At 36.2% G+C, this 72089-nt stretch overlaps 3 protein-coding genes across 5 annotated transcripts in view; 1 reads left to right on the forward strand and 2 right to left on the reverse strand.

Annotated features, from left to right (window-relative positions):
- Positions 1-7134, forward strand: part of LOC149836681 (large ribosomal subunit protein uL1c-like) — a 14114-nt gene extending 6980 nt beyond the window's left edge. The window contains exons 4-7 of the mRNA XM_090005523.1: positions 3801-3928; positions 4589-4672; positions 6465-6590; positions 6676-7134. Coding sequence (XP_089861649.1) covers positions 3801-3928; positions 4589-4672; positions 6465-6590; positions 6676-6810 — 473 coding nt within the window. The 3' untranslated portion in view covers positions 6811-7134. The remainder of the gene's footprint in view (positions 1-3800; positions 3929-4588; positions 4673-6464; positions 6591-6675) is intronic.
- A 1899-nt stretch (positions 7135-9033) lies between these two features.
- Positions 9034-40794, reverse strand: LOC149836682 (structural maintenance of chromosomes protein 5-like). 3 transcript variants are annotated; one of them, XR_016431829.1, is made up of 7 exons: positions 40660-40794; positions 11060-11183; positions 9851-9895; positions 9685-9772; positions 9531-9609; positions 9358-9432; positions 9034-9280 (listed from the first exon to the last, which is right to left on the reverse strand). XR_016431829.1 is itself a non-coding variant. In XM_090005524.1 (7 exons), exons 2-7 carry the CDS (start codon positions 11147-11149, stop codon positions 9228-9230), a joined length of 414 nt encoding a protein of 137 aa, XP_089861650.1. In that variant the 5' UTR covers positions 11150-11183; positions 40660-40794; the 3' UTR covers positions 9034-9227. The 3 variants fall into 3 exon arrangements, 2 of the variants coding, with proteins under 2 accessions (XP_089861650.1, XP_089861651.1); XM_090005524.1 differs by having other exon boundaries at positions 9358-9416; XM_090005525.1 differs by having other exon boundaries at positions 9276-9432.
- Positions 40795-44372: 3578 nt separating this feature from the next.
- On the reverse strand, positions 44373-45746 carry LOC149836683 (xylan glycosyltransferase MUCI21-like). The gene is made up of 2 exons (XM_090007893.1): positions 45737-45746; positions 44373-45583 (listed from the first exon to the last, which is right to left on the reverse strand). The coding sequence occupies exon 2, from the start codon at positions 45534-45536 to the stop codon at positions 44373-44375; it is 1164 nt and encodes a 387-aa protein (XP_089864019.1). The 5' UTR covers positions 45537-45583; positions 45737-45746.
- Between the last annotated feature and the right edge of the window lie 26343 nt (positions 45747-72089).

Genomic DNA, 72089 nt, shown 5'->3' on the forward strand with positions numbered 1-72089 from the left:
TGTCTTTGTCTCAACTCATAAAAGTTCTACAACCGCTCCTCAAAGGCTTATCTTCCTTAACTGGTGTCGCGGTCTCCTCTTCCTCACCTCTCGGTAAGATCTCTTGACTCCTAGATTCTGGTGCTTCATTTCATATATCCCCTAATGAAACTATATTCTCCAACTATAGTATTAATTCAAGTAGATCTAATGTTTTTATTGTGGATGGATCCTCTCTTGAAATTAAAAGAATTGAAAGTTTTTGTAAATTCGTCAAAATTTCCTATTCCAAAAGTCAGAATTGTGCCAAAACTTAATTTAAATCTTATTTCGGTTTCTCAAATTATTGGTCATCGTTGTAGTATCTCCTTCACTTTTGACTGATGTTTTATACAGGATCTCCAGTTCGGCAAGTAGATTGGGGAAGGTTATAGAGAAGAAGCCCTCTACTACATGGACCAGTTGATTATTCCCAAAGATAATTTTTGTTTAGATATACAAAAATTGGATATGTTTTTGTAGCATCACAGACTAGGTCATCTTAGCATCTTTAAATTATCCAATATATCTCATTTGAGAAAATTTTGTAATGAAAAAATCCAATGTACGAATTGTATTATTGGGAAAATGAAAGCAATTTCTTATCAAGAGAGAACTTTTTTTGCTTCCAAACCGCTTGAATTAATACATTTGGATGTTTGAGGTCATGCTCCTATTGCCTCTAAAGGAGGATTTTTCTTGTTGTGTAATTTTTGTAGATGATTATTTTTTATTCACGTGGGTTTATTTTTTTAGGCACAAATATGAAGTTTTTGAAACTTTCAAAACTTTTCATAACCTTGTTAGCAATTTGCTTAAAACCAATATTTCTATATTTGGTTCTGATTGAAGAGGAGAATACATGTCAAATGACTTTAAAGATTATTTGAAAATTTGTGGCATTTTTCATTAACGATCTTGTGTAAACACGCTCCAACAAAATGGTTTGGTAGAAAGGAAGCGCATGCATATAATAGAAACCACTAGAACATTGCTTATTTTAAAAAATATTCCAAAACAATTTTGGGCTGAAGTTGCACTTACTTCGGTATACCTTATAAATAGATTTTCTTCATTCAAACTTCAAAATATTTCTCCTTATGAGTAACTTTATAAAACTACCTCCGACTATTTCAAACTAAGAAGTTTTGGATGTAAATGTTTTATTCTTATCAATAAAAATGATAAACTTTCTCCAAAAGCCATTCCTTGTGTCTTTCTTGGTTATGGGGAGAGTAAAAAAGATTTAGATGTTATGATTTTAAGCATGATAAACTTTCAAGGAATGTTACCTTTATAAAAAAAAAGTTTCTTTGATTTAAATATGCCTATTAAAGAAAAAAATGATTACTCTTTTTTGGAATTATCTCATAAATGTAATTATTAAGTGTTACGCAACAATGATGTTGTTAATGATGAACCTTAATACCACATTCAGGGTGGTGAGTCTTAATGATGGACCTTTATTTATCCAATACAGAAGAATAACTAATGATAGACATCCCACTACCTTAGAACAATATTCTAGCATAGAAAATCCTAAACAAAACACTTTTAGGAAATGAGAAAGAATACATAGGCCTCCAGATAGGTTTGTATCCTACGAAAACTTTACTCCTCAATATAGAGTTTGTCTGGCCAAATTTTTCTTACTTTCAACCCTCCTCGTACAAATAGGCCAAGAATTATCCTGAATGGATGAATGCTATGAATAATGAAATACTAGCCTTAGAGTAGTCCAAAACTTGGGATATAAAAGATCTTCATGGAAAGAAGACGATAGGCTTAGATGGGTGTTCAAAATTAAAACCAAAAGTGATGGAACTTTAGAGAGGCATAAGGCTAGATTAGTAGCCAAGGGTTACTCTCAGGAGTATGACATAGATTATGATGTAACCTTTGCTCTAGTAGATAGAATGACTTCTATTAGAACCCTTATAATTGTAGTTGCTATTAGATGTTAGCTTATTTATCAAATGGATGTCAAGAATGCCTTCCTCAACGATGAATTGAAGGAAAAATAAGTTTATATGTTCCCACCATGTGGATATGAAGTTCCTGTTGGAAATGTGCTTTATTTAAGAAAAGCCCTGTATGATTTTAAATAGGCACCTAAAGCCATATATGATCATTTTAATTTTGTTATGGTTAAATTTGGTTTTATTTTCTGTTATACTGACACTGGTATGTTTATTAAGAGATCTGATGCTGGTATTGTTATCCCCTTCCTCTATGTTGACGACATGATCATCATTGGTGGAGACAAACAGGGAGTTAATTTTATTAAAAATATTTTGAAATAAAGCTTTGAAATGTCTGATTTAGGTTTTCTTAGATATTTTTTAGGGATTGAGGTTGCATATTCCGCTCGTGGCTATTTTCTAACTCAATCCAAATTTGCTTTTGATATCATAAACATGTCTGGCATTACACATGAGAAAATGATGAACACTCCTAAGGTAATAAATGCAAAATTGAAGATAGATGATGGCAAACCGCTGGATGATCTTATTCCTTACCGCCAAATGATTGTGGCCCTCACATACTTGACCATTACCAGACCTGATATCTCACATGCAGTTCATGCTGCCAGTCAATTCCAACATTTCTCTACAATTGTGCACATGAGTGTCATTATGTGTATCATTAAATATTTATAAAATTTCATTTTTAAGGAAATTGTTTTGTCTTCCTCCTCCCTACTCAAATTAATTGCTTATACTAACTTTGATTGGAGAGGAGATCATAATGAGAGACACTCAACTATAGGTTTCTATGTGTTTGTAGGTGACTCATTGGTTTCTTGAAAATGCAAGAAGCAACAGAAAGTGTTGTTGTCGTCCACTGAAGCTGAGTATCGTGCTATGACCACCACAACATCTGAAATCGTGTGGTTGAGAATATTATTGGAAGACATAAGGGTGCATATGCTCTCACCCTCAAGGTTATGCTATGACAATAAAAGCATCATCTATATAGCCAACAATCACATGTTTTATCAACGTACCAAACATATTGAAATGGACTGTCACTATGTTCGTGAAGAGTATATGAAGAAGACCATCATCATGCCTTATGTAGCATCGAAATTTCAGTTGACTGACTTCTTTACCAAAGCTCTTCCTTCTTTCCAATTTTATTTTTTACTTGACAAACTTTCGGTGATTACACCGTAAGTTTGAAGGGGAGTGTTAAAATATATATATATATATATATATATATATATATATATATATATATATATATATATATATATATATATAAAATAAGTGAAACCCATTAGGGTTATTTTGGTCATTACGTATTATGTAATTAGTAGTGTTCTTAGAGGACACTTCAGGGGGTTTTCTTTTTAATGTATTTTAGTCTTTTCCTCAAGGGCATACCCTTGGAATAGAGGGTCACTTCCCAATGGCTATTCTTTGCTTCCTTTTGTGTATAAAAATAAGGGCTGTAACTCCTCTTGTATGTTAAGCTTGTTCACAAACATTCTCTTAATAATATTCTTATAATTTTTACTTGTGTTTGAGCCCCTAAGTGGCTTGTGTGGTTGTGTTCTTGTATTGACCCATAAGTAGTCTTGATTGTGTATGTTTTTGTGTTCTTGTATGCCCATAAGAGGCACCCACTTGTACTCTTTTTGTATTTTCATTACATAATGATCCAACTATAACCGTTCTTTTGTTTAGCTTTTTAAAAGTCATTACTTGGCAGCACCAGGAAATTATTAGTTGAATGCTTTCAGTTTCAAAGTAGTCCATGAATAACCTGCGATTCTGCAGGTAATCGAGTAGATGAAGCAAAGAATGCAGGAGCTGACTTGGTAGGTGGAGAAGACTTGATAGAACAAATTAAAGGGGGTTTTATGGAATTTGACAAACTGATTGCATCTCCAGACATGATGCCCAAGGTGTGGTTCTCTTTCTCATTTTAATAACAGTTTGCTCTTCTACAATTTTGAGTCTTTTGGACTAAAAATCATCTGCCTCCCTTCTACTATGTCCTGTTCATCTTTCAACCATTTTATGCTTCTTGACAACATAATTCTGATGGACATGTCTAATAAACATTGTAAGAAATCAAGAGTTTTCTTGTTGATTTTCACTTTTTAGTGTATTTTTTATCAAATATTTTTTATTAAAGAAACATTAAAAATTCCAAAGAAGCAAGAAATTGGAATCGGTTATCTATTGTTTTCTAATATACACAAAATTCTTACCAAATAGTTTTTGTCAAACAATTTACTTTAGTTTTCAATTCATCAGCATGTTTTCTCTTGATAGAAATAACATAAATATTGGACTTAGATTGTATGACAGATTTCATGTGTTAAAATGTAGCAACAAGGATGTGCCCTCATTCATGTTACCCATCTTGAGTTTTACAGCCTTGTTTATGTCATTTAGGAAGTTTTTTATTTCAATGTGCAATATCGGATGATTTTACAGCCAGCTGGTCTGTTAGATTGATAAATTTTGAAATGGTTGTTGGTTACCAAAGAAAGTTAGCTTAAATATGTTACCTTTTTTTTAAGTTGATTTTTTTCTTCCACATCCTGAACTAATTTCAGGTTGCAAGTCTCGGAAAAATTCTTGGACCAAGGGGACTCATGCCAAATCCAAAAGCTGGTACAGTTACAACTGATATAACACAGGTATGTCAAAACAGGTCTTTGTCTATTTTACTTTCGCATTATTGTGTTTGTGTTTTATATAGGGGTGGCAATTTCTGACCCGACCCGCCAACCCGACCCGCCAACCCGCCTCTTAGGCGGGTTCGGGTTGGGCTTAAGCCAACCCGTTTAATAAACGGGTCGACCCGTGTAACCCATTTATTAAACAGGTCGGGTTCGGGTTGGGTGTATGCCAACCCGCCAACCCGGCTGACCCGTTTAATAAACGGGTTAGGCGGGTGGGTCAACCCGCCAACCCGTCTGCCTGACCCGTCAACCCGCCAACCCGACCCGCCAACCTGCCTACCTGCCAACCCGATCCGTCAACCCGCCAACCTGAAAACCCGTTTACCTGACCCAACCCATTTATTAAATGGGTTGGCGGGTCGTGTCGGGTTACCCGTTTATTAAACGGGTCTGGTTCGTGTTTGCCACAGCCGACCCGTTTAATAAACGGGCCGGGTTCGGGTTGAGGTATGCTGACACGCCAACCCGCCAACCCGACCCGATTGCCACCCCTAGTTTTATATTACAAGTGTGCCCGCTAGTTCAGCATGTGTATAACTTGAAACCTACTGATAGCACTTAGGTGGACAATTTTCATGTTTTTACTGTGAAATTCTTATTCTTGGAATTAAATTCTCTCTCTCTCTCTCTCTCTATATATATATATATATAGTAGGAATAGGCTTTTGGATTGCCAGAATCTGATGCGTACAGGTTTTCCCAGCAATGCAAAAATTGACAGCTGTAAATGCACCAAATTTTCCCAATTTAGAAAAACATGTTTTTTCATCCAAAATACATGATCCAAAGGTCGATTGCCAATTAATCAACCATGCTAAACACAGCTAAGAGGTTAGGTTGATTCAAAACGACTTGCATCATGAGATCTCAACTAAATTGTAGGCACAATTGATTGTAGCATATATATAAGGAAGGGATACCGTCCAACCAAAGGAAGGTCCAAAATCTACTACCAATGATGATAGACTTCGTCTTTTCTCTAGTTTTTCATCGGTCAGACTTTACATATTGGATTTTTATCATTTAATTAGTAAGCGACATGTTTTAGATTATGAATTTTCGATATTTAGATGCATTTTTGAAAGCACTAAAAATCAACGGCCTACAATGCTTTTGTATTGTAAAGTTTTTAATGCATTGTGTGCCGTCGATTTTTCATGTTTCCCAAAATGTCTAGATGTCTTAAAGTCTTCGTGTAAGCATATTTCTTACTAAATAAATTATAAAGAACAATCATATAAGGTCTGATTGATGAAACACTCGAACATTGGAGAAGGGGAGCTGTCGGATCATCATTGGTTGTAGATTTTAGACCTTCCTTTGGTTGGACAGTCCCCCTTCCCTGTATATATATATATATATATATATATAAAATGATGAAATGTTAAACTGCTCTTCCAATGGATTCTCAGTGCTGCTAGGCCAGAATCTGGTTGGCACAACTTCGTCTGGGCCTTCTGATTGGTCCAATTTGCACCAATATTCAGAAACAGCAGAAAACAAATGAAAATTTCACTTGTGAAGGGTGGAACAGTTCCTCAAAATGGGTAAATGACTTCTTTGATCCCAATGGCTTCCCTGATACTACTAAAACAAACTAGGTGCCTCAATAACCATTTTGGATTCTTGTTCTGCTGCTTATTTGATCTTCAGGCGATGGTTCAACCTTTGCTAATTTACAATTTCCATTGGTCTCAAAATGATTTATTATGATCTGAGTAGTTATTTTGACCTCTCTCTCCTTCAGGCTATAGCAGAATTTAAGAAGGGAAAGGTCGAATACCGAGCAGATAAGACCGGAATCGTTCACATACCTTTTGGGAAAGTAAACTTCACTGAGGAGGATCTCATTGCTAACTTGGCTGCAGTAATTGTATGTTTTCTTCCATGATCTGTTATTCATTTGCTAGACCTATTTCACAGGTCAAGAATATGCTGATACTGTTTTCATTGTCCAGAAATCAGTAGAAACTAACAAGCCATCCGGTGCAAAGGGAGTGTATTGGAAAAGTGCGCATATATGCTCATCAATGGGACCGTCCATTCGGTTAAATGTCAAGGGAATGCTAGAGTACAAACCCGCAGGCATCTGAAACTGTTCCTTAGTGCTCATCGATTATCAAGTCTTTTTTGTTCTCTGTAAATTGCCTAACTAATTGAGCAAAGACAGAAGAGAGGGAGCACGCTCAAGAGAAAGTGGGAGAAGAAGAGCAAATTCATCTCCGCTTTTCACCAGATAATACCGGAGATGAATTTTTAGGCATATAATCAGTTTGTATTTTCTTCATCCTTAGCTGTAGAACTGCTTTATGATCTTCACGGTTTGCATCTTTGTATTCTTGTTGGCCCCTAACAGCCTGAATTGGAGTGGCTGATAGAAAAAATGCTAGCATTTTATTTAATAGTTCTTTCATATATTTCCTAAGGTGAGATCTATGGGCACGTGCGAGTGTTACTTGCCAAACATAAGTGCGTTGTATATACAGGAGGCCTCTTGGCAAGTGAGCTGAAAGATTTCTCTATAATGCGACATTCTTATATGGTGCTCTTCTCTAATACAAAGAGAGAGAGAGAGAGAGGCATCTATTTATTTATTATCAGAGAGAGAGAGAGAGAGAGAGATCTATTATATTTATTATCAGGGTTTTGATAAAATCATCTGTACACTCCTTATAAATATATATATATATATATACGTGGTACGTTCTTTTACATCCTTATATTTATATACAGAAATATTCATGTTCCATATATGCCATATGCCACTGTACCATAAGGTCTAATGGCCCTAAGTAGCCAAATTCTCGTGACAAAGTAAAAGTTTTCCTTTCTCATTTTCATCAACAAAATTTCAAAAAATATATAAATTAAAATTTAAAAAAGATCTAAGAAATTAAAAATAAAAAGTTCCATTTTTCCATTAAATGACCAATATAACAGTGAATATTATGATGAAACCATGATATTTTAACAAAACGATTACATTGTGATATGTTCACCGTTTAAAATGGTGCCCAAAATATGTTTTTTTGCAATATTGTCAAGGTGTTGCCGATATTTATTATTATGAGTGCACCGTGGCAGATTGTCTATCAGATGTAGGTTGAATATCATGATATTTATATCCAGATATTTTCAGCCACTTGAAACAGCAACCGAAATATCGTATTTTTGAAATATTTTCAAAATTCGACTGATATTTGCAACTACGACTGCACCATGGGTAGTGTCTTTAGATTTAAAAAAAAACAACAAAAAATCGGTTGGATGTGGATTAATCTACTCGGATAGGAACGTGGATGTGAATCATCTAAAAATACTAGCCAGTAACTAAACCATACCATCTACCTCGTTTTGGTTGCAGATTAACCTCACGCGGTGACAAAAAAAACTTGCAAAAAATAAGCTCAAGTCGCTGCCTCATAACCATAGCAATAGCTTCTTTATTCTATGGTCATGAGGTGGATGTAACGCATATAGAAGTGCAATAAAGAAAACACTTGACAAAACCAATGTGACAACAGCATATCAACAGATTTAACAGCTTCAAACACATGGTGACTGGATTACAAGTTCTATGACCACAACAGAGCTTGGTAATGTTGCGGTCATAGAACTTGACAGTCAACAGGAAACCTCTGAGTTTTGATCTCAACAATACATCTTTCTTCGGCGCGCCAACAGGTCAAGCTTTGGTTCAATGTCTGACCGACCAATTACTAATTACTTGGGGATCAGCTAGCCTTTCCAGATCGATAAACTATGGATTTAATGCGGCCATGAGGTTCGCATTTTCATGTTTAAATCTCAATCCAAAATCCAAATGCATGTAGAAGTATGTCCAATAACATCAAATAGTCAACACAATCCAGGTTTGATCAAGGCTTTTCCTATTCATTTCCATATCTGTTTAAGCAAATTCGGTTATGCAGTATTCAAAAAACGCTTCATAACCAGACCTGTTTAGGTCCCTAAACTCAGACAATCCCAGAGAACGGCTTTAAATAAAAAAATATATATTAGGAAATGTGAAAACTAAAAGCAAAAAACTACATTCGTTGAAAGGGATGAGGAAAATAAGAGATTACTACGTGATTTTGAAACATATGCAAATGCAGTGACTGAGCAGAACAAACCTCTCAATGGGATAAACAAACTGTTTGACCGAGATGGAGATGCAGATCAAACAAATTGCCTGTGCACGAGTTAAAAGTACATAAAAAATGTGATACGTACATACAAAATAGGCATGGGTTAGAAGTAGAACTATTAAATATCAAGCACATCAGAGGACAAATCAGAGATCCCAACAGAAATTTTGCATGTAAATGATAGTAAATACAAAAATAAGTCATTTACAAAGGTATTGTAATTTACATGTTGACAAGGCCTATACATTGTCATACCTATGACACTAGTGTTCACAATATAACCATCCCTCTTACAATTGTGAAATGTCCCAAGATTTTTCTTGGTTAACTAATGTTATTCACAAGGCAAAAAATTTAGCTTACTTTCCAGTCAAACCCATGACTTCTCTCCAGCATTCACCACTGGCCCATGCTGAAAGCAGGACAGCTGGAGTAAGAGACAATACAAAAATTATCTAGTCTATTTGAACCGAATGAAGTCTATAATACCTCTTGAGGGCTTCTCAATCCAAGGTCCATTCATGATATTTAGGATGCTGCATGCATCACTATATTCCAGGACATCTACAATTTGACAGTATAGTCATTTTACTAATATCTAATCAGAACTCTGAATTCAAAAATGAAATGACAGGAGAAAACAAAGATACAAAGTTACTAACCTTACTGTGGTGTGTTGGGTTGGGTAGCAGCTCTCACAAGTTGCTGGAACAATTTTCCTTTCGCTCGGGGGATCCATTCCTGTTGGAATTCAATATAAGCACGAGTAGCTGCAAAAGAAGACCTCATGGCAGGTTCAGAATGACTTGCATTTACCTTGGTTTATCTCATCAACTACACCAAATGGGCAGTTCGTCAGGTCTTGGAGTGAAACCAAATAAAGAATAGTGGATACAGAACGCTCCTGGAGAAAGAGAAATGTCAAACTGATGCATCCATTTGTTACAATTTAAAAATCCATTAACCAAATAATATTGCATACTCCTGATTGACGATGAGCACTCAGCACCTGAAGTTGCCCGGTTTGCTTGGTAAACCATATATGAACATTGAAACATCATTACATGTTAGATATATCTCAAAAGACGTGAGGTGCTTCAGCCAAGTAAAGGAAAAGAAAAGCATGAGAAAAAAACATAATACAAATAATTACCAACTTGTAGTACCTCCCATTGAAAGGAAACATGAGACAGAGAGAGAGAGAGTTTTCTTATTTTACAGTTTGGACAAGAAAAGTTGAACAGGACTAAGCAAGAGACTTGTATCAATCGACTAAGTCAAAAACTAAAGAACACATCAGTAGAGAAATAGGAGAAAACTATAACAACCAATTTAGATGAGCATTACATGCAAGACATTGCAAAACATGCATATGCTACAAAAGTAAATTTCCAAAATCCATACATTTTAAGGCATTATCACTCAGAAAATCCTATCCTATGCCAAAACTGTGTGTATGTATACCCATAGTTTTAGAAATTCCCATGTCATACCCTACATACCTATACCTATACCCGTACTTATGTGACATAGATTGGGAGTTAACACAAACATTAGTCCAATTACAAAAACCAACTGCTTCAGATTTTTACATAAATGTAATGGCAAATACTTTTATGCGCTGCAAGTTGCAAACTCGTTACGAGGATATCTAACTGAAATAGCAATGGTGTTTGCTGGAGCCAAGCTTGTAGAAAAAAATATTAGCTGGTATTGAGTTTCTCTCTTTGGGATTAATACATGGAATCTAATTTTCATTTTTGTGAATCCAGAACTCAAAACTTTTCACCAAAGAATAATCAAGCAACCAAGATAGCTAAAATATTGAAAAAAAGAAGCAGAAAAGACAAAAAAAATAGAAAGCATCTAAACATGTATATGCATCAACTATGCAACATCTAAGTATGCAATACCAGGAACAAGATCATTTTCTTGATAGCAGTATTAATTTTAGTATGGATCTTCAACAACACATAAACAGAAACAAATGCAAAAGTTAAATGTACAGCAAAACTACACAACTACAAACCCAGGTGCACTTGTCAAGAACTCAAGACCACGGATCATATCTATCAGCTTTCTACTGCTAACGATTAGAAGGTGTAGGAACAAAGGCAAAATTTAAACACCAAATTTGAAGATTCGCATGCAAAATGCATAAAATATCAACATGATAAGACACCACGCTTACCCATAATGGCAATAAAATGAGCCAAAAAACACATTCACCAGCAAAAGTCACAATATTCATATCGTTGTGCTTCTTGTATTGTAACCTCATGTTGCCCCCGAAAGCCCACTTCTAATTCTCGTATCTAAAATGTTCAAGTAATGAAAAAGAAGCAATCAGAATAAAATAATAGTATAATAACCTGTGACAAAGATATGCAAGTTTGAAAACAATTTTAAATACAAAACAGAACACTGATTGTTTCTTTAATTTAACCAAAAAATATTATTCAGCACACTGATTATTTATTTAATTTAACTAATAGAAAATTATGAAAACATTTGTTTAACTCTAGTGAGAATGATTCTATTTTTCAAATGAAAGATCAATTTTCTCCATTCTCTCACATCAAAGCAAACCTGAGAGAATGGAGCATGAGAAGACGATTCTCATTTTGCAAACCAAAAGTGAGTTGTTTTCTCATTTACATGTAACTAAGATAATAACAACAATGAACATTGAACAATGAATAATAAACAAAAATTAACTATATTATGATTTTATTCCTGCAAAGCAGATAACTATACCAAGAATAGAATAAGGAAAACTTGGATAAACAAATAGTTCCCATCAAGGTTGTAAGTATCATATCATTACTCGTATCGTTTGGGCCCAAAGTAACATTGTATCGTATACGTACGAACAATTGTGATGTATGTTTATAATTATACGCAATGTGTGGGATGATGTATAAAATGGGACAAAATGTATGGATGAATGCATTATAAATGGGTTGATTGCAAGCATTAGAAGGTATCTGATTAGGGCAGGTTGTATATATAAGTGGATGATATATCTGTAATGGTTTGAATTTCAAATATGTAATGGGCATTGACCCCATACGAAGGTTTCAAATACGAAGCCTTGTGATGCGTGTTTGACATTTGCAAATGTGACAAATAGTAAGTTATAAATGTGAAGCACATTCGAAATACATGTTTCATATTAGGTATTGACCCAAATATTTGTCTGTGTTAAAATTTATGTCATTCAAGTTGAAAGATGCATGAATAAAAGACATGAATTTATAGGTATTGACCCAACTTATTGCTTGTGTTAAATTTTTGTTATTCATGATTTAATCTGCAATTCTAACAAATATGATGCATGATATGCATGATTGAATAACATGAAATTTATAGGTATTGACCCGAGTGCAATTGTTGTCATGATATTGCCTAACATATTGATGCAGTGGAGGTGCCGGATTTCTGGAATGCTTGGGGGCCGGCTCCAAGGAAGCCACGAGCTCAGCGTGGGTAACGAACTGGAGTTAAAGGCAGAGAACAGGCCACTAGCTCGGTGGTGTAAACTGAAAATCTTTGTCTTTATTTTTATTTCAATGAGAATCAACTTAACAATGAACTCAACGTAATGAAAAAAATAAAACAAATAATTTAAACCTTAACCTAACAAGGAAAACCACTGAACTGAAATGAATAACAGGGAACGTAATAAGAAACAAAAAAAAAGAAACTGCGGCTGCCCTTTCTGAATGTTCTCCCTCACGAAACCCTAGGCAACTTATTTAAAGGGCTTCAGTTTGGATCCGGGTCTCGGATCCGGACCCGGACCCGAAACAATGCCTGGGTGTTGTTGGGTCAGTGATGCCCGGGTCTGCTCTGCATCATTCTCCCCGGGTTGGGAAGAAGTCGGCTCCGACGACTTGTTGTCACCACACTGTTTATAATTCCATCTAAAAGTTTGGCCAAGTTTTGGGCATGAGCATTTTAAAAGTACATTCCACCTAAGATAATGTAGCGCTCAACAATATTCTTTGCAACTTGTAAGTGATCGAAACTCCTTCCCATAATCGCCACAAGGTATGTAAAGAGATCTAGTAGCTGCAGTGCCATTGAAGTCGCTTGAATCACTGTGGCGCCCCATAGTTGCATACTGTCCTTCAATTCAAACATTTGCACCGCTCCAAACAACTTGAAACACAGACTCCAGCACATTTGGAAACAACCAGAAGGACCTAGTTCGTAATAATTATCATCACCAATAAGAGAATACAACGTCCAAATTGTTGCAAGTTCAACTGCTAGATCGTTATCCTGGAGCAAGATAATCAAAGCATACCACACTGGTTTCCTTAAGCCGCCTTTGATCTCTGAAACCCATTTTCCAAAAATCCATGCAACTTTTCAATATATATAATTCGCTGATTAGGATGGTTATTTGAGAGTTCAAGAGACAAAGCCCCTTCATACCAAGTCTTGAAGGAATGATATTTTGACAGTTCGTGATATGTATGTCCAGCAGAACCATAGGCAGCTTCCTTGAAAAACAAGGCAGTCAGTATTTCAGGTTCTATTGCTGAGAATCCAATCATTGCTGCGTGGATCCTCTGATTCGTCTGGAGCGGAGGAGGCAAATCGGAGTGGGGAGGGAGAGCCGAATTCGAACCTTTGTCTTGTATAGGCTGAACGTGCATCGGCTGAGGGTGCATCGGCTGATCTGGGTCGACTGTCGCACCTTCAATGAGGACGACAGCATCGTCGGCCACTCCCGAACCCCTTTGACGTGTAGTCACCATGTACGGCTCCATCCGCGACTCGATGACCGCGATCCGAGTTTCGACCCCATCGAGTCGTTTCGACATGCTGGCCATGTCCCGGCTGACACGCAGCAGATCTTCATTCATTTGGGTCATCATCTCCATCATACGTGACATTTGATCTTTCCTACCAGCGTCCTCCTGCTCCTTTCCGGTTACCGGATCGTTCCTCACATTTGGCAGCATGCTGCCAGCGACGGAGGATACCCGGTGCTCTGATACCATTTTGATGCAGTGGAGGTGCCAGATTTCTGGAATACTTGGGGGCCGGCTCCAAGGAAGCCACGAGCTCAGCGTGGGTAACGAACTGGAGTTAAAGGCAGAGAACAGACCACTGGCTCGGTGGTGTAAACTGAAAATCTTTGTCTTTATTTTTATTTCAATGAGAATCAACTTAACAATGAACTCAACGTAATGAAAAAAATAAAACAAATAATTTAAACCTTAACCTAACAAGGAAAACCACTGAACTGAAATGAATAACAGGGAACGTAATAAGAAACAGAAAAAAAGAAACTGCGGCTGCCCTTTCTGAATGTTCTCTCTCACGAAACCCTAGGCAACTTATTTAAAGGGCTTCAGTTTGGATCCGGGTCTCGGGTCCGGACCCGAAACAATGCCTGGGTGTTGTTGGGTCAGTGATGCCCGGGTCTGCTCTGCATCACATATATATTTGTTGTGTGAAATGGCATGCATTGAGAAAAAAGTTCTCAAAAAATAAGAAAATTTGCACTAATTAGTAACACTCTGAAAGATGGGGTGACATTGACTCATACTATTGAGGTTGAGCAAGTGGGTCAAATATGAACCTGCGTCTACACCAACCCTTTGGGAATTGTGGTCCCGTCGGACATGGACTAAAGCGGTCCCATCAGGTCAAATGTAAACCTTTCCTCTAACATGACGATTTAATGGGACTTCGTATTTTGATACACGTGGCAGAGTTAGAGCTATAATTGTATACCTTAGTAGTGCGCTATGATTTGTCAGTTTGAGGGACGACATGTCCCATATTCTAATGCAAGTCTCTTGTTCTCTAGGGGATTAAAATGTAAAAAATACAAATTGTTTGAATGAACACCCCCAAGGAGGCCTGAGTACCCATAGTGTGTTGAGCGTGATGCCCCGAGCTAACAGAAAGAATTTAAGGTTCGATGTTTGCAAGCATAACATAAATTGCAAAAGAAAGTTAAATGAAAATAAAGGAAAAACATTCATGCATGAGGCGAGTCATGACATGTCTGCATAATGGTATGCATCAACTGTTTACGACTATAATCATATGATTAAATAGTTTAAATGTGATACCTGCATAATTGTATGCATGAAGTATGTGCGAGCATGATTATATTCCTAAATGAAATAGATGTTTAATTGTATACATGAATGTTCATATGAGCGTAAGTGTATGCTCGAATGACCTGTGTGCATAACTAAATGGGCAAATACAGGTACATGTGATTATATCAATGAACTATATGTACGATAAGAATATGTGTGAACTGTATGTTTTACTTACACATAAATGTGTGCTTAAGTTGTATGTGTATTTACGTATAAAGATATGTTTAAGATGTATGTTTATTTATTTATACAAAAGTGAGTGTTAGATTGTATGCTTATGTATGTTTGATATATGCACAAAAGTGTACGTGCATGGTTTGCTTATGTACCCATCAAAGTATGCGTGTATGATTTGTTTGCTTAAATCATCATAGGATGATATAAAGGTTACATAGGTTATACCGTAACCTCTATCTTTTGTGTTGTTTGCTTTTTAAGGCCTAGTGAGAGTTTGCGAAATTGTGTTGAGACATAATGTGTCCCATGCTCCGTTTCTTTTCACTTTTCAGCTCCACAGGAGTAGGCGGATGGATGTTGATGCACACGGGGACTGTTGTATTGGACTAGAATGTACTCTTATGTTTCTTTTTGTGTTTTTGTGTACAAACTCTGACCTTTCATTTATGAAGTAAATGAAATCATTTTGTGATATTCAAATTGTTATGGTTTGATTCTAAACTCTGTGACATGCTTGAGTTTGAGGATAATTTCAAATTGGTTCAAAAAAGTCTTCCACTGTATTTCAAAAAAAATCCCCTGAAGTCGAGGCGGGGCGTTACAAAAGTTGCTGGCAATGAATAAAGGAGGAGCACATGAAGGAGGAGGAATGCAGATGAGAAGAGGTTGAGGGCTCCTTTACCTTTTCTTTGTCTTTTGTATTTTTTATTTTACAAAAATTGACTCGGTTAGTTTTGACCAAGTCCATTTTGGACATTTTTGGCCTTGCGTGCAGATTGATCGCACTTGGTGCAGCGAGACCTGTGTCCCACCGCAACGAGCTTCACACTCACACCCACACTTGCAGGGTGATTTATTTATACGAAGCATCCATGTGACATAAATAAGCTATGTCCTCCCTGTTAAAATGTATTGGATCCTATATATATATATATATATATATATATATATATATATATATATATATTCTTTTTTTATGTAAACTGAAATACCCATCAGGGGTATTTCAATCATTTTCTTTGATGTAATAGGTGCAGTCTAGTAGAGACTGCATTGTCTTTTTACTTTTTTATTTTTCTATTTATTTTATTATTGTTATCAGTCAAAGGACTGTTGGGGCAGTCCAATAGCCAACTGAACTGCCTCCCATGACCCCTCTTTTATATCCCTTCCTCTCTTTTGTGCTTATAAATAGGGGATTTCCTATTTGTAATGTAATGCTCTTCTAAAGCATTCTAAACTCACTTTGTCAGTATATTATGAATAAAATGTTATTTATTTTATTCTTGTTTTTGGTGCTTTAATGCATGGCATTGCCCTTAGTGGCTGTTTGTATTGCCTATGTTGGCACCTTTATTATCCCATGGTGGAATTGTGCATATGCACGTTGTGTTTGTGTTATTGTAAGCCCTTTGTGGCTTTTGATTTTGTTTTTCTGCATATTTTATGACACTCTTGACTCAATTCTAAGGTGTTTTTCATAGGGTTTCAGTAGGAAGACGATTTTGCTATGACCAAGAGTAGGGGAGCTTAAAGATGTGGGAGTAAAGTTAGCCAAAGGAACAAAATTGTATAGTGACAATCAGAGTGCTATTCTTATAGCCAAAAATTGAGAGTTTCATGAGCGCATAAAGTATATTGAAATTGATTGTCACTTTAATAAAAGAGCATAATTTCCTTGTCCTATATAGGTTCGGCCCAACATATAGCAGATTTTTTTTATCAAAAGCTTGACTCCTCTCTTTCGGACATTTCTCACCAAACTCAGGATGATTGTTTTCACATCTTCCTGAGTTTGAGGGGGAGTGTTAAGATATTCACTAAGTCACAGGGACTCGGCAAAGCAGGTGCCGCACCCGCGTCGATGCGACGTGACACGGGTGCGGTAAACAAGACCCTGGGTGTGGTCAACGCACCCAGGGTCATTTTCGTCCACATTTTGGATGTTAAAAAAACTGATGAAAATGAGTGATTAGGGCAAAAAAAATTTTCCCAAATCACTCCTCTCCTCTCCCGCGCAGCTTAGCTCGAGCCCTCTCCTCCCGACGCCACCTCCTAAGCTCCTCCTCTCCCTCGTCGCAGGTATGTCCCTCTTGCACTCTGCTTGTGTCAGCAGGGGAGGGGTTGAGCCCCCCCCCCCCCCCCTCTGCTCCCTTTGTTTTCGACAGGGGAGGGGCTGAGCCCCCCCTCTCACTCTCTTGTTGGGTCGGCAGGAGAGGGGCTGAGCCCCCCCCCCCCCCCTCCCCCATGCTCCCTCTGTTTTCGGCAGGGGAGGGGCCGAGCCCCCCCTCTCGCTCACATGTTGGGTCGGCAGGGGAGGGGCCGAGCCCCTCCCCCATTTCGCTCTCTTGTTGGGTCGACAGGGGAGGGGGTGAGCCCCCCACCCTGCTCCTTTTGATTTCAGAGGAGGGGCTGAGCCCCCCCCCCCCCCCCTGCTCCTTTTGATTTCAGAGGAGGGGCTGAGCCCCCCCCCCCCTCTCGCTCTCTTGTTGTGTCGGCAGGGGAGGGGCTGAGCCCCCCTACTCCCTCTGTTTTCGACATGGGAGGGGGTCGAGCCCCCGTCCTTGCTCTCTGTTTTTGGCAGGGAAGGGGCAGATCCCCCCTTCTTGGTGATTTTATATCAAGATAATGTCAGTCTGTATAATTGATTTAAAATTTTGAATGTATTTTTTTTGGGTTTTCAGGATAAAAATGACGGATAAAGGGAAAAGACTTGTGTCATCCTCATCCCAACATGTAAGTTTTGTTGATAGTTGCAGTAGGATTGATGATGTGGGGCCACTATGGGTACATGTAGATAAACTTGCAAAAACTGGAGAAGGAGGTGGTGGAAACAAGAGATTTCGATGCAAGCTCTGCGAAAGAGATTTTATTGGGTCTTACACAAGAGTGAAGGCTCATTTGTTGAAGATATCAGGACATGACATTTCAGCTTGCAAAAAAGTTGATAAGGCAATGCGAAGACAATACAAGAAAATATAAGAAGAACATGAGAAAAGAAAGGCAATGGCCAATTCTTGTGCAGTTAGTGTGCCATTTGCAAGCCATCAAAAAGATGCTGAAAAAAAAAAAGTCAATGTAGGAGGTAGAGGAACGATACAAGCATCATTCAATACATATGAAAGAGAATAATTGGATAGAAAAGTTGAGAGGTATTTTTATTCTGGTTCACTCTCATTTAATGCGGCTAGAAATCCTTATTGGAAGGATTTAGTAACATCCTTGGCAAATTGTAATTTGAGTGGTTATGTGCCTCCAAGTTCAGAAAAATACGAACCACACTTCTTACAGAAGAGAGGGCAAATGTGGAGAGGTTCAACAACAACAACAACTACGCCTTCATCCCAAAATAATTGGGGTCGGCGATATGAACCAAAAAAGAAAATCATTATGGGTCTTCCACATGAATCCTTTTCCTCCAATCATTTCTATCCAATGCCATGTCCTCGGTGAGGTTCAAAGCATTCATATCCTTTCCTATCACCTCCATCCATGTCTTCCTAGGCCTACCCCGACCTCTTTTAACTAATATATTTTCCCATTTCTCCATCCTTCTAACTGGAGCATCATTAGGCCTTCGCCGAATATGTCCAAACCACCATAAACGATTCTCTCTCATCTTATTTTCAATGGGTGCAACGCCTACCTTCTTACGTATCTCCTCGTTCTGAATCTTATCTTTTATTGTATATCCACACATCCATCTCAGCATACGCATCTCAGCTACACTCATTTTTTGAATATAATGTCTCTTGGCAGCCCAGCATTCCGTACCATATAGTAAAGCAGGTCTAATAGTCGTCTCATAAAACTTTCCCCTCAACCGCAATGGCATTCTACGATCGCACAACACTCCAGTTGCACTTTTCCATTTCATCCACCCAACCTTTATCCTATGATTTACATCTCCATCAATTTCTCCATACTTTGAATGATAGATTCCAAATATTTGAAACAATCATCCACCGGTATTTCTTGCTCACCAAGCTTCACTACACTCCCATCATTACTTCGTTGCTTACTAAACCGACATTCCATGTATTCTGTCTTACTCTTACTCAACTTAAAACCTCTTGCTTCCAATGTCTGTCTCCATAATTCTAACTTAGCATTAACCCCAACTCTAGACTCATCAATCAAAACAATATCATCAGCAAACATACACCACGACACATTTTCTTGAATTGATCTCGTAAGCTCATCCATCACTATAGCAAATGTGGAGAGGTTGCTGGAGATTAAAAAATATTCATGGGAGTAAAATGGAGTTTCTATTGTGTCTGATGAATGGACAGATATTCAAAGGCGTCCATTAATCAATTTCATTGCTTGTTCGCTTAGTGACCTAATATTCTTGAAAGCAGTTGATGCATATGGAGAATATAAAAATGCAGAGTATTTGAAGGGATTGTTTATAGAAGTGATAAAAAAAGTGGGCGATCAGAAAGTGATACAAATCATTACAGACAACACTCCAGTTTGTAAAAGTGCAGCGTTGAGTTTGGAGAGTGAGTACCCTCATATTTTTTGGACTCCCTGTGTAGCACACAGCTTAAATCTATCCCTAAAGAGTATTTGCAACCCCAAAGAAGAAGAAAATTCACAAGTATATGCTTTATGTTCATCGATTGAAGATTTAGAAAGAAATGTCAAAAGCATTAGAAATTTTGTTGTTAACCACCATCGTGCTAATGCTATATTTAATAGGCATTCTAACTTGAAATTGTTGAAGGTCGCTGAAACACATTTTGCGTCCATCATTGTGATGGTGAAGAGGATTAAAAGAGTGAAGAATGCTTTGATTAACATGGTGACTGATGAAAATTGGACATTCTATCGTGTTGACGATGATATTAAGGCTCAAGAAATTAAAAAATCCATTCTTAATGATGAGTTTTGGGACAAAGTGGTATACTTCAATTTACGCAACCTATTTAAAAAATGTTAAGAGAAGTTGATAAGGATGAGCCCATGCTTCACAGAGTTTATGAAATGTGGGATAATATGATTGAAAAAATACAAGCCATAGTTTTCAAGCATGAAAAAAAAAATCCTGCATTGGATGATTCAGATTTTTTTAATCATATTCATTCAATTTTAGTCGGAAGATGGGATAAGAGCAACACTCCTTTGCATTGCATGACACATTTGTTAAGACATATGTAATAATACATCTATATATATATAAATATAGATGCATTCACCATAATACCCGATAGGGGTATTATGGTCTTTTCACAAGTACCCAATAGGGGTACTTGTTTTATTTCTTTTATTTTTCTGTTTTTTATTTTTTTATTTTTTAGAATGTTTTTTGGGATATCAAAGGGGCCCCACAATGGAGTCGTTGGGGCCCCCAACGGTCACAATTGTGACCATTGGGGGCTCCCAACGACTCTATTGGGAGCCCCCTTTGGTCTCCCTTTGCTTATAAATAGGGGGAACCCCCTTGTATCTTGTATTGTTTTTAGAGAGCTCCTCTTTAATAAAAGGGATATTCCTTTTATGTGTGTAGCCTTGTTATAAGGCCCTTCGTATATCCCTTGGTGGATTTCCTCTCTTATGCTTGTTTCGTTTGTCCGTGTTGGACATAGTGAATGCATTGGCATTCTTGGATTCTTCCGCATACTTCATTACATGGTATCAGAGCCATACGATCTTCTAAGGTGAAATCGTGTCTCTCTCTACTTCCTTTTTTTTTCACATCTTCATTTTGTAGCAATGGAAGTCAAGATCGATCTATCATTCAAGCTCAATGGGAAAAATTACATGATGTGGGCATTCGCAATGGAGAATAATCTCAAAGGCAAGAAGTTTTGGGGTTATGTAATGGGAACCATTCTGGAACCCCAACTTAAGCTCACAAAGATGAAAGAAGATCAAGAGAAAGCACTTGAAGGTGACGCTCGTCTCAAGGCTATTGAAGCTTATCATCACCAAATGGAAGATTGGGAGAGCAATCATGCAAAAATCCTAGCATGGTTTATGAATAATGTCGAACTTAAGGTATGTGCAAATATTGCAAAATTCCGCCGGGCAAATGAAGCTTGGTTTTTTATGAAGGATATGTATACCCAAAAGGATCTTGCAAGAGCTTATTTTTTGCAAGAAAAAGTGAGAACCACAAAACAAGGCGACATGAGCATACAAGACTATTATAGTGCTCTAAATCCTTTGTGGGATGAATTGGCTCTTTTAGAGCCTAAATGGGTGGGTACGGAGGATGTGGAACTAAGACAAAAACAAATGGAACAAGATAGATTGTTTCAATTTTTATTTGGGCTTCGTCCCGAATTTGAACAAGTTAGATCCTCACTTCTCCATAGATCTACGTTTCCTCCTTTAGAAGAGGCTATTGCCGAAATTACTCAAGAAGAGACTAGGCATAGCATGGGTAAAAGCATAGATGAAGTTCTTGTCGTATCTAAACCCGGCAATCATGTTAAAACATACAAGCCACCTCATTTTGGTAAGCAAGGGAGTGGTGGAAGAAAAATTATTATATGTCATCATTGTTATGAGCCGGAACATATTAAACCCGTTTGCCCAAAGCTAAATGGGACATTCAAGCCAAAGGTGGCTTCCGTTGAGGAATCCTCCACCAAAGAAGATGAAGGCAAGAACGGGGATCTCAAAGATACTCTTGGTCAAATTTCCTTGGCTCTCCAACAAATTCTAAAGGCTACTTCTTTCACCTCCGGTGTCGCCATTGCCTCATCATCACCTCCCGGTACGTACTCTTGGATTTTAGATTCCGAAGCCTCTTTTCACATGACTCCTCATGAAAATGCATTAACCAACGTGCACACCAATTCAAAAGTATCTTGTGTCTCTACGGCCGATGGAACTTTTCTCAAAATAAATGGTATTGGAACTCTCGATTCTAAAAATGTTCAAAATTTTCTTGTTCCAAAAGTTAGAATAGTTCCAAAATTAAATCTTAATCTCTTTTCCGTTTCCCAAATTGCCGACCATGGATGTGAAATATCTTTCTCATCCCAAGGGTGCTTTGTGCAGGATCTCCGGTCCGGGAAGCGGATTGGGCAAGGCCATAGGAAGGGAGATCTTTATTTTATGGATAACTTAATGCTTCCAAATACCTCATTTTGTACTTATGTCCAAGACAAAAATATTGAAACTTGGCATAAAAGGCTTGGACACCCAAGTTACTCTAAAATGTATCTTTTTCCTTTTGGAAACAAGTTTTGTAAAGAAAAAGATATCAATTGCAAAGATTGCATTTTTGGAAAAATAAAGTCTATTCCTTTTCCTGTTAGAACCTTTGTGACAACAAGACCTTTTGAATTGGTGCATTCCGATGTATGGGGACCATCTCCGGTTCTATCCAAAGGTGGCTATTCATATTATGTTACCTTTATTGATGATTATACTAGATATGTATAGATTTATTTTCTTAACCTTAAATCGGAAGTTTTTAACTTCTTCAAAGAATTTCATGCAAAAGTTCAAAATCAATTTCAAAGTCACATATCCATTCTTAGATCCGATTCGGGTGGAGAATACTTATCAAATGAGTTTCAATCATATTTAAAACAACATGGCATTTGTCATAAAAAATCTTGTCCAAGAACTCCCCAACAAAACGGTCTAGCGGAAAGAAAACATAGACATATTTTAGAAACCACTAGATCATTACTCATTTCTAAAAATGTTCCTAAAAGTTTTTGGGCCGAAGCCGTGTTAACCTCCACCTACTTAATCAATAGAATGCCATCTTCAAAATTGAACAATATCTCTCCTTATGAAAAGCTTTTCAATATGACACCCGATTACAATCGTCTTCGTATTTTTGGGCGTAAATGCTTTGTTCTTTTACATAAAAGAGATAAATTGTCACCTAAAGCAATAGAATGCGTATTTTTAGGATATGGTGAAAATCAAAAGGGCTATAGATGCTTTGACTATAAAAGCAATAAGTTATTTGTCTCCAAAGATGTGACCTTTTTAGAAGATGAAAATTGATTTGAAATATTGAAAAAACCAAATGAAATTGATTATATGTTTATCAATGATCTTTTAGAAGATTCAAATGATGACTCTTTGAGTCATCCAGAATTTTTAGAAAATACTCATAATAATGATTCTCATGATAATGATGTATCACCAACTAATGGTGACAATCTCCAAGTATACACTCGGCGTGAGGAAGCACAACCTATTAGTGCTTTAGAAAAATTCTTGCGGCTTAATGAACCCCTAGAAGAATCCTCCCTTAGACGATCTTCTAGAGAATCAATTCCACCTAATAGGTTTGTCTCATATGAAACTCTCTCACCTAACTATAGAGCTTGTCTAATAGCCTTGCATTCTTACTATGAACCTTCCTATTATAATCAAGCAAAAAATATTCTTCATTGGGTTGAAGCAATGAAAGTTGAACTAGATGCTTTAAATAAGGCTAAAACTTGGGAAATAGTTCAACTTCCTCCAAATAAAAAAGTTATAGGATGTCGGTGGGTCTATAAAGTCAAAACAAAAAGTGATGGTTCCCTAGAACGTTATAAAGCTAGATTAGTTGCTAAGGGATATTCACAAGAATATGGCATCGATTATGATGAGACTTTTGCCCTCGTGGCTCGCATGACAAGCGTTAGAACTCTAATTATTGTAGCATCATCTAAAAAATGGCCTATATTTCAATTAGATGTTAAAAATGTCTTTCTTAATGGTCAGTTGAATGAAGAAGTATATATGGACCCTCCGCCGGGAATCAGTGTTAACCAAGGTCAAACTCTTCGATTATTAAAAGCTTTATATAGCCTTAAACAAGCCCCTAAGGCTTGCTATGATAGATTTAGTACTATCATGTTACAATTGGGATTTCGTTCATGTTATACTGACACTGCTCTTTTTGTTAAACGTGCAGGTAATAGTATCATCATCCTTCTGCTTTATGTTGATGATATGATCATCACTGGCAATGATGAAAGTGGTATTCTTAATGCTAAAAATATGTTAAAACATAATTTTGATATGTCTGATTTGGGTTTTCTCAGGTACTTTCTTGGTATAGAAGTAACATACTCTCCTCGAGGGTATATTTTGTCACAGATGAAGCTTGCTGCAGACATATGTTCCAAATCTGGGATTTCAGATGACAAAAAGGTAGAGACTCCCGAGGTTATCAATGCTAAACTACGACTGGAGGATGGAGTTCTGCTGGATGATCCTACGCCCTACAGGCAACTCATTGGCTCCCTCACCTATCTGACTATCACCAGGCCTGATATTGCTCATGTTGTGCACTCTGCAAGCCAATTTCAGCATGCCCCTACATCTGTGCATATGAGTGTTGTACTTCGGATCATTCGCTACATCAAAAATACTTTGACTAAAGGGCTATTCCTATCCTCACTCTCTTCCTTAGATTTACTCGCTTATACTGATGCTGACTGGGGAGGAAACCCAAATGATCGAGTCTCAACTACTGGCTTTTGTGTTTTCTTAGGAGATTCGCTAATTGCTTGGAGATGCAAAAAACAACAGAAAGTTTCATTATCTTCTACTGAAGCAGAATACAAGGCTATGACAACTACTACAATGGAGCTTGTGTGGCTTCGAAGTCTTCTTCAAGATATGGGAGTTGAAATTACCGGTGCTTCGAAGCTTTATTGCGACAACAAAAGTGCAATCTATATTGCCAGCAACCACACTTTTCATGAGAGGACTAAACATATTGAAATGGACTGTCACTATGTTCGTGATGAATATCTTTGTGGGACAGTTACACTGCCATATGTCACTTCGGAATATCAACTTGCAGATTTCTTTACCAAAGCACTTCCTGCTCCTCGCTTCTTGTTCCTTGGCAAACTTTCGATCATCTCCCCGTAAAGTTTAAGGGGGGGTGTTAAGACATATGTAATAATACATCTATATATATATATAAATATAGATGTATTCACCATAATACCCGATAGGGGTATTATGGTCTTTTCACATGTACCCAATAGGGGTACTTGTTTTATTTCTTTTATTTTTCTGTTTTTTATTTTTTGTTTTTTTATTTTTTAGAATGTTTTTTGGGATATCAAAGGGGCCCCACAATGGAGTCGTTGGGGCCCCCAACGGTCACAACTGTGACCGTTGGGGGCTCCCAACGACTCTATTGGGAGCCCCCTTTGGTCTCCCTTTGCTTATAAATAGGGGGAACCCCCTTGTATCTTGTATTGTTTTTAGAGAGCTCCTCTTCAATAAAAGGGATATTCCTTTTATGTGTGTAGCCTTGTTATAAGGCCCTTCGTATATCCCTTGGTGGATTTTCTCTCTTATGCTTGTTTCGTTTGTCCGTGTTGGACATAGTGAATGTATTGGCATTCTTGGATTCTTCCACATACTTCATTACAACATTCTCTTAATCCAAAATATTATGCAAATAAGTGGTGGGCTGGTGGTATTGGTCGTGTCCCTCCAAATTTAGACCCAGAGTTATCAAGACATAGAAATATGTGTATGACGACTTTTTACAAAAGCATATCTTCTACATCAAGTCACACAAGAGCTTGAAAAATTTTCATCTTCGAGATTATATAGACCGACATTATTCGCGAGAGAAGAAGATAATATAGATCCTATCACATGGTGGTCAACATTTGGATCAGAAACACCTCTTCTTCAACATCTTCCATTAAGATTGTTATCGAATCCTGCTAGTTCATCTTATTGTGAAAGAAATTGGAGCACATATTCTCAAATCCACAACATGAAGAGAAACAAACTCACCAGCAAGCGTGTAGAGGATTTAGTATATGTTCATTCAAATCTTCGATTACTTTCGCGAACCAATGATGAATACATGTACTAATTTGCTCTCTTAGTTTTTTTATTATTTCTTAGTTTTTATTTAAATATACTTGTATTGTATTTAACATTTTCAAATTAAGTTTGTAACGCAGACAAGAAACATCCAAATTTTGGGATGTAAACCCAGAAGAGTGTAACTTTGAGGGAGAGCATGATTTCAATATAACAAACAAGGATTTAGCTGAGCCCAGTATTCCTTCTAATGATGTATTTGATGATGAAGAAGAAAATTATTAACATCCATTACTTCATCAGGATATACTTTGGTATGTAATTTAGTTCTTTTATGCTTTGTTTATTTGATTGATTTTTAGGTTGATTTATGTAATTGCTTTACTTATTTGATTGATAATTTGATATTTAGGTTGATATATTGCATGCATGATGAATGATATTATAACAATGTTAACTGTTAAATGTTAAACTGTTAAAACTTCAAAATTATATATATATATATATATATATATAATTTTTTTTACATTTTTGCCCCTGCCGCACCCCCGCAACGGGGTTTTTTGGAAGTGTCGCACCTGCACCCGCACCCATGTGACATAGGATATTCATGTATTATAATGTTGTACACTAGAATCAAATAGTCTTGCAAGTGATGGACAAATCAGTCCAAATTTAAATGCATTGGTCTAAGCAGGGCTATCAAAAACAGTTAGAACATGGGAAAGCGTGCTTTCCAAAAATGCATTTTGAAAGAGCAAAACGAGATGCTTCCAAAACACAGAGGCAGGGAAGCAACCATTTTAATTGGGAAGCTCGCTTACTGACAACTTTGGGTCTAAGTAGGGTCTGTTTAAGTTGTTAAGGGTATTTCAGTCATGTAAAATATGTAACTCTCTCACTTTCGTTTCTTTCTAATGAAGTTTCTCATTTATTGTGCATCTCTCCTCCTCTTAGCACTGTCGGACATCACTCATTTTCTGCTCTGTGTTTCACTCATTTTCTGCTGTATGTTATTTAAACCTAAGAATGTGTACATTTATAAAACAAAATTGCACTGTCGAAACAATGAAGGGTAATCTCAAAGGTTTATAGAGAACGAAAAAAAAAGAAAAAAAAAAGGAAATGGCGATTAAGCCAGCAAGGGAGAGAGTGTTAAAATATGATGTATATTTATATATATATATTTATTTTGTAAAACCCGATAGGGGTATTTCTGTAATTTCACCTTGTACACGCATATCTTTGATATGCTTTTCTCCTTTTCTTTTTTCTTTATTCTTTTTCCTTTTTTTTTGCTTTTTTCTTTTTTGTTTTTATTCACTTGAGAGGGGTCCACATAGAGTCGTTGGAGGGGCTCCAACGACTCTATGGGAGCCCCTCCTTGGGTCCCTTGCTGTGTATAAATAAGGGGCTCAGCCCCATGTATTTGCTAAGCTTCTCTTGAAGCATTCTATGAAGTGAGATATATTTTTTATCTTCTTTTTGTGCTTGACCACTTTTGTGGTTTATTTTGCCCTTTAGTGGCATCTTGTGTATGTGCGTGCTTCCGTGCTTTCGCTTGGAGACGTTGCTCTTTTCATTTGGCACTTCATTGCATGGTATCAGTGCCTTGGCTAAGAAGACTTCATTGGATCCTCCATTGACAAGTAATACCTCTCCACTCTCTTGTCTTATAAATTTTTTTTCTAATGGCCAACAAAGATGCAAAAATCGATCTCTCATTCAAATTGGATGGGACCAATTATCGCATGTGGGCGGCCGCTATGGAGAATAATCTCAAAGGTAAAAGGCTTTGGGGTTATGTATGTGGAACCATTCCGGAACCACAACTAAAGTTAACTAAATTTGAAGGAGGTGAAGAAAAAGCCTTGAATGAAGAAGAAAAAGAAAAGGCTATTCTTGATTACTCTTCTAAAATGGAAGATTGGGAAAGTGAACATGCTAAAATCTTGGCATGGTTCATGAATAACGTCGAATTGAAGATTTGTGCAAATCTTGCAAAATTCAAGAAGGCTAATGAAGCATGGTTTTTCATGAAAGGTATGTACACTCAAAGAGACCTTGCTAGGCACTTTTTTCTTCAAGAAAAGGTAAGAGCTACCAAGCAAGGTGATATGAGCATTAGGGACTATTATAGTGCCCTATCCTCTTTATGGGATGAACTTGTCCTTCTCGAACCGCAATGGGAAGGAAGTGCTATTGCTATGAGACAAGAGCAAATGGAAAAAGAGAGGTTCTTTCAATTTATTCATGTGCTTCGTCCCGAATTTGAACAACTTAGAGGATCTCTACTTCATAGAGTCTCTACTCCTCTAAGCGATATTTTGGCCGATTTATGTCAAGAAGAAACCCGTTTGGCCTTGAAAAGGGATGTTGATGAAGTACATGCCGTGTCTAGACCCGGCAACAATGTAAGATCATATAAACCACCACATTTTTGGAAGAATAATGGTGGAGGAAGGAAAATCATTTGTCATAATTGTAATGAACCGGGCCATATTCGTCCCGATTGCCCTAAATTCAAGAAGAAGGTAGCTTCCGTGGGAGAAACTCCTCCAATCATCAATGAAGATTCAAAGAAGGATGGTGACATAAAGGATTCCATCGCTCATCTAACCGAAACTCTTCAACAATTTATGAAGATGAACGCCTCTACATCATCATCCTCACCTACCACTTCCGGTGCCGCCATTTCTTCATTCCCAGGTATGTCTTCTTGGATTCTTGATTCGGGTGCCTCTTTCCATATGACTCCAAATGCATCACTTTTGTCAAAACCAAGTCTCAATAAATTTAAATCATATGTATCCACCGTCGATGGAACTTCTTTAAATGTTGAGGGTATTGGAAACCTTGAGAAAATTTATGACCAAAACAAAGAAATTTTTGTTCCCAAAATCCGAATCATCCCAAAACTTAATCTAAATCTTTTCTCCGTCTCTCAAATTACTGATTTTGAATGTAATGTCTCTTTTTCACCAACCCATTGCTATGTGCAGGATCTCCGGTCCGGGAAGCGGATTGGGCAAGGCCATAGAAGAGGGGACCTTTACTATATGGATTTTTTGTCTTTGCCATCCAAATCATTTTGTAATCATGTTCAATCCAAAGATATTGAGACTTGGCATAGGAGACTTGGGCACCCTAGTATTTCTAAATTGTACCTTTTTCCATTTTTGGAAAAATTTTGTAATACAAATACTTTTACATGCAATGATTGTATTCTTGGGAAAATTCACTCTCTTCCATATTCTCATAGCAATTTTGTGTCAAAAAGGCCTTTTGAACTTGTGCATTCCGATGTATGGGGACCGGCACCCGTTATGTCCAAAGAAGGCTTCTCTTACTATGTTTCTTTTATTGATGATTTTACTAGATACACATGGGTTTATATTATCAAGAATAAATCCGATGTCTTCACCAATTTTAAAGAGTTTCACGCTCTTGTTCAAAACCAATTCCAACACAATATAGCCATTTTTAGATCCGACTCCGGAGGAGAATACATGTCTAAAGACTTCCAAAATTATTTTAAAACAAATGGAATTTTGCACCAACGATCTTGTCCTAAAACTCCGCAACAAAATGGTCTTGCGGAAAGGAAACATAGGCATTTAATTGAAACCACAAGAACTCTTCTTGTGTCTAAATGTGTTCCTAAAAACTTTTGGGCCGAAGCTCTTCTTACCGCAACATATCTTGTGAATCGTATGCCCTCTTCCTCTTTGAAAAATGTTTCGCCCTTTGAAAAATTATTTAAAATTACTCCCGATTTTAATAGACTAAGAATCTTTGGATGCAAATGTTTTGTACTTAGTCTAGGACAAGATAAGTTGTCACCTAAAGCTATTGAATGTGTGTTCATTGGCTATGGTGAGAATCAAAAAGGCTATAGATGTTATGATATTCGAAACAATAAATTATATGTGTCGAGAAATGTAAACTTTATTGAAGAACAAAATGGTTTCGATATCCACACATCTAAGGAAGACATCGATTATTCTTTTCTATTTGACTTAGCTCCTAGAATTGAGTCTCCTGAGGCTATTTCTTGTGATACTAGTTGTGATGGGATTTCACATTATAATGATATACAACAACATGATAATACCTCCCAAAATGAAAACCTTAATGATATAAATGTCTATACCCGACGGATAGGAAATGAACATCAACCTGCTATTGACAGATACTCTCAAGACTTTTCTTTAGAAGAATCTACTGACAACCATCTACCTAGGAGATCTTCTCGTACCAGTAGGCCACCACAAAAGTTTGTGTCCTATGAATCTTTTTCTCCGAATTATAGGACTTGTCTTATGTTAATACATTCGTATCACGAACCTTCCTCTTTTAAGGAAGCTAAAGATCACCCACATTGGATTGAAGCCATGAAAATCGAATTAGAGGCTCTTAACAAGGCCCAAACCTGGAGCATTATTCCTCAACCTTTAGGGAAGAAGGCAATTGGGTGTAGATGGGTATATAAAGTCAAAACTAAATGTGATGGGTCTCTTGAAAGATACAAAGCTCGTTTGGTAGCAAAAGGCTATGCCCAAGAATATAGGATTGATTATGAAGAAACCTTTGCTCCCGTGGCCAGAATGACTAGTGTACGAACCTTAATTGCCTTAGCATCCATCAAACAATGGCCTATATACCAACTTGATGTTAAAAATGCTTTCTTAAATGGAACTTTATGTGAAGAAGTTCTTATGGATCCTCCGCTGGGTCTTGAAATTGGGAAAGGCAATATTCTAAAATTAAACAAAGCTCTTTATGGGTTAAAACAAGCGCCAAAAGCTTGGTATGATCTTTTTAGCAAAGTAGTTCTTGATAATGGTTTCTCCTCATGTTACACTGATACTGCTTTGTTTGTTAAATCCTCTAATGAATACATAACCATTTTGTTATTATATGTTGATGATATGATTATCACAGGTAATGATAAGAAAGGTATTGATCTTATTAAAAATATTCTTAAGAAAAATTTTGATATGTCTGATCTGGGTTTTTTGAGGTATTTCTTAGGAATTGAAGTTGCATACTCCCCCAAGGGGTATGTCCTATCTCAGATGAAGCTTGCCTCTGATATTATTGCTAGGTCTGGGCTAACAGATGACAAAAGGGTGGAGACTCCAGAAGTGATCAATGCCAAGATGAGAGCCAATGATGACACTCCTTTAGCAGATCCCACGCCTTATCGTCAATTGATTGGATCCTTAACATATTTATCTATTACCAGGCCTGACATTTCCCATGTTGTTCATAGTGCAAGCCAATTTCAGACTGCTCCTACCACCACTCACATGGCAGCAATAATGAGGATTATCAGATATCTAAAAGATTCCATAACTAAGGGAGTATTCTTATCCTCTTCTTCACCTCTTACTTTACTTGCGTATACTGACTCTGATTGGGGGGGTAACCCCGATGATCGTATTTCGAACACAGGTTATTGTGTGTTTCTTGGGGAGTCACTTATCTCCTGGAGGTGTAAAAAGCAGCGTAAAGTTTCTCTCTCATCTACTGAAGCCGAATATCGGGCGATGGCCACTACCACAACTGAGATTATATGGTTAAGAAGCTTACTTAAAGATATGGGTGTCTCATTCTCAACTCCCTCAAAGCTATTCTGTGACAACAAGAGCTCCATTTATATCGCTAGCAATCACACTTTTCACGAACGAACGAAGCATATTGAGATGGACTGTCATTATGTTCGAGACGAGTTTTTACGAGGCACCATTCAACTTCCATATGTTCCTACCGAATATCAGTTGGCGGACTTCTTCACCAAAGCTTTGCCTTCGCCTCGCTTCTACTTCCTCCTTAGCAAACTCTCGGTGATCTCACCATGTGTTTGAGGGGGGGTGTTAAAATATGATGTATATTTATATATATATATATATCTATATACATAGATTACGACACATACACATATATATAATATATATATGTCTATGTGTCTATCTATATATATAAATATATATATATTTATTTTGTAAAACCCGATAGGGGTATTTCTGTAATTTCACCCTGTACACGCATATCTTTGATATGCTTTTCACCTTTTCTTTTTCCTTTTTTTTGCTTTTTTCTTTTTTGTTTTTATTCACTTGAGAGGGGTCCACATAGAGTCGTTGGACCCCTCCAACGGTCATAAATATGACCGTTGGAGGGGCTCCAACGACTCTATGGGAGCCCCTCCTTGGGTCCCTTGCTGTGTATAAATAAGGGGCTCAGCCCCATGTATTTGCTAAGCTTCTCTTGAAGCATTCTATGAAGTGAGATATATTTTTTATCTTCTTTTTGTGCTTGACCACTTTTGTGGTTTATTTTGCCCTTTAGTGGCATCTTGTGTATGTGCGTGCTTCCGTGCTTTCGCTTGGAGACGTTGCTCTTTTCATTTGGCACTTCATTACAGAGAGATGCCGAAAACTGATAAACAAGACAAACCAAGGCAAATTATGCAAAAAGAATACCAATCAATCGAGGGGAATTCATAAGCAACTCTCTTTTTGTTTTTTAAGAGGGACGATTGTTGGAATCTGATATTCCGTTTGATCTTGCATACGGGCAGAGCGATATTGCTATGGACAATTCGCTGTTATCAGGGATGCTTTAATGGAAACGACTATAATAAAAAGGAGAAGAAAAGAAAAGGAAAAGAAAAGAAATAAACCAGAGAAATGATGTAAAGAGGAGAGGGAGTACCTACCGTGATTTATGCCGGAATTCTGAAGGAGGAACTGAGGCTTTTCTTCTACCGTGGAGGTCCTTTATTACTGAAGAAGAAGAGGAGGAGAGGAGAGATCGGGATGGAGGGGTGAAAGGCGGTCCCCGAGAAGAGGCCTAGATGCCTCTTCTTATAGAAGAGCTGGAAGGATCGAGAAGGAGGGAGGGCCTCTGCGGTTTTCTTCGTAACGAAAAAGCCGTTAGACTTATTTTCAATGGAGGTCCAACATTTTTTATGAAATTTTCCAAAAGAGAATTTTATGTTTTTAATGTTTTTCAAAAAAGAAAAAACTATTTTCCTAAAAAAAAAATGCTTTCTTTATGTTTCTGAGAGAAGTTCTAAAAAAAATGCAAGGAAATTTTAGGGAAGCGGGACCCAAATGAGGTCTTTGAAGCATTTTTACAAAATTTTCGTTTTAAGATTTTAAAATTTTTCTAAAATGAGGTTTTTATGAAAATGCAGTATTTGTTTCAGAAAATTGACCTCAAAATGGATCTGGACCCTAGATTTGAGTTTGAATCTCAGATTATGATTGGATCTAGACAGAAACATAAGATAACATTCAAGAATTGAAAATAAGAGATCCGGGACCAGAATTGGATCCGGATATCTGATTTGGATCAGAATAAAGAAAATTGAGTCTGGATTCCAGTGAATCCGAGAAATGAATGGAATTTTTGTTAAAAATTGACCCAATTATTCAGATGACGGAGGTCAGGGACAAAGAAGGAATTTTTGGAATTTTTTGGAAAATTTGGGGTGTTCACAGTTGTCTAAGAAGATGTATAGCTTCCATAGTTGATCTTCCAGGCATAAAACCAAATTGATTCTCCGATATCATGACAACTTTCCTCAACCTAGACTCAATCACCCTCTCCTAAAGTTTCATAGTATGACTCATGAGTTTTATACCATGATAGTTTGTGCAATCTTGTATATCACCCTTATTCTTATATAGAGGCACCAAAGTACTCTTCCTCCACTCATTAGGCATCTTATTTGTCCGCCAAATCTTGTTAAAAAGATTTGTCAACCATTCTAAACCTTTCTCTCCCCAGCATTTCAAAGCCTCGATAGGTATACCATCTGGGCCAACTGCCCTTCTTGATTTCATTTTCTTCAAAGCCTCTGCAATTTCTTTCTTTTGAATCTTGCGCATGAAGTCACGATTTATCTCATGAAAAGGAATGGAGAAGTCTCCAAGATCTTAAGCACGACTTTCATTAAATAGCTTATCAAAATAATCTTTCCATCTCTCCTTAATCTCCTCATCCTTGACTAAAACCCTTTGCGTTTCATCTTTGATACATCTAGCCATACCCAAATCCCTCGATTTCCTATCTCTCATCTTTGCAAGCCTATAAATATCCTTCTCGCCTTCTTTGGTATCCAACTTGTCATAAACCTCCTTATATACCTTAGCCCTCGCGTTTCTAACTACTTTTTTAGCTTCCTTCTTTGCTATCATATACTTCTCCAAATTCTCATTATCACGACTCTTAGATTTTTATAACACTCTCTTTTAACCTTAATAGCTAATTTGACATCCTCGTTCCACCATGATGTATCCTTACCTAGTAGTGCACCGCCTTTAGACTCACCCAATACCTCCTTAGCCACCTTTCTCATGCCACCCGCTATCTTATTCCATATTGATTCTAAATCCTCCTTGAGACACCAATCAACTTCCTTAACTACTTGCTCTACAAACATTCCTTTTTAGCTCCTTTCAGTGCCCACCACTTAATTCTAGGATATATCCTATATCTATCCCCTTTGGGGCATTGTCTAATTCTAACAACAACAACAACTACGCCTTCATCCCAAAACAATTGGGGTCGGCGATATGAACCAAAAAAGAAATTCATTTTGGGTCTTCCACATGAATCCTTTTCCTCCAATCATTTCTATCCAATGCCATGTCCTCGGTGAGGTTCAAAGCATTCATATCCTTTCCTATCATCTCCATCCAAGTCTTCCTAGGCCTACCCCAACCTCTTTTAACTAATATATTTTCCCATTTCTCCATCCTTCTAACTGGAGTATCATTAGGCCTTTGCTGAATATGTCCAAACCACCGTAAACGATTCTCTCTCATCTTATTTTCAATGAGTGCAACGTCTACCTTCTTACGTATCTCCTCGTTCCGAATCTTATCTTTTATTGTATTTCCACACATCCATCTAAGCATCCGCATCTCAGCTACACTCATTTTTTGAATATGATGTCCCTTGGCAGCCCAACATTCCGTACCATATAGTAAAGCGGGTCTAATAGTCGTCCTATAAAACTTTCCCTTCAACTGCAATGGCATTCTACGATCGCACAGCACTCCAGTTGCACTTTTCCATTTCATCCACCCAACCTTTATCCTATGATTTACATCTCCATCAATTTCTCCATACTTTTGAAAGATGGATCCCAAATATTTGAAATAATCATTCAGCGGTATTTCTTGCTCACCAAGCTTCACTACACTCTCATCACTACTTCGTTGCTTACTAAACCGACATTCCATATATTCAGTCTTACTCTTACTCAACTTAAAACCTCTAGCTTCCAATGTCTGTCTCCATAATTCTAACTTAGAATTAACCCCAGCTCTAGACTCATCAATCAAAACAATATCATCAGCAAACAACATACACCATGGTACATTTTCTTGAATTGATCTCGTAAGCTCATCCATCACTATCGCAAATAGGAAAGGGCTTAAAGCAGATCCTTGATGTAACCCAACCGTTAGCGGAAAATTGGTTGTCACCCCTCCACAAGTGCGGACATTGGTTACTACTCCTCCATACATATCTTTAATTATACTAATGTACTTGAGAGAAACACCTTTCTTTATCATTGTCCACCAGAGAACGTCCCTAGGTACTCTATCGTATGCCTTCTCTAAGTCAATAAAAACCATATGCAAATCTTTATTCCTCTCTCTATATCTTTCAATAAGTTATCTAAGAAGATGTATAACTTCCATAGTTGATCTTTCAGGCATAAAACCAAATTGATTCTCCGATATCATGACAACCTTCCTCAACCTAGACTCAATCACCCTCTCCCAAAGTTTCATAGTATGACTCATGAGTTTTATACCACGATAGTTTGTGCAATCTTGTATATCACCCTTATTCTTATATAGAGGCACCAAAGTACTCTTCCTCCACTCATTAGGCATCTTATTTGTTCGCCAAATCATGTTAAAAAGATTTGTCAACCATTCTAAACCTTTCTCTCCCAAACATTTCCAAGCCTCAATAGGTATACCATCTCGGCCAACTGCCCTTCTTGATTTCATTTTCTTCAAAGCCTCTGCAATTTCTTTCTTTTGAATCTTGCGCATGAAGTCACGATTTATCTCATGAAAAGGAATGGAGAAGTCTCCAAGATCTTGAGCATGACTTTCATTAAATAGCTTATCAAAATAATCTTTCCATCTCTCCTTAATCTCCTCATCTTTGTCTAAAACCCTTTGCGTTTCATCTAACCATACCCAAATCCCTCGATTTCCTATCTCTCATCTTTGCAAGCCTATAAATATCCTTCTCGCCTTCTTTGATATCCAACTTGTCATAAACCTCCTTATATACCTTAGCCCTCGCGTTTTGAACTACTTTTTTAGCTTCCTTCTTTGCTATCATATACTTCTCCAAATTCTCATTATCACGACTCTTACTTAGATTTCTATAACACTCTCTTTTAACCTTAATAGCTAATTTGACATCCTCGTTCCACCATGATGTATCCTTACCTAGTGGTGCACCGCCTTTAGACTCACCCAATACCTCCTTAGCCACTTTTCTTATGCCATCCGCTATCTTATTCCGCATTGATTCTGAATCCTCCTCGAGACACCAATCAACTTCTTTAACTACCTGCTCTACAAACATTCCTTGTTTAGCTCCTTTCAATGCCCACCACTTAATTCTAGGATATATCCCATGTCTATCCCTTTTGCGGCATTGTCTAATTCTAAGATCTAAAATTAAGACTCTATGTTATGTAGCTACACTTTCTCTCGGTATAACCTTACAATCGATGCAACAACCCCTATCTCTCTTTCTAAGTAGGAAAAAAATTTATCTGACTCGTATTAACCCCACTTTTAAATGTTACTAGGTGAGACTCCATCTTCCTAAACCAAGTGTTTGCTAAGATCATATCATAGGACAAACCAAAATCTAAAATCCTTTCTCCACTTTCGTTTCTTTCTCCTATACCATAACCTCCATAGATACTCTCAAATTCATCCCTTCTAATGCCTACATGCCCATTAAGGTCACCGCCGATGAAAAGCCTTTCTCCATAAGATATCCCTTGTACTACCCCATCTAAATCTTCCCAAAATTGACGCTCTATGGAATCATTTAAACCTACTTAAGGTGCATAAACACTAATAATACTAATAATATCCATACCTAATACTAATTTAATAAGTAAAATCCTATCACCCTTCCTACGAACCTCAACTACATTATCTATAAACTCACGACTCATAACAATCCCTACTCCATTCCTATTCTTATTTATTCCTGTATACCAAATCTTATATCCCCAAGGTTCTATCACTTTTTCTTTCTCACCTACCCATTTGGTCTCTTGTAGACATAAAATATCAATTTTTCTCCTACATATAACATCTACTAACTCTACCAACTTACCAGTTAAAGACCCTATGTTCCAAGTGGCTAACCTAATTTTATGGTCTTAGACTAACTTCTTTACCTCCACCCGTCCAACAAAGTGAGGGAACCCTTGCCTATTTGACACCACACCCAGGCGCCGGTGTGACGCGTCGCTTCTGGGCGACGACCTAGTAACCCTTGCACATTTATCACTGCCTTCGGGCCTAGAGAGTACAACGCGTCGCTCAGTAGGGAACGCCCCAACGAAATTCTCATATTGGTTCATATTCATAGGGTATGACTAAGTTTTTATGCTGGCTGTCACTGGCCTACCGCAACCCTCCTCATTTATCCGGGCTTGGGACCGGCAGTGTATAACTAAACAGTTATACACAGGCGGAGTTATGCAAGTTAACTCTGATTTTGAAAAATTACATGTATCTGGATCAATTTTCTTTATTTGTGGATGTGGGCCAAAAAATCTAAATGGTTGACTCACTATAGATATCAGAATCACTTACTTAGATCCAAAATATAGTCCATTCTAGTCTACTCAAACTAATTACCATTAATAGATCCAAAGGGTCATGCACTTTCTTTATATCTACTTTACATGAATAATTGTTAACACCACCATTTATTAATATTAAGTTTAGTTTTAAGTACTGGGCTAGAGTAGGCAAGGTACAATAATGAGAACAAATCAACTGGCATATCTGAAAATTATATAATAACCAAGTCGGTTTCCAACAATGGATCAGATCTGAGAATAAATATTGTTTTGCATAAAATACATGAATATGTAAATTTTTTCCTAAATATGAAAATCTCTTCCTAAATACCTCCCATATATATGTAGATTTCCTTCTAAATATGATTTTTTCTTCTAAATATGTGAATTTTCTCCTAAACAGCAAATTTCCTCTCAAAATATGTAAATTTCCTCATAAATATGTGATTTCCCCTCTAAATATGTGAATTTCTTCCCAAATATGTGATTTTTCTCCCAAATATGCAAGTTTCTTCCTAAATATGCATTTTCCTCCAAAATATGTGATTTTCTCCAAAATATATAAATTTTCTCCTAAATATGTAATTTTTTTCAAATATGCAATTTTCTCCTAAATATGTGATTTTTCTCCCAAATATTTAGAAAAACAATCATATATTTAGGAAGAAATTCACATATTTGGGAGGAGAATCATATATTTAAAAAAAAATCACATATTTAGGAGAAAAATTTGCATATTTAGAAAGAAATTCACATATTTGAGAGAAAATTTATATGTTTAGGAGAAAATTCACATATTTAGAAGAAAATTTTTATTTTTAGAAGAAAAATCATACACACACACAATATATATAGGAGAAAATTCTTATATTAAGGAGGAAGCTTACATATTTAAGAGAAAAAATGTAAATTCGTATATTTTCTATACAATATTTTTTGTTCTCATATTTGTATCTTTTTATTCAGACGTTGAAAACTTGCATTTTTATAGTCGTTGGAAAGCTGTAACATAGGCCCGCAACTTTCTTGTTTTGAGTTAGAATTGAAAACTCATTTAAAGTTTTTGTTTTTAGTTCTAAAACTGAAAAAGAAACATGATCTACAGACTGAAATAACCAAATAGTCTATCTTCTAGAAGACATTTTTCACTACTCAATAGATCAAGGTGATCTTAGTAGCATTGGAAAGTTAATACCTCAATATATGTCTAGCATTTTTATTGGTTTTCTGAATTTTTTTAGGTCACTAAAAATTAGCATAGAATAATCAAGATTGTCACAACGATGCATGTTCATCTTCTATTTTAAGAACGTTGTTGAGGTTGTATCTCAACACATGTTTGTTGTTTTTCAACGAATCATGTGTCATTGGAAAGGTATTTTTTTCTAGTTTCTTTATTCTTTTTTGTGTTTTTTCAAAATCTTTCACTTTCTTAGTGAAAAAATTAGTGACAAAGTTTGTCATAGATCTTGAATGTAATACTTAGGCACATATTTGAGAGTAATTTTACATGTTATAAAGAAATTCACTCATGCAAAGGTTAAAATGGTTCTTTTAATGCTGAACATTCGTAATTTTGGGCATTGAGCAGATTTTGAAAAATTATAGTTTTTTTCGAAAAATAAATCAATTTTGTTGTACAGTAATTTTTCGTGTTTTTGAGGTGCACATCATTTTTGTTGTACAATACCTGTCATTTTCCCTATCGTTGAAGTGCATTGAATTTGGATTCACAACCAAATTGGTTTTTCAAAGAAAAGACTTGAATCAAAGTGTATCTAATCGAATAGAATCAACTTATTTTAAAAACTGATTTTGTTAAGTTTGAAAATTTTAAATATCAAAAAAAAAATTAAACATCATAAAAAACAAGAGATTGGCCTATTTAAAAATATATTTCATTAAAAATATATATTTCAGAATAAAACACAATTTTTTTTCAAAATAAATAAAATTCAGAAAAATTAAGAACTTTTTTTAAAAATAAAACATTACAACATGTATAAAAAATTAAAAATCATAAAAATCAAGAGGAGGTGGGCTATTTAAAAATATTTTTTGTTTAAATAGTTTTAGAAAAAATCACATTTTTTAAATAAATAAAATTCAGAAAAATTAAGCAAATTTAAAAGTAAAAAATTACAATATGTACCTTATTTGACAGAATAATATCAAATATCATGCATAGACCTTCATAATCAGAATTTCTTAACTAATCAATCACATTGTATCCATCTTATGTACGCTTGGAAGTGAGATAAAATCTCATAGGAAAAGAACTGTATACATGAAAGAAATTCTCATATGAAAAGTTCTCTATATGAAATTTTTTCTATTGTATGTGTGACATGTGAAAACCACGTCGAAAAATACGAGAAAAGACATAATACTGAACATCTACTTTGGTAAAACCAAAATTGTTTGCTGAGATCAGCAAACAATTGGTGGGCAACAACCCCTTCGTTCTCCATCGTCCTAACTCGAGAGACAATGGTATCATCCAAACACACAAATCAGCTGCATATTCTCAAGTTCAGCTCATCCATTGATAATTTCAGCGAAGATGCTATGATGGTCTCCAAAAGCTGAATCTGTAATCCATTATTGATCTAGTTGATATAGTTCCAGGGGAAGATGGTTCCACCGAAGAAGATAAAATGACGATTTCCATAAGCTGAATCTATAACTTCAGAAGCTACTCTGAGTAGCAGCAAACCATTGAAGCACTTTGAGAATTAATAGGGTTCACTGGAATACAAATTTTGTGCAGGATCCCGCTACAAACTAGCAAAAATAGTGGAGTTGCAGAGAGAGAGAGAGTACTGGTCGGAGACAGCACTCGACGCCAGAGACGGCCACGAGCAACTCCAGAGATGGCCACCAGCGTCGCCGGAGGAGTTGCAGCGGTGGCGATGATCGTCGTTGCCTTAGGGTGAAAGAGGAAGAGGGGAAAGGTCGAGGGGAGTGAGGGGTGTTTGTTCCGAACGAGTGAGTCGCAGCCCCCTCGACTCGACTCACGGGTCCGGAACTCTGGACCTTATTTGGACCAAGGGGTTCCAAAAAATTTAGTACTTATTTGTCCCGTGTTTGATCGCACACCTGGACAATGCAAGGTTTCAGGACTCTGATATTCGTGGGTGGGATTTGTCGTGCGAATCAAACACACTTTTGAGGGGGCATTTGTTTCAAGCTCTTTCCTACGAAAGAGCTCTTTCATAGGAAGTAATGTCTCTTTTTAATAAAGAGCTAAACAAATATGTTTATGAAAAATACATGGTGAGAGCCACATACTAAATGCAAAAAACAGCTTTCATGTTAAAATGGATTCATACCTCCCCCGGGAAAGTACTTTCCCACCAAATTGTCTCTTTCAAATGAAATAGACTTTTCTTGAGTTGGAGTGTAAAAAACGCCACATGATGCTTCACCATTTCATGCGAAATAGATTCCCACAGCGGGGGACGATGCCCAGGGGATTCCCTCCCCTAACAAAGAGGCCCTTATGAAAACAAAGAGTGCAAGCATGCATGTGGCTGGGTCTTTGTCTGTATGTGTGTGTGGCGTGGGACGGTGGAGCCAATTGATTTATGGTTGTAACCAGATATGGACATCAGTTATTAATATATTTGATTTCTGCCGTTTTTAGAATTAACATAACTTGTTTTTCAAATTAAGTGGCTAGTCATGTTGCAGTGTGCCCAAGATTATCATCTATCAATCACTCATTCTTATCTCATTTTGATTATTTTTCATATTAGTTTTAGATAAAAATTATTTATCTGAATAATGTACTTGTATAAAAATATCTGAGTGGAGATTGAATAAAGTGAAAAAAAATAAGAAAAAAAAGGAGTGAGAGTTTTTTTTATTATGGATGTAGGCCTTTAAACAAATCACGTATATTTGGTGTGTTTATTTTTTTCTCTTTCTTATTTTATTTTATGTATATTCAATTCTTATTTTATTTTTTAACAAACCACATGGTCATGCATACTGTTCAGTCAAGGAATGTTTTTTCAAGCAACCTAGATGTTGATTTGGGTATAATCTAAAAAGAGGAAAGACTTGAGTTGATCACCATCTCTGAGGAGCATCAAATGGTAGTGATGGTGATGCTGTTGAAAAGAGCATTCGGTTTGGATTCGGAACGACTAAATACATGGTGAGTGGGATCCGGTCTGATATGGAACAACCCAAAATTGCAAAACCCGCATCCTCCTGGATTTGACCCATTTGATTCCCAGGTTCGACAAACTGACATGCATACTGGAATGCCGCTCCTGTGCCCATGCCATGTCCATTTGAACAAACGAGGCATTTTTTTCTTTAATTTATTTTAGTTTTTTTGCAAATTGGTCCCTCCTTTATAGCCGATTTGCAAAATCATCCATGCTATTTTGCAATTCACTTCCTGCTCTTCATTAACCTTTGCAAATCAGTCCTTGAAATTAACTCCGTTAAATTTCCTCACGGTAAGTGTTAAAGGGCAGACAGATTGATAGTTTGGCCCGTATAGGAGGAACAATTTGCAAAATGTGAATAAGGTAGAGACTAATTTGCAAAAGCTTAATAAATTAACAACCAGTTGATTAGGAACATTTTGGTAGCCAGTTAACCATGGTCAGTGTTTAACCATGTTCAAACTACCAGCTATTCACAGGACTAATTTGTAACAATGGTGAGAAAGAAGAGGACCAAATTGTAAAATGGCAAATGACAGAAACTATTTTGCAAAATGGCTATATAAGGCATGGACTAATTTGCTAAAAATCCTTTATTTTACGCAAAACCACATTCAGGTTCGGAGACTTGACTGTGATAGTTTTAGCCTGGATCCCAAGCAAACCCGACCCGTTGATATACCTGAGTCCGAACCAAACCAGACCAGTTGACATCCCTAGCCGTATCTATGGTTGTTACTCCGAGCTATGACAGTGTAAAACTCTGTGAGCGCCCTCTTCAATATATAGGGAGTCTCTTGGTTTGAGGAAGAAGCCACATGAGGACTAGAACTTGGGCAGGGGCGGCTCAAGAGAAGTTGAGGCCCTCGGCATATTTTATTGGAGGCCCTCGGCATGTGAAATATAAGCGTTATATATATATATATATATATTTCATTTAAGGCCCTAGGCGGTGGCCTCAAATATCAAAGAGGCCCGCCGGCCCTGAACTTGGGTTAGGGTGAAACCTCCCTGTCCACAAGCCTAAGATCATGCAGGTGATCCCTTGGGGTTAACAAATGAGGCATTTGGCTACATATTTTTCCAAGAAAGGGCTCAAATGGGTCAGATATGGGCCGGATTATGGTCGATTTGAATCTGAATCTGAATCTGAAACCAAATGTTAATGAAGCCTGAATCTAAATCTCAAACAAATCCGATGAGCTAAACTTGAATTCAGATCGGGATATTATATACTATTATTGGGTCTAGTAGAGTGGGTTGAAAACATGTATTACGTGTTGAAAAAAAGAAAATCAGATTGGACTTTATCGCATCTGAACATAAATCTGACAGAAAAGTCCATCCAAGTTCCAACCCCAATACAAAATGAGTCGGACGATATAAGTCTGAACTGATCCAAAAATATTCAAAAGGTGCATGGATTTGGATCAGAGGTCAGACCAAAATCGATTCATTTGCATATGGTACAAGAATTAGCCAAGCTACAAAATGCAACCCAATCGTCCATACAGGATCTCTTAATATGCTACACCAACCAATCACATGACAGCATTCAATAAGCTCCGAAGGAACAGAATGCAGGCCACACTCAAAATGCAGTAATGTGATCAGCTGTGTCAAATAAGGGATCAGTTAAGAATCTCAAGGTTCTGTTCAACTTACTGTCTTCTGCCTACTTCCCGTCCCCATTAAATCCTTAATTGTGAAGCAATTATCATAATGATGAAACTGACCAATTTCAAATCTTCAATTCTCTCTCTCTCACAGTAGAGTAGATGTTGATAAGACCTTCCAAAACATCCAATAGAAATCTTCAAGTTGGTTTTCTTCCAGAGTGAGAATCTCTCTCTCTCTCTCTCTCTCTCTCTCTCTCTCTCTCTCACACACACACACACATACACACACACACAGTAGACTTTTATGTTGATAAGACCTTTCAAAGCTCCGATAGAAATCTTCAAGTTGGGTGTTCTGAATGAGAATCTCTCCTCTTCTCTAAGTAGATGCAATGTTAACTATGACCTTTCAAACATGCCAATAAAAATCCTCAACTTGGGTGTTCTTGAACGAGAAGGAAATAGGTATTAAAATTAAAGACTGAAAAGTATACCAATTGTAGTGTTCTATATAGATGAGATGCACCATGCACAATCTTTATGAATGAATTCCTTATCTATGCAACAAAAACAGAGCACCATGTCTCTCCCTTCCCCTCCCCCAACACATCACCAACACCATTTCTCCATATCAGAATTCATCACCACCACCAACCATTACCAAAGCCTAACAACACAAAGGAAGCACGAGTTCAACTCCTAAAACTCCGCCTGCAATGGTTATAAAGAAGCAAAACTACCCCATCATCTCCCTTCTTCTTCTAGCAACAGAATACACATAGGCCCTCCGCAATCTCTTCCTAAACCTCTTCATCTCCAACGTCACATTCTGCCCATCCAAGTACACACGTTTGGTCACCTCCCACCCTTTCTTTGTCAATGATCTTGGGTTGGTTAGCACAGGGTCATCCTTTTCATACTGCGCATACAGAGAGCTCTCTCTAGGCAGAATCTTATACCCCATGTACTTCAAACCAAGCCTGATAGCAGGCTCACCGTAGTAGGTCTGTGCAGCCCAGTCTGTGCCCAATGGCACCACCTGAACGAACACACTTCCAGGCCTCATGAACAAGAAATGGGTCATGGCTGCACCATGAACACCCACCATAACATCACTTGAGTTCAGAGCCCTGTAGATTTTCGCAAGCTCCGTCGTTCGAGTTGGGCTCAGCACCTCGACCTCGAACCCGATCTCCTCGGCCAGTTCCACCAAGCTTTGCTGGTTCAGAATTGCTCTTGAATCGTTCCTTGAGATGATCACCAGCTTGGGTCTGGATATCAGACTCTGCGCGCTCTCGTCTTCGTCTTCTCCCCTGCCTTCTTCCTTGCGTATCGCTCTGATTCTAGGCCTATATGCATCGTCCAACATTCTGCGTAAATCGACTATTGTTTTCGGGTCTCTGCGCATCAGCGAGGAGTTCACAGTGAGCTCATCGTGGATGTTGAGGCCTACAATGGCTTCTGTGAAGCAATGGCGTAGTTCAGTCTTTGTGAAATCGATTGGTGGGTAATTGGTGAGGTGGGAGAGTATGTCAGCATACTTGGTTACCCACCAATTGTGGTACTCCAAGATGACAAAGACCACCTCTTTGTTGTAGCGCTGAGAGGTAATATACAAGGGGAGGATGCCATCATTGAACTCATGGTAAACATTGCCCGTATAGCCCCCTGTTGAGAAGAAGATGGCCGGAACAGAGTGATGAACATCACAGTGATGGTGCTGAGGGGAGCTTGACGTCTTTATGAGTGTGAGCTCATCAATGGTGTTCATCACACTTGTTTCCCATTTTCTAGTATATGGCTTGATCTTAAAGGTCTCTTCTTGTTGGATGGTATTGTTGGAGCCGGCGTACAGAAAGACTGAGTTTGTGGAAGGAATGGTCCTTATATCTCCCTTCATAAAGCAAATATCTGAACGAAAACCGCTTCTGTCGCAACAGATAGTTCCTGCACAATGGAGTCATTCACATTGTGAAAAACAATCCTTTTTTTGCTGCAAAAAATGCTACCCATATGTTTGGAAGGAGAGAAACTCTTTTTTTTTAGCAACAAGAGATGATACCCATTTTTTATTTTTCTGAGAGAATAGGAGGAAAATACCATTGTTTAGTGTGGAAGGACAAGAAGGGGCAGCGTGCTCTCTTTCATATAGGAAGGCATCCTCCAAATCTGTATCAGATAGAGAAGAAGAAAACAGGAAATGGGTGAGTGGTATTTCTTAGAAGAAAAGAGAGTTGGGTAGTAGTGTCGTAAGAGAAGGTATAGAGTAAAACACTCACATAAGAAGGGGAAGGTAGAGCCACCAAGAAGGCGAGGAGCAAACACCAAACTGCAAGAGATGAGGGAGAAGAGAGTGAAGAGGCGGAGCAGCCTGGGCTTGCTTCTTCTGTACACGTTCCCACACTCTACAAAGGCTTGGGACTCTGAGAATGGCTCTTCTCCCTTGCGCTGCAGCTGGTTCCTGTGGTGATGAACAATCATTTCTCTGTTTTGCCTAACCTGCCTGTTTGAGAGAGAAATCAAGAAAGCCGGAGAGAGGGAGAGGCAAGGAAAGAAGGAAACAAAATATGGGTCTCTTTTCAATCTACTGGGTAGTTTATGGCTTTTTTGCTTTATTGAGAAGAGAGAGTTTTGGTGGTCACGGTGAAAATTAGGGCTGCGATTAGAATAATAGGGTAAAAAGAAGGGTGGTGAAGAAGCGTGTATTGCATTATCGATCTCCATTTCTAAGGTAGTCGCTTAGGCTATGCCAGCCTGTGCACCATCTCTCTCTCTCTCTCTCTATATATATATATATATATATATATATATATATATATATATATATATATATATATATATATATATATATATATATATATATATATATAAAGAGAGAGAGAATAATACCTCTGCTAAATGCAACATGTTAAATGGGTTTTAAGCTTTTTTAAATTTTGTTCATGTAGAGGTGAACTATGTAATTGATTTTATTGGGACCAGCTCCAGCACTAGATTCTGACACATGGTTAGTTTTTATAAAGTTTAAACAATACAACAACAACTACGCCTTCATTCCAAAACAATTAAGGTAGGTGATATGAACCAAAAAAGAAAATAGGTTTGGGTTTTTCACATGAATCATTCTCCTCCAATCATTTTTATCCAATGTCATATCCTCGGTGAGGTTCAAAGCATTTATATTCTTTCATATCATCTTCATCCAAGTCTTCTTAGATCTACCCGGACCACTTTTAACTAATATAATTTTTCATTTCTTTATCCTTCTAACTGAAGCATTATTAAGCCTTCATCGAATATGTCCAAACCACCTTAAATGATTCGCTCTCATCTTACTTTCAATAGATGCAATGCCTACCTTCTTACGTATTTTCTCATTTTGAATCTTATCTTTTATTGTATTTTTACACATTCATCTAAGCATACACATCTCAGCCACACTTATTTTTTGAATATAATGTCTCTTGGCAGCCCAACATTCCGTACGATATAGTAAAGCAGGCCTAATTGTCATCCTATAAAACTTTTCCTTCAACCGCAATGGCATTCTACAATCGCACAACACTCCAGTTGCACTTTTTCATAAAATTTAAACAATTAACAGTCTAAAATCCTTGTAAAATTTTGAAACTTTAAATATTGTTTTTTTTCATCTAAGACGTGATCCTGATTTCTAGTAATCCCCAACACATTTATGGGGAAGCATATCAGGTCATGCTGAACATGAGCATTTTGCTCATGTCGTGGCCATCCGATTTACATTTTAAAAGGCTTAAAAGTCAACAAAACCACGTGGCATTCATCCAAAATGCAAACAGATGACCACGATGTCGGCATGAGAAAAAGCTCTCATGTTCAGCATGACCTGATCTGCTTCCCATTTATGGGGTCAGAACCCCAAAAAATACTGAAAAAACTGAAAACTCCCACTACAAGAAAAATGCTAATTAGCGACGGACATTTGCGATGAATTTTTTTCGTCGCAAATTTGCGACGGATTAGCGAGAGAAAATTATTTGTCGCTAACATTCAAAATATTTGCAAAATTAGCGACGAAAATATCTTCCTCGCTAAATCCGTCGCTAATTAGCGATGGATTAGCGACAACATTTTTCCGTCGCCAAAACACTACAAAAAATGGTAATTAACGATGAAATTAGCAAGAGAATTTTTTTGTCGCTAATTTTTTATTTAAACTGTCACATCTGAGGTGCAAAATTTTCCCTCCCCCTGTTCAAAAATTTCCCTCCCTCTGTTTTTCCCTCCCCCTGTTCGATTTAAACCGTTCCCCACCTGAGGCACTTCTCAGGACACCAGAAGCCCCGCCCTTCCTTTAACAACGCACAGCGGCCTCTCGCACCCTCCGAGCGTGACAATGGCGTCGGCCCCCGGAGGCTAAAGGCTTGCGAGATCAACTACCGCTACCTCTTCCCCGCGCCGTCCTCCTCCTCCCGGCGGTGCCCCTCGCCAGTCTCTACCGCCCGTCCCGCCTCTCCCTCGTCGGATCCCGTCTCTACTACGACCCCGAAAAGGTCGCAGTCAGTCGATCGACTCCGCTCCTCTACCCCCTCCCGCGTGTCCACTCCTTTGCCGACAGTTTATTTCGTGAAGCGGGCGTCGGAGGTCCTCGGGCCGTTGACATGGAGCTTGTCGGTCTCCTTCTAGGGGGAGCCGTTCTCCCTCCCGATCGGCCGCCGCGAGAGGCCGCTTGCGGCTGCCTGCGTCTCTTCTCCTGTTGTGACTAGCTCGCTGTGGAAGAGCGTCCCGACGTCGGAACGTGCCAGTTCTGTGCAAAAAAATTGCTCTCTGTCGGAGAACGCGCCGACAGAGAGCATTTTTTAAAAAAATTTAATGACGGATTAGCGACAGATATTATCCGCTAATTTAAAAATAGCGAAGGACTCGCGATGGATCATGTCTGTTGCTAATCTGTCACAAATTAGCGACGAAAGTAACGACAGATAAGTTTTGTCACTACTTAGCGTCGAAAAATTTGCTATGAAAGTTATTCATCTCTAATCTGATGTTAATCCGTCGCTAAACTGTTTAGCGATGGATTAGCATCGGATTAGCGACGGATTTAGGTTGTCGCTAATCCACAGGTTTCTTGTAGTGTTCATTTAACAATTCATTTAGCAGGCATGTGTTATCCTATATATAGGGTTACTAGAATAGAAATATGTAACTAGAGTGTGAACTTTAGATTTTTATGTATTTTTTTTCTTAAATTTTACGGTAAGGATGTAATTACTTGCTTGGTTTTATAGGAACAAGGTTTTGGATTGTCCGATTATGATTCAAAAGGAACACTTTTTAAGGCTTCAAAATTAACAGCTCAGATTTCTTTCTAATATTCAAGCATCTAAATTTTGATTGAAAACACATGATCCAACAGTTAATTCCTAACAAATGGCAATGCTTAGTTCACACTCTAGTTCATATATATTTTCAGTTAACATATATATATATATATATGTGTGTGTGTGTGTGTGTGTGTGTTTCAACTTTTTTGATTTTTTTTATTAATCTAACTTTACAAATGTAAACTACATAGTTTATTTGGTAGAAAGTATGTTTCAGATCATGTGTTTGCAACATATAAGCAGGCTTTTTAATGGCTTCAAAAATCAACAGCACACATTGTGCCAAAATTTTATGAATTAAAATCATATTTCTACAAAAAAATGTGTTTGCTAGCAAACAAATTTTATGAATTAAAACATGTTGGATACATTTATAAGGTCATATTAAGTATATATAACTTGTATCTAATTTCTAACTAGATTCTACATACTGTAGACAGTAGCAAATATATCCAATAAGATGCTTTGTGTCATTTTTAAGTCTTCCTCATCTTCCTGAATTATGAGCACTTTGTGGCTAAATCCATGCAAACAAGTGCGTGTACCACTGTATGGTATTATGATTCAGGACCACAATGAATTTTCTTATAAATAATAAAAGAGTTTAATTAATATTGAGTTTATTTGGATTTTTATAGTACGTTAACATGGCTATTGATATAAAGTATCAAATATTAAAGAAGAAAAATTAATGTTGCAAATTGCTATTCATTAAGGAAGTGTTGGTTTGGTTGACTCAATCCAAAGGCCATAGATGCTTCAAACCTAAACATCGATAGAATAGTCATGCTATATGTAGGTTGGCAATTTGGCTGAACCAGTATGACCTAATGATACCGAGTTGAACCACCCAGGTGGTATCCCATGTGGTAAGTAGGGTCCTGTGTTAAGCTGAAGGCCCAGGATCGAATCCCTCTGCTACATAGGGCTGCTGTTGTTCTGGTAGGGGTCCGCCTAACCCCAGCTTGCCTTTAAAAAAAAAATGGTACTAAGTTGAATTTCAATTGGTGTTTTGTCAAGGCCTAAAACAAAATCCTTGGGGTAATTAGGAATTTGACTTAGGGCTCCGTTCAGCTGGGTTGGTTGGAAATCCGTGCCAAAGCTCGACTTTAGATGCTAGCATAGGCCCCGGGGGCAGGGGTCCTAGCCTTGGAGTTTTACGTTGCCGGCACAACGACCATATGTATGGCAGACTCAGCCAGCATGACTAGGTCTTCGTGCGGAGTGCGGTTTCTTTGGGTTATAATTTCAAAAAAAAAAAACTCAACTTTAGAGGCGACTATTTGGTAGACCTTGCTTTTTTAGATAGATGAGCTCGGCATAACAACCATAGGTATGGTTCAGGCTGAGCCAGTATGATCAAGTCTTCTTAGTGGATGCAGTTTATTCGGGTTATAAAACAAAGGAAAAAAGCTAAGTGATAACCCACATAGAATTTGACTTCAATTATAATAGTATGACCTAACCATCCTGTTATCTCATTGGGCCTTGACTACTACTCAGACTTGTTGAAGGCATCCTTCAGGAGCCTGGCCGAACTTGGTAGCAGCTAAGACATCATCGAGTGCACCGAGACCGAGCCCATCGAGTAGATGAAATCTGTTGGTGTGGTTAACCATTTCCACTGTGAGAAATTAAGCGACCATGCATGAACCTTCTTGTGATCATGACATCAGAACAGGTGCAATCACATTGCACACTTTAGCGTGCCATTACACCTGATTTGCCCTCCACCTTCGGTTGGTCCCCACTGCTGACAAGCTATATCCCATAGATGGAGGGCGGTCAGGTGCAGCAGCATATTCAAAGCGTGCGATGTGATTCCACCTGATCCATTGGATGATTATATGTTCCTTATTATTAGTTTTATTAATGGAGTTTGAGAGATTGACAAAACTTTAATTAGTGGCAATCATGGGGACCTTTGGTTAATCATCTTAAGTTTCAGAGATGTCAGCAAAACTATAAGATATACCAGATATCTCTTAAGCCCCATGTGGCAGAGGGATTAGAACCTGGGTCTTCAGCTCACCCGCTTACCACATGGGATACCACCTCAGTGGTGATAAGATATATATGTGCTATTGTCAATTACATGTACAAAATAGTTGAAAAATCATAGATGCAAGTTATATATATATATATATATATATATATATATATATATATATATATATATATATATATATATATATATATATATATATATATACACTCAATCTGATTTCAAGATGAGTTCGACGTGATTTGTTTACTGAGGATCACATTTTGGATCATGTTTGTTTAATGTAAAGATGATTTTTTGAGTTGTGAAATTTTAGTATATTGTGGGCCATTGATTTTTGAAGCCCTTGAAAAACTTCATGTTGCAAAAATATGATCACATATGTATGATTAAAAAAAAGAAGAAGCAACTTATGATTGGATTTCCATTAACTCTTGTACTCCTTTTCTTGATCCACCTCTAATCAACCATAAGAAAGTTTAATAATCTATATATCACTTATGAAAGCGTCCCTCATACTAACCCATTAAAGAAAGCAGACATGCAAAGAAAGCTATTTGAGATCAAAGACGGATAAATAAGAATCGGTTAAGGAGTTAGAAGGATGGTGGCAAGCTTAAGATAGTTTATAGGATTCTAAAAAATCTATCTTTGGCTATTTCTTGAACTGGTGCCATAAGAAGACTACTACTCTAACTAGAAAAATGCACCGAAACTTTAAAATCATTAGTACAAGAATATACCACTCTAATGCCATGGAGGATTATGGTGGTATCCATGTGTATGGAAACATGTGACAACTACCAGAAACAGCGTTTGAAATAATAAAGAAATGGGTCACTTTGGTAATGTTGATCATGATCTAACATATCATTAATAAGAAAAATTATGGCACCTCTTTTAACTAAAGTTAAAGAGTGGTTATTTTTTTGTTTTTAGTCTGAGTAAAGGGCAATTGCTTAGGCATCATCACATGGAAAATGACCAAGTTCATGAATTCCATCTGATTATTTAAACTGCTCATGGCTTTAACTTCCAATGTTGTCAGTATCGGCCCTGTATCGTTTGGCCAATGATTCAGGTGATTAGGCCGATACCGATTCTGAATCGAACTAAAAAATAATAAAAAAATATTATGTATCAATCAGAACATGACATGTGTTAAAGTTATTAAAATAATATTAAAAATAAAAAAAATAACCGATTCAAGGGCGAAGCGTCATCGAATAAGCACCGGTACTGATTTGAAACTTGACAGTTTATGAGTCCCATCTCCCAATATAGTCCATGCTTGCAGTCGGTTGCTAATTAAGCAACTTGGGACTATATCTGTTCTTTATTTTAATTTTGTGATGTACCATATTCAATAAAATTGTGCAGGATGATGCAAAAAATATAATTACCCATTATTCTACTCATTGTCTTCAAATGGATGAGAATCTTTTATAAAATTTTTTTTCTAAAAACCCTTGAGAAACCCTTTTCAAGACTTAATGGGCCTACACTTTCTCCACAAGCTCACTGCCACTTGGGCGACCTCGGCGGGCGTGGAATCTTTATAGTTAATTGATAGGTGATGAATAATGAGAACATGATTATATAGTTAATTACTAGGTGATGAATAAAGATGAACATGATTATATTAACTTATCAATCAAATGAGATGGTCTTAGGCTTTTAAACCAAATTGCTTCCTTGGCATATTGAGCTCCATTTTTTTTTTCTTTATTAAAGATACAAAAAATGCCATACTATTTTACAAGGTGATTAGATGGGCACTTCTTGACAGTTCGAGATTGGATAACCTAAAATGTTTTATTTAAGGCTAAGCCAGTATGACCAGGTCTTCGTGCCAATTGCAGTTTCTTTGGATTATAGATCAAAAATTGAAAAAAACAGAATTGACACATATAACACCAACAGCTACTTTGGGTACCAAAAAGACAGATGTAATGTTTCCTGTAGGTATTTTACATTAATATTGTAACCCACCGTTTTACCTGATCCACTGACTCCTAAGCCTAAGGACGTAGTTCTAGAAAGTAGGCCCAGATAAGCTGTCCTTGCATTGTATTGATAAAAGGGTTATCTTGAGCAAGGAAATATGGACTCGAAGAGGAGCAAGCAAGCTTGCCAAAAATTAAACACCAAGGGAGGCTCCGGTTGTCAGGTAGGAATAGTTAGTGCACGTCACTTTTGTGTTGGGACATTGCATGTTCAAAACTGAATGGTATAGGTGTATAACTGGTAGGGGTCTGCCTAATGGTGAATTTGCATTTTTGCTTAAAGGGGGAGAAATATTTTTATAATACAGTAAAATATAAAACTACAATATAATGTAACGACCCCAACTCATCATCATTGAAAAGTGAAAATATTTTTTTTAACAATTGAGAAAACTAAAACCCAAGGATCTGGAGCCTCACAGACTTAACAATTTTCAAACCACAAGGGATCTCTACATTGAACCATCCAATCAAATAATTACTTTTATTAATTAATAAATAAATATCAGAGAACATAAATAAAATAAAATAAAATTCAAAGTTACATTGTTCAAAAATAACATAAATAAGTCACGCAGTCTCGTAGGCTCTCTATGACAATCGTCATCATCACTGAGCTTTAGATTCTGAAAAAAATGTAGGGAGTATTGGGTAACAATCAAAGATCCTTTGTACGAATTCTTCTAAAAATCTAAATAAGCAAGAAAAAACATAAATCAAATTTATGTAAGTATTAAGAAGAAATACAAAAACCATATCATAACTTATTTACTATTCAAGCATTTAAAAACAGTTATCATTCAATATCAATTTCTCACATTAAACAGAACAAGTAAGAATGCATGAATTAATGTGAAACAGTAAATGTGCATGAATAATTTATTAAATTATTATCAGAGTTCTCTTTTGTATGCATGTCTCTATTAAATGCATACAAGTTTAGTTTCGCTTTCATTAAAACTTGCAGATACTCAAAATAGCACAATAATTTCTGAAGTCCAAGATTGATTCTCAGTTATAGCTTAACACATAATTTATATTTTATACTAGGTTCCACACTTGTTCCTCGATCGATATCAAGAATCAATATTATTCATCGAAACATTAGAAATCAACATTTAATGTCGGGACACAAAAAAATCAACATTCACTGATGTCACTTTCTTGTTATACCAATAACAATAGTTGTGTCTACAACACTACTCTCAATCAAAGTGACTGAAAACTCTCTAAAACTATGGTCGGGAAGCGAACCACCATATTGAGTTCACAGGCATAATTGCACACAAAAATTTTAGTATCTTCACGATTTTTCTAAAATCACCATCCAAGATTCTCACACTATAAAAGGGACATCAAGAAAGAAAAATATTAATTACATTGTTTATCTCTTTTATCTTTTTAACAATAATCAAATTCTTTATCAAAAGAATCATTTTGCAAATCAACATGCAAAATACCACATGGGACCTTGGCTCGTTACAATATTTAACAATGTAATTAATTCAAAAAAATAATAAATTTAGAATGAATTTTGTAATGCATAAAACAAACCTTTGAGCAACATATGTTCTTGGCCCACATGACCTACAATGGTTCACATCTGACCACTGATGCATCTTATGCAAAAATCTTCAGTGAACATGTAACCACACAATTATCCAAACATGTTCACAAATGTACATTCATTCACATGTAATATACATATATATATATATATATATATATATATATATATATAAGACCATTTACATATGCATATGAACACATGCTTTCAACATACACTTTGCTTTTATGATTCATCTCATACATATCATCGAAACAGGCACAAGATCATGTTGATGCAACATTAAACTAACTTCAAAATACATGCGTTCATGATATGCACATCTATGTCAATATGATATTTAATTTCATGAGCAAAAATAACCAATAAACATCTTTACCAATTCAGGCTTGCTCGGTTTACAATACGTAATTACCGAGCCAAAACTATACAACCCCATACACAGGATATCATTAGAGTACTATTGGTAGCATGTTTGTTATGCATAAACATGCAATCAAATAGTATTGGACAGCAGACAATGCTGCACAAAAATGTGCAGCACTGGTCTGCCTCAAAGCAGCCCATATAAAACATAACTACACCATATTTAACAACATTATAATTGGTCAAATGATAGCAATACTAACAACTTAATATCTAGCTTAATCATGACAGCATAAAGAAAATTTTCTGACATAATGCTAACACATATTAAAATTGGAATTTCAAGGTTGTTTCGATGTCAACCTATATGGCAGCATCAAACAACTTCATGATAGTCATATCATAGGTAAAACCTTGCTCATGACCCTCACAAGAGTCAGCTATGAGCTTGGCAATAGACAGCGGGTCATAAGATAACATGAACTGGTCTTGGTTTGCATAACATCAAGGCATTTTTGTTTTATAAACAAAATAGCAATTCAAACCGTTGAGGTACATGACAACCCCAACTGCTGATAGTCAACTGGACTTAAAAAAATTATAACAGCTCCAATTGATGACAATTGGCTGGGCTAAAAAGAGATCGACAACAGTCAAAATAGTTGCAGTTGGCTGGGCTTAAAAAGACAAAATATATATACACCAATGGAGGAAATTAGAAACATATGCAACACTCTATCATATGTGTTATCTTTTATCTTATTGACATAAGAAAATGAGATACAAAAATCCAATTCTTTCTCAACTTGTAAACTAACAACAACAAATAATAAAACATGAGCATAAGTTACGTTTAAATATCCTAAAGCCCTCGCTGAATCCCCACTCATATATATAGAACCCTATGGCAAACATGGTTTAGGTCAAATCTGACCCCAAGTCGTGGCTGCGATCTAGGGGGCAACTCTTTATATATATATATATATATATATATATATATATATATATATATATATATATATATATATATATATATATATATATGTGTGTGTGTGTGTGTGTGTGTGTGTGTGTGTGTGTGTGCATTTACATATATATGTATATGTACATTAAACAAGCCATTGATATCCGAAAAAAATTAAAGATATGAGCATGGGAAGAAGGAATGTTTTGAGGACAATTTCAAGCACAGTCACATGGCAGTTTAAAATCAGTAGATTTGGACCAGATCCGCACATTTATGGTGATCGGCAAATCTATTCACATATGCAGTTCACAAATCTGTTCAGATATGTCCTCCTGCACAGGCGGATAAATCTGTCCACACGTTCTGTCGAACAGATCTGCCCACATGTACATGTCGCAGATCAGAAACTTACAAATATATATATATATGCTATATTCATTTGTTATGCCTGAATGTATATATATACATATCACATAGACAATAATGAGATTGCTTAATTTGATTCTCTTATTTTATCCATGTGTACTTTTTCTATGCATATATATATATATATATATATATATATATATATATATATATATATATATATATATATATATATCATCACGTATATCAAATGTGTACATGAAAATAAAACCTCTACATGTTTGATACATAGGAAAAATCATTCTTTGCTAAATGCATTCGACATTGAAGTCTTTAACATCATGTACATAAAAATATTAAGTCAGGAAAAGATAGCATGCATTCGTTATATAAAGTACGCATCAATTCACATAACAAACCCTTCGGTCGACTTATTCAATAGAGACCACAAAAAATACTTGTGCCTTAGCCCATTGATCAGATCGTGTCTCATAAATAGATATTTTAATTCTCTACAGCAAACTCATATTTTTAACAATCTATAACAGTCCAACATTTATTCGTAAAAGAATGCACACATACACAAATTTCGTAATGAATCGATAATCGGGTCCTAAACCAGTCCCCAATTACAAAAGCCCAACTCTATCCGATTGTTACAGAGACTGCAAAAAAATTTTTAGTAGATGGTCAAAGCTGAGTTTCTTACAGTTTATAGAAAATTTTGCTAGCTTTCTGATGCCACAAATGTTTCATAAAAATTCATCTGTATAAAGAAGTTAAGAACGTTTTGATGCAAACCTATACTTTTTTGTTTCGACTATCATAGAACAGAAAAATCCAAGAAATATGCATTCGAATGGGCCAAAACAGGCCACCCAAATTCATACTTAAATTTTTTTTTTCACATGCACACATCTCAAAAAATTTTGAAGTCACAATTACATCAATTATAACTAATCTACCATGGACAAGTCGTGTTTTCACAGCTGTTAGGCCAAAAAACAGACCCATCTCCTTCAAGCCTATTTCCTCATAAATAATTTCAGTAAAATTATAACAAAGCAAGATAAATTCATAATTTTTTCATGAACTAAAAATAAAAAAATCATGGTATAATCACAAAGTATTCACATGCACATTCTCTAAAATTTTTAATTAAAAATTTGCATGAAAACAATTAAATATAACATGTTTTTTCCTAAAATTATAGAATTTTTTCTAAAAAAATCGATAACCTAAGACACATATTTTCCTATAACAAAAACCATGAAAATCGTTCTAATTTTTACAGTATATTTATATGAACATGGTCTACTATTTCTACCCAAATTTTATAGAAAAACAACTAACATACATATTTTACAATTTTTACGAATTTTATTTATGAGAAGTCAATTTTTAGTGAAATTAATTTTTAGAAAAGTTTTCTTTCGAAAACCCCTTTGTATCACATATTTTGACAACCATAAGCCAATCCATGTGTGGGAGGCACGGTTTAAGGTCTATCCTTATAAAAAATTTGAAGGAATTTGTGCCTACAAATTCTGATTTACGTGTAAAGCATAAGATTCCTTACCTTTTTGGCGAAAATGACTCCTATGCTTGCGAAAATGGACTTCAAGCACGAACCGACCAGCCAAAAAGGGTGGTGACCGCTCCAACGAGCTTCTTCCTCTCCTCACATGCATGTGGGTATCCTCTTTGTTGGGTCAATGAAGGATGCATAAGAATTTCATTGGGAATAAGGGAAGGAAAAGGAAAAATAAGGAAAGAAAAGCGGGATAAAAGGGAGCAGTAGAGAGAGAAATCTCAAATGAGCAAATAGGGTGGGGGCGTGAGCCCCTCTCATGCTTATATATGGTTAGGCATGAGGTTAAGAGATGAGTTAATCTCAACCCTTGATCTAATTCAAGGGTTTCTTTTCATTCTTAATTTTTTTTTTCAACCTTACTTTTTCTCTTTTCTTTTTTTTTGTATTTCATTTAGCTAGCTTAGGGTTTAGGTTTTATTTTATACATAGTATATATTTTATATATGTAGTCTAAGGTAGCCCACATGGGCTGGCAACCCCCATGGGGTTGGCCCCATTTTCATTTTTCAAATTTGTTTTTTCTCTTCTTTCTTTCTTTCATTTTCTCATTCTTTCTTTTTATCTTACCTTGGCCCAGTCATTCCCCTCCTAGACGCCTCTCTCATAGTGGGCCAAAACTTGCAATAAGGCAATTTTTGACTTTTCAAGGTTAATTTGATTTTTAAAAAGTTTTCAAAGAACTTGAATTTTAAAGTTTTATTTTATTTTATAATTTTAAAAGTTAAATTAGAGTGCCATATAGGATGGGGCAGCCCACCTATAGACTCCTACTAAATTATAAAATTTAGTTTAGTTATAAATTCCATTCAACTAAATTAATTCACATTAAATTCAAATAAAATTCTTTAAAAATTCAAAATATGAAATTAAATGAAATGAAATGACACTAGATGAAATTTGAATTAGGCTTAAATACACTTTTATGTCATTTATTAAAATTTGAAAATCTATGTATTTAAGTTATTTGTTTTACGTATTCTTTCTAGGGCTAATTCATATCTTTCAGAAATAATTTTTGATGAAATAGAATTCAATAGGGTCGATCAAACCCTTAGGACGTGTAGTGGTGTTTCTTATGCTTAAAAAATTTTGTCTAAGTCCTACATACTCTATACTCAACTCAAATTATCATTATATAGATGTTTAATTTATTTTTTAAAAATATTTTTTTCCATAAACGAAGTTCAAAAGCGATCTGTACCAGGGTCGGCAGGACCTAGTGTCGATTTTAGTATTTTATTTAATTTTTTTGTAAATTGTATTTTAAACTCATAAAACTAAATTCAAATTTATTGAATTTATATTACATATATTTCAAATTATCATAAATTTGTGTGTCTATTTGACTCAATTTTGATAAAATCTATCGGTTATTTTATTAAATTTTATCTCTTTTATAAATTTGATTTTAAATGCAAATTTTACTAAAATCATCTTGAATCAACTTTAATTTTTTATAAGATATTTATTATAATTTATTTTAGGCTAATTTACATTTTTACACTTCTTTCTTATAAAATTCATCCTCATTATTATTTTATTCATTAAAAATACCCTGAAGAATTTGCAAATATTATCTTTAAATTTAATTTAATATTTCAAATCCAATTTCAACAGAAAATATAAATTATTGTATGTTTCAAACTTGAATTAACATTCAATTAAGTCTTAATTTAGATTCGAATCAAACTTAAATCTAATTATTATATTCAAGACATATTTATTAAATCTGAATTCAAATTCAAATCCGATTGAAAATTGAAACCCTGAATCATAATAAATTTTTCACTGAAAAATTATTCTAAATCCTAATAAATGTTTGAATTATAAATTAATTATTATCTTAATCTCAAATAATATTTTAGCCTTAATTTAATGTTATTTCTCATAAAATATCAAAAATTTGCTTGTTTTACAGATTTAATGCACATCACCTTGTGTTGGGACGTTGCAAGTTCGAATCCCAATGGTATCATTATATAACTGGTAGGGGTCTCCTTAAGGCAGATTGCCTTAAAAAAAATTTGCATGTATTTCTCCAAAACCTACTAAAAAACCAAGCCACCATCAGGCTACACTCGACAAAAACCTATGTCACAAAGACACAGACACAAAGTAGGACTCGATACAAGTACAATATGTGAATTTACAATTTTTTTGAAGAATATGACACAAAGATGCATAATTTTTAATTGCTCAATTGATTAAAAGATACCTTTTGATAATTTAACATATAAACATATATTTCTATTAAAATTATTTTTAAAACCCATTAAACAGTATACTTTTCTAGACATGCATCCCAAAGATGACTAGTCTATATAAGACGCTAGAACCATAGCCACAAATATTTACAAGAAATGGATTTTCTTTTTTTTTGGTGATTTTGTGATGATAAATTCATAAATGTGAAAATCTTGATAAAACATGATAAATTCAATTCACTACTCATCCAATATATCATTATTTTCGACTTGGTTTTATATATTCTATTCTATTTTTTTTAAATAGATTTTTTTTTTGTGAGTGAACGGCCAATGGGAAAGGGAATAGTAGAAGAAGCCGAGCAGGGTTGGTCCACTAGGTGAAGCCCCCACCTTGGATGCCTGCCTTGTTGGCATGATGACTCGGATCTCGGGAAACCCGAAAGTTTTGTACGGTTCTACTAAAAACAGATTCCCCTCCCGTCTTTTGCGAGCCAGTAAAAGTAGAATACGGACAAAAAGTTCAACGGTTGGGTGAAAATTTGTCTTGCTTTATCAATTAAAAAAAATGAAAAAAGAATATTAGTTACATGGTTTCATTCAGTAAAAAAAAAAAAGTTTCTATCAAGGAGGGCTTCTTCTCTAAAGGCAAGCCTGCGTTAGAAAAACCCATTCCAGATATCTCTTAAACCCCATGTGGCAGAGGGATTCGAACCTGGGCCTTCAACTTGAAACAGGACCCTGCTCTGATCACTCTTTACCAATGGTATAATTGTATAACTGGTAGGGGCCGGTCTGCCTAACCCCAACTCGCCTTGCCTTTCAAAAAAAGTAAAAAAAAAAAAGGAAGACTCGAGGGGTTTGGCGTAGTGAGATGGGGACCTAGACGGTTTGACGTGCAGTCTAGGTTCAAATCCCATGAGCCTCGCTACCTTCCTAAGCCGAGGCTTGGTGACTCTATGGGTCGAGGGGTAAGCCTAAAATAAATAAAAAAACAGAAAAACAAACAAAACGTGGTGTCAAAAATTGTTCACGGGAACCCTAGATTTGGGACCAACGTTTAGCCAATGGAAAACAGATGATGAGAGGAGCACGTGAATATATTGTCATTTATTTAAATTTAATAATCTAGGGTTTTCTTGACACGATACATATGTCAATTGACAAGGATTAATTTTCCACAAATTCTGGTCCACAAAATCGTCTTTGCATCCACGTGGGACCCACATTCCAAATATTGGCATGGATCGTGATACAGTATGCATGACCATGGTGATGTCATCATGTTGCCATTTTTGGTAGAGCTCTTTTTTTTTTCAACATTCAAATGAATTTTATCTTGATGGATGCATGTGCTCATGTTATTTTGTTTAAATGTTTGTTTGAAGATTTTTTTTTTAAAGGACACAGGTCCAGGCTCGATCTACATAAACGAGCCTAGCTTGATCAAGCCACTAAACTCAGTAAAGCTCCATTCAGCTGGTAAAATTAATATATATATATATATATATATATATATATATATATATATATATATATATATATATATAATATGTTTGCAAAAATATAAACAATAGTTAGTGTTTGCAGACTTTCGATTTTTCTCTGAAAGTTCGCAGTATTTAATCTGATGTCATTATAACTTTTCATGTTTTACAATAACCTAGCCTATGTTTTCATCATATTAGACAAAAAATGGGTATTCTGGTCAAACGGTGAGGCGTTCATACACATTTTGGAAAGTTTGGGATTGAATCCCACCTTTTTAAAAGTGCATGATAAAGTTTTTTTCTCAAAACTTGGCTCAACTCGAGCTCAGAACTGAGGTGAGTCTGGACAAGGCTGTTCCAGCTCGGCTCCGAGCTTGAGCCAAGCTTGAACAAGGGTGTTTTTGAGTGAGCCGATTTTGAACAGCCTAGGCTCGACTCGAACTCGGCTAGAGTGCACCCCTACTTGTGAGGTAGACTCCAAGTGGGGTCACTGACACCCAAACCCATACGAGCCCACCAGTTAAAGGCACCAGCACATCTGTTGGAAGTCGAAGTTGGGATGAAGGTGTTAGCACCTTCTCCACTATTTGAAGAAGTTGATTGACACTTCTTCAGGGTTTTGATGCTACTTAGTGCTAGTCTCAAGCCTGGATAAAAGAGGAGGGTTGGTGTAAGTTTTAAATGACGGTGAAACTCTAATCACATCCTATGAATATGAAAATGATGGTCGATACCATTACTATTATAATTATTATTATTACTATTATTTATTCGACTTTCATCAGCTGCCCTCTTTGAGAGACTTTGCTTAGGAGAAAGATTTTGATTTTCTAGTGGATTAAATGTGTTAGCTAGGGTTGCAGAGGGGTCGGATCTAGGCTGAACTGATATTGGAGATTAATTAAATCACGCGGTTGATGGCACACATGGGTCCCACTGAAAACCGAAAGAGGCACATTTGCTTGGCGCTTTGCAGGAATTAATCTGAGTCACTCTCTCATGATAAAATTCTTATGAGAATTGGTTCATTCTATCACAACCCTATATTTTTCTCACGTTGGAAATGACATAAGAAAATGGTATTCTCTCACAAATGTGAAAGAATGATTCCCACGATAGGGCTGGTAAATGAGCCAAGCTTGGGCTGTCCGGTCTTGGCTCTTTAAGGGTACAGCCCTGCTCGGGCTCAGCTCGTTAGCTTGACACAAGCTGAGCTGATCACCAGCTGGTTCGTTTTCTAAAAAAAAAAAAAATGTTTTAAAATGTTTTTTAAAGCTTGATAATATATAAAATACATAAAAATATTTTATATATATATATAATACATGCATAAAACATATACTGTGTATTTTATGTATATAAAATATATAATATGATAAATGTATAATATGTAAAATGAGCCTACACTAGCCAAGCTTGCCATGTTTGTGCTGGTTCATAGCTCGTCTGGCCATGGTCAATTTCTGAGCCGAGCTGAATGGCACTGCTTTTGCAGTTGGATCTTTAGATGAGCTAGAAATTGGCCTCCTACCTTTTTTTTTTATAGGCAAGCTGAGGTTAGGTAGACCCCTACCAGTTATACAACGATAGTTATCATTGGGATTTGAACTTGCAACATCTCAACATAAGGTGACTTGCACTAGCTGCACCTACCAGACAAGAGGAGCCACAGTTGGTAGCCATCAGTATTTTGTAAGGAAACTTCAAAAACTGAATGCTGTTGAAAATATAACGGCTTTTATTACTTAGAGAAGGTTGCCATAGAAAGGCCCTCTGCCTTCCAAGAAGACTGAGCCATACTTATCTTTGATTCAACGAATGATGAAAATGGAATGATATGACTAAAAGGACATGGGGGTGTTGATTGTGCCAGTCTCGGTTACACCAAAAGCCAAAAAGAATAGAAACAGAAATGTCAATGAAACTGAATGAAGCATGTAATTTGTCACGGCGACATTTTAGTGCCACCATAGGCATGATTGTTGTTAGTAAATAAAACAAGGCTAAACCATGCATGTGTGACTTTGTGAGTTTATCTAGAAATCCTTTTAGAATTAGGACATAAAGAACAAATGATATATATATTCACATGGTTGATATTGTACTCAAATTTGATGATAAAATAAATATTCATATTTTTACATCAAATCAATTCGAAACAAAGTCTGCTTCTTAATAAATAAGTAATGATAAACACATTTAATAGTTCAAATCTAGTATAAAACACTAAAAAATTTGATTTTTGGAGTGTCTTAACGATGACTTAATGAAAAAAGATGAAGAACAATCCCCATTCTCTTATATATATATATATATATATATATATATATATATATATATATATATATATATATATATATATATATATATATATATATATATATATATATATATGAGTCACTAGAATATGTGAACTGGAAATATGAGAACTAATGCGTGAACCACGATTTTCAGAGATTTTTTGTTCTTCTCTGTTGAATCTAACAGTACCAATGTGATCTACATGCTTGGTTTTATAAGAAGCGGCTATTGAATCATCCTGTTTTGATGCATAAACAAGATTTTTTAAGACTTGAAAATCAACGCCTCATAATCTTCATAAATATTCAAGCATTTAAAAATCACATTTTTCATCAAAAATACACACGATCCAATGAATATATATATGAAAAGCCAATCCCTACTAAGTGAAACATGTATATCATCTCTGTAAGGTTGGTTTTATGAGAAACAACATTAAATAAAAATGAAAAAAGAGACACTTAATTTGTAGGTCGATCATGACGACATGACCAAATGTGATACCCATATATATATAGGCATGTAAGGTCATGAATTTTGAAAAAAAACACCAAAAACCCGATAAATATTTTTTATTGGGTAGGTTTGAGAGGTTTTATATTGGGTTGGTTTTCATTTTCTTAGCATTTACTACCCTCGTGGGTAAGGAACGTTGAAACTCATAGGAAGAGGATGTTTTGACCAAATCTCACATCATGGGTGTGTTCAACATAATCAACACTTGGATAATAGTTTTTCATTGTAAAAATATGCTTTTTTTGACGTTTGAAAATTTGGTACATTGTAGTCCATTGATTTTTCAATCATCATAAAATCTATCTCATATACCAGATAAACATGATTCAAAGATCATTATTTACTAAACTTAATATGTAAATCACATCCGGAGGGTTTTGATGTAAAAAATATATATATAACATTTTTTTACTAGGAGGTTCCTTACCCATGAGCGTAGCAAACGTTACATATACATAGAAAAGATTGTGCTTTGGTTTAAGAACCACAGTATACATCCATCTCTTGAAGTTGTTCTTTTGTAAATGCTTACCAGAGACATCAAAGCAGCATGGTAATCTTTCATCTATCAAAGCAAAAATTTCCACGCAAGCTTGGTTACACGTTAGAGATCTATTAAAATGTAAGCCTTTTTATGTTTCTTTGCCACAATCCTATGTCAATCATAGGGAGCATGTGTTCTTGTCTAACTTGTAGTTTTTTTTACTGTAGCTATATCATCACTGCAGCCCATGGCTTTGCCCATGGAGGGTCAGTTATTCTCTTACCACAGGGTAAGAATAAAAATGGGTCACATGGCAATGCTTTCTTCTCCTGAGCTCCTCAAACTTCTCTTAAGTCCCTCCAAATGAAATTTCAACGTATCGTTAGTGGGTCCCATCCAGTATCTTTGTCTTTACTCTTTAGCAAACATCGAGTCCAATTTTAGATCCAAAAATTGGATCACAATTATTGTACTGTATCATGGGATTGGCCAACCATGTCATTTTGAAATTTACTATTGCAGATCTTTTGCATGAAATTGTGGATTTTGGCTCAAGAAGCATTCACATGGCAAAGTCATCATAGGCATCTCAGGTTAGTTTTTAATTCTACGGAACATGATCATATACAGTCTGAGTAATTTGACATGTTTTCAGAAATATCTTATGATTTTTTATATTCTTGCCATGTCAAAAATAGCAAGTAACCAGCTTTGGAATGTTCATTTACACCTCACATGTCTAAAACTCACGACGTTCGCACGAAATAACCGCAAACTCTTACTTAAAATGAGGTTTGCATGTTTTTTTGTGGACTTCATGAAGTTTGCGTAATAATATTTGCAAATATCCTGTCAAACTCAAACAAAATGAGGAAATCCACATAAAATATATATGGACTTCCTCAAGTTCGCATATATTTTATGCGGGCTTCCTCAAGTTCACCTATATTTTATGTGGACTTCCTCAAGTTTGCATATATTTTATGTGAACTTTTTTATCCTCGCCTATATTGTTCGTTGTTCGTATGATTAGGATGAACAATCTATCTTTTAAATTATATTTTTTTCTAATCGTTCGTTAGATCAAGGTGATTTTGGTGGCAGTGAAAAGCTAATGTCTTGATTTGTCTTTTTTTTTTTTAGATTTTTAATGCAAGTGATCGGAAAATACAATAAAATAGACATAAAAGGTGCAACTACTGTTGTTTATCTCCTGTTTTAGGAATGTTGTTGGGATTGTATCTTAGTTACTATTCATTGTTTTCAGCGAATAAGTGTCATTGGAAAGGGATTTTTATCTAGTTTCTTTGTTCTTTTCTGTATTTTTTTCTAAATCCTTTATTTTATAGGTCAAAATATCCTTTGAAAGATCGATTATTCGGTCTTTCCAATCTGCAGAACATGTTTTTATTCTCGTTTCAGAAATCAAGAATGAAAACCCTAGAGAGGTTTTCAGATGGTCTGTCAAATATGATTATTTTCCGTTAATTCTATTCATTTCTTGTAGTTACATTTTACTGGTGAAGGTGTGTAAAGTGGTCTCTGTAAAACAAAAAACAAAACTGATTGGTTCCCTTCAAACCCAAATTTTATATGGGTCAGGTTGAGTCTGTATCTTTTAAAACTCCATATATTCCTGATTGCAAAGTTAGCTTCATTTAAAAACAGGTCAGTTCTTACCCACAATGGTTCCACTCTTCTCAACATTACCAAGTTGATGGGACATCAAGAGTTCAAAACCAAGAAGGGGTGTCCCTTACCACAAGGTTGTGGTTGGGTGCATTTCCCTGTGGGCAAAGAGGACATAAGGGTTTTTACCAAATTGAGGTATGCTAATGTGGTCCAGGGGCTCAAAATAACAAAAAAACTCAGTTCTTGGGAATCTAATTTTAGAACCAGAACCAGTTTGTGTCCAGCTTAATTCTGCGCCCAACCCAACTGGAACATACCCAGTTCTTTTCATAATTCAGATTCATACAAGAAAAAATAGGTAATTCAAATGCAATACTTTATTTATTCCATGCTTAATCAAAAACATACCTGAGGTTAGTTAAGGCGTCCGTTCACATTCTCACTTTGAAATTTTTACCCTCATAGTTATTAAAAATAGTTAATTTTAACTTTGATTACATTTTCCTTATTTCTCCCATCTCCATTGTCCTTTCTTTTCATTTCTTTAAAATCATAGTTCCATTTTTTCCATTATCTGCATGCACCTCCATGTTCCACAACCAAAAAGGCATGGAATGCACAACCCATATTCACCCTTGTTAATTGAACATCTCTCTCTCTCTCTCTCTCTCTCTCTCTCTCTCTCTCTCTCTCTCTCTCTCTCTCTCTCTCTCGTTGGGCTCAATTGCATTTGCAATAATGGATATGTGCTATCTAGTTATAATAATGTCCTAACCCATTTGCATTCCTAGCCAATATCATGTTTCAAATCCTAAGAAAATCTAAAGCACCGCTTTAGACCTGATTCAAAGGTGGATTTGGATCTAGATCCACTCCTTCAAAATCAAATGCCACATTAGGTCGGTGTGACCCAACTCATTTGCAAAAAGATGGGTTGGAGAGATCTAGAGAGAGAGAGATCTAGAGAGAGAGTTCATGAAGGAGAGAGATTAATGAGGGTAAACTTGATATTCTTTGAAATTTATTGCTTATTATCCATAGTTAAGACTTATGAAGATGATAGCTACGGCAGGTACGCATTTGAATAACCAAAGATAAAAATGAGTATGTATTTGCATTATTAATTTTTCTAGGTATGAACTTGAATTATGAAAAAACTGGGTATGTTTTTGTAAATAATCCTTGTTTGTAATATGTACCTGGACTGGCCTTTCAAAAAACAAATATACCTGGACTAACCCAGACTCAAACCCACCATCTACACTGACCGATTTTTACCCAAACCATTTATACGTCCGACCCGATTGGTTCTTTATAATATAATCGCAACTGTCCTGACCACGAACCGTAATTAAGTGCTCCAACTCGTTTCATGCCTGAAGCAATAACGAACCAAGCTGGTTCACTCATATGGTTGTCTTATGCTGCATAGAGCATGCAGTGAATGGACTGGGTACGATCCAATACTAACCCGATAAGATAGATAGGATCCTGGATCCGGTCAGTATCAGCTTTATATAGCCAATAAAACATTATTATTATTTCTCACCCAAAAAAACTTTAGGCCCTGAGAATGAGGGTCCTAGCCTTGGAGTTTCACGCTTTTGGGATGATGACCGTAGGCATGGCCGGCTGAGCCAGCACGATCAGGTTTTCGATTTCAGATGTGGTTTCTTCGAATAATAATAATAATAATAATAATAATAATAATAATAATAATAATAATAATAATAATAATAATAATAATAATAATAATAATAATAGTAATTGTTTACAAAAGCATGCCCATATAAGCTAAAATCCCAATGTTTTATTTATAGCCCACAAGGGCTCTGCACGTCTGATAGAGGCGAATAGTGAAAGTACCAAAGTATTTACTATTCACTAGTAGCCTAATTTTGATCTTTTATTTGTTTTACTAGTCACTAATTTGTCGATAACTTAGCTATAATATAAGCTATGTATAGAGAGGGTCATTGTTTGGTGCAATGGTAAAGTGCACAGGTAGCCAGTGAGAGATCACATGTTCCAGTTTTGGAGGATTCACTTTTTGCAAATGTGATGCAGTGAACAGGAGGATCCCTCTTGAACCTCGCATAATCGATACCCTAGTTAAAACTCTAATTATTTATGAAAGCAGAAATTAATGAAAATTAACAGAAATTGTAAGAAAAGTAACTAAAAGTCACTCATATTCGTTCATCCAGCTCCTTCTATCACTTTTCTCTACAATGATTATTTATAATAAGCAAAGAGAAAAACCTAGAAACCCTAATTCTTGTATGAATCTGAGATAAATCTGATATCAAATAAGATCCAAAACGCAATCCTAAACTAAGATCCAAACCAAATAACAGCATAAAAACCTTAATGGCAAAAATGGATCCTATTTCTCCTTAGTGTCTTGCTCTAGATTCTACATCAAAAAGTCTGAAGGTTAGGATCCAGTCCACCACTCTATGGCTACTTGGAGTATAGGACGGCCTAGGTATGGCCCTTTAGGATCAGGTGCAATCACATTGCACAAAAATTGTGCATTAAGCACCTGATCTCCCTCCATCAGGTCTTGAGCCCCACACCTGACATGCCTGGCCCCAAGATGGAGGGTGATCATATGCTTAATGCACAAAATTTTGTGCAATCATATGCACCTGATCTTTTTTCAACTTTAGGATATATATGATCGATATATGATATGAACAATGAATGATAGTTTTTTCGAGAAGAAGAATGAATGATAGGTTGCCATTATATTGCAAAAAGGATCCCATCCTTTGAAATAGGATGGGTTTCATCCTATGTCAATCCTAGCCGTCCAGCTAATTAAGCATCTGGACAGCTAGGTTCAGTTCACATCCAAGTGAAAATGTGGACCAATCTAGTCATTGATTGGATGGTTAGGATTCAATGTAGGATGGAATCATCCTATGTCAAATGATGGGATCCGTACTCATCATATTGTCCTCTGATTATGATCAGTCAGACTCACAGAATTTGATTAGTAGAGGGCTCGTTTCTTGTTTGGAAGTTTACAAACCAAATCTTGGATCCAGCCCGAGGACTGATACGGATCAAGAATTTTTTTTACATATAAATGTTTTGAAGATGGAGACTTTACTAGGTCCATATTTTGTTTTCCAAACCTATACCTGGATCTTGCCCTGCCTAAGCCACGTCGAGCCAATTAACCCAGATCCAGATCCAGTACTGTCACCTCAAAAGTTAGATCCGAGTCTGGACCCACCTAGGTGGCTAGGTCCAGCTCAAGTCCAACATATTGTCAGGCCTACCGTGCTAATGAACAAGAAGACATGCATGCTGTAAGCACACACTTGTGTTTGTCAACTTGCTGGCATACAAGGAACATGTGCTTCAGCTGTCTAGAAAGACTTTCAGTAGATTGGATCTGAATCTTGTGGTCCCAATACAACAAACACTTAACATGAGCAAACAACCTTGGTCCGCTGATCCTGGATCCTCAGTTCGGTGGTCCAAGAAAACTCAAGTGGAGATTAGATCTGGTTGGATATGGCCCAAAACAGACTTTATAGGTTGAAATCTCATGTCCACAGATTTACATATAAATCACTCTGTTCAAGGGTAATTTTTTTTTTTTTTTTAGATTTATAACTCGAAGAAACCACACCTGGCACAAAGACCTGGTTGCGCTGGATCAGCCAGATATACCTACCGTCATTGTGCCGACTGCGAGAAACTCCGAGGCTAGGACCCCCAGGGTCTATGTTTGGCATCGGCTTGGGTAGAGGGGAGACATCCATGAGAATCTAACCTTGACCACCTGTCTAGTGGCAAAGGCCCCAACCCCCTTGTGGCATGTTCAAGGCTGTTGTTGAGTGGGCCTTTCTATAGTTAGAGAGATTTATCCGTTGATTGCCTACCTATCTAACACAAGCCAATCACATGACATCATTCTATGAGCCCTGCAGCAACAGAATGCATGCAGGTCCCACTCGCTTGATGAGTCTGAACGAGCTTTATGCAAGCCAAGCCACAAGTAACTCGGTTCATTTACAAGTCCTATCCTCGAAGTTTGACTGTTTGAGGATGACCGTAGGTATGGCAGGCTGAGCCAGTGCGACCATGTCTTCGATTCAAGATGTAGTTTCTTTGAATAATAATAAAAAAAAACTTTATATAGCTAGAGGGTCAAAAATCAACTTCATGTCAAAAAATCAAATGAGGACCATGTTCATATCACGGTAACAAATATCACAGGATTTTCCAAAACTATCACTAAAATCTTGCACTATTTTGTCAGTAATTTTAAGCGGTCAGACTATCATGGTATTTTGAAAATATCATGAATTTTTAATATTCACACATTTATCAATATGTTGACTTTTTATAGTTAATTATGTACCAGAAAATGTCCTTTTTATATTTGTATATATTGTATTATTTTATTTATTTTACAAGCGTTTTAATTGTTTATTTCCACCAATATTTTGTCGATAAAAACATGAGTTTCTAGCGAGATGTTGGCTGCTGGTATTTTGCCTATTAAAACTTTTTCACTTTGTATATGGAAAATAAGGGTCACACTGTTCCCTGAATGAGAAAGCATGAAACCTTTTTTTTTTACAATTAGTTGGGATAGTTTTGCCTGTTGTACTTACTGTCATTGCCTTGGTAGAATGAAATGAAAAATGATCGTATTGTAAGACTAATTTGACATATTTTTTAAAATATTTTATATTTTTTTATATTTTTTCATATCCAAAATTATAAATATCTGAATTCAAAAAGACCTTTTTTACCAAATTATCAAAATATAATTAGTAACGCTCATTTCATTGATTAATTTATGTATTAAAATATATAGTTAGACAATATACTTACATATATTGTGTCACACAATACCATTTTCTCATCGCCTGAAACATTCTTACACAGATTGTGAGTGGGTATGGCCCACTCCTTTCATTGATTGATTTGATTTGATTTGGTGGACTAAATATTTGTTCTTTCCATGTTTGCACTAAAAAGATTTTGCAGTTGCTAATTTATAGTAAAAAATAAAATAAATATTAATACGAATGATAGTAATAAATTTTTTATTATAATAAAAAAATATTAAATTACTATTTAACTGATGTCGTTGTGAACTTCTTCGGAGCTATAGTGGCTTGTGGTGTGTGGGGGGTCACCTCTTCCTCCCTTGAAGTATCACTCACCTGTGATATAAAGTCGGTCTTATCTAAGTGTTCACCTTGGTTGGCGGGTGATGAACCAAATCTTAGGAAGAAAGAACACTCACATCGTGAAGATGTCAACATATGTTAATTTTATGCAATCAATATTAGATTAGACTACACTATATAAAAATGAATCATACAAGAACAATATTAAATTTGGTATATATTTCAAAAAACGGATTCACAAATTGCAGATATATCAAATGAATGACAACAACAAAATAATGGAGTTAAGATAACACACAATTATGAAATATAAATAAAGATCATATACATTTTTTAAATCGTTTTGAAGACAAAAATAGAATACAAAGGCAAAAAATAGAGTAATAACATATGCACTTACATTACACTTCTTTTGTGATCCTAGATGCTT

The sequence above is a fragment of the Nuphar pumila genome, chromosome 5 (assembly GCF_984573655.1).
Source record: "Nuphar pumila chromosome 5, dmNupPumi1.hap1.1, whole genome shotgun sequence".
Lineage (NCBI taxonomy): Eukaryota > Viridiplantae > Streptophyta > Magnoliopsida > Nymphaeales > Nymphaeaceae > Nuphar > Nuphar pumila.

Excerpts from the sequence above, each read along its gene's own strand:
- LOC149836683 (XM_090007893.1), bottom strand. The coding sequence starts at position 45,536 with ATGAAGGGAGATATAAGGACCATTCCTTCCACAAACTCAGTCTTTCTG.
- LOC149836682 (XM_090005524.1), bottom strand. The coding sequence starts at position 11,149 with ATGAGGTTACAATACAAGAAGCACAACGATATGAATATTGTGACTTTT. Across the intron at positions 9,417-9,530 it reads ACCCAACACACCACAGTAAG|TGATGCATGCAGCATCCTAA; the intron begins GTTAGTAACTTT and ends CCTGGAATATAG. Across the intron at positions 9,281-9,357 it reads GATTGAGAAGCCCTCAAGAG|CATGGGCCAGTGGTGAATGC; the intron begins GTATTATAGACT and ends TCCTGCTTTCAG.